Source organism: Apodemus sylvaticus, chromosome 18 (genome assembly GCF_947179515.1).
Source record: "Apodemus sylvaticus chromosome 18, mApoSyl1.1, whole genome shotgun sequence".
NCBI lineage: Eukaryota > Metazoa > Chordata > Mammalia > Rodentia > Muridae > Apodemus > Apodemus sylvaticus.
The window spans coordinates 67,635,569-67,707,657 of record NC_067489.1 but is presented as its reverse complement, the minus strand read 5'-3'; the positions used below and the strand labels follow the sequence as shown (position 1 = coordinate 67,707,657).

Here is a 72,089-nt window from a genome sequence, read left to right as displayed (position 1 = left end):
TAGATTTATAGATGAGTTGAGGCACCACAGTTTGCATTCCCTTTGTTGTACACATACTACAACAGGGGTTCTCTTGGATTTCCACTGGTGGTTTCCAGTAAAATGAAGCCTTCCTCTTGAGATCATAATAAATCTCCTCTCATTTCTTCCCTTTTCAAAAAACAAGTCTCTCTTACCAAAAAGTCACATTTTCTCTCATACATCAGCTTCCCAGATTGAATTTCTGGTCATATCTTCTTCTCAAGCATAGTTTCTGACAAGGCAGTGGATCTTGAATCTTGGACAGACATGAGAGTTGAAGCAGTTTACTAGCATCTTTTAGTGCATCATGAGACTAGGTGCCCAGGGCACATCAGCACCTAGAACTGAGAACCCTCAGTATCTCCTCTCATTGCCTAGTGACGTCTGAGGTGAGGTGGTAAACTCCCAATAAGCAATACACAAAAGTGCTATGTGAGCAAAGATTAATATTGGGAATGAAAGACTGAGACCACTGTATTTTTTTCTAGTTTAAGTCCAGGAGTCCATCCTGTTTCCTCAAGGATCTGTGGGTCTATCTGGTGCCTCCTGGGTGTTGAAATGACCAACTGGCACTGTGTCACATTAACTATGCTTATTGGCTGCTAATGTTTGCTGAATGTGCCAGTTTCGTGGAAGAATTTTGATATTCTTTCTCCAGTCTCAGTAATGGAAATGGATGTGGGATCTCATGGTGTGCTTATTAAACACCAGTAACTTCTAAAGCAGTGACTACAGAGTCCAAATTTCCTCAGGGACTCATTTAGACATTTTAATTTCTCTGCACAGCTTAGTCTCTCTGCTCTATTCCTTTAGACTCTATGTGGAAAAGCTCCCTGCAGATAAAAAGTACAAAGACGTTGTGGAGATTTATAAAAAATCAAATATTCTCAAGGTAGGTTTTCATCCTCAATGTGGCTGACCAATAACTCCAGAGCAGAACACAGCTGCTCACAGAAAAGCCACAGATGATGACACTAGAAGGAAGGGCAGGCAATGCTGCTTCAGGAATTCTGTATAGAGGGGATGGCTGGGAATGGGGTCCAAGTCATGCATGAGATACTGCTGCCCCTGCCAACTTCTTTTCTTTCTCTCTTTTCTGACATTAGCACTGTTCTAATTATACATTTTGGTTTTGTATTGCAGACAACAAAACAGATTTTTGTAAGGGCTGAGGAGCTGAAGAGAGACCTGATAAATGAATACACTGAAGAACATCTTGTTTATTTGACAGAAAAGGTCAGTGTGAGGAGAAGCATGGATATAGGAGGACTGTGTGACAACTACTCACTCTGTACCCAGGACTGTCTTGTTCAGTGTCTTTGAAGTGTGTGAGTCAATGAAAGGGCTCCACATGCCTTCTATAATCCAATCAACACACATGAACATGTACACGCACACACACACACACACAGAGAGAGAGAGAGAGACACACACATACAATGTCATGGCATACTAAGAAGACTGAGACCTAACTTTATTAAAAACAGGAAAAGAGTAAGGTAGAAGAATGGATTTTCCAAAACACCAGGGATACAAGGCCCTAGACTGAAATATCAGACTTTAACGGAACTACACTTTGTTCATATCTGGGCTGAAAAGACCTTTCTTCCAAAATTTGAAGTAGTGGCCTAAATTCTTTTCCTTTCCTGCAGAAGAAAGAAGAAGAACTGTCCAAGAAGGCATCATTCTTGGAGGAAAAACAAAAGATCAGAACACGACTTTCAAAATGGGCTTCCTTTCCTTTTCAAAAATGGTATGGTTCTCAAGAAAAATAAACAAGGTGGGGAGGAGGGCTCTGGAGGACCAATTTCATCAAAGGAAGCTCAGCCTTATTCAGTAACAAATGGAACCTTCAGTCCAACAGTGGTGCCTTCAGGAAAGATAGCCTGTGATGAAGCAGCTCCACCAACATCACCAGCTGCCAAGGAGGCCCCAGAAGGTGGCACCTTGAACAGGCCAGGTGAGTCACCATGAACAGGCCAGGTGAGTCACCACAGGTTTCTCACTAGGACAAGCCTTGTGTAGAAGTGGTTCCAATTGCATCTGGCTCAGGAAAACAGGATTGAGACTGAAGCTCACCAGTAATTTAAGGCAGAGTTGCTGGACAGGTCAAGTCAGGGACACTGGACCCCACAGAGAATCCTGAATCTCCTGCCATGTGATCAGTCTTCTGCTTGTGATTTAATGAACATATAGGTCAAGAGATCCAGAAGGATCCCTAGGCTGGCACAGGATGTTACTAGGAGGGCCAGCTTACCAGGAAAAACACCTTTCATGTTTATCGTCTTCTGAGTCCCTAAACACTGATGATGCTTTACAATTAGAAAATAAGCATTCTATGCATATATTGTAGAACCAAATCTTAGTGCAATGTCTGGGTTCAAGAGTAAAATTCTAGCACACAGGTGGCATAGGGAGAGGTATTGATGCTAGTTTATACCCATTCTAGAAAGAATGATGAATTATAGGCAATCTCTGGCTATAAAGTCAAATTATTATTACAAAGAAATAGAAATTTTTCTGAGCACTTGTGGTTGACAGGTGCCAAATGGGTGGGACTGTGCTAGGGATTTTGTTTTACTCTGGCTTTCAGCTGGAGTCATCGTGGTAATCTAGATTCTATTTAGTATTAGGGATCAAGCTAAATTGAATTTCCGAGCTTTATACTCATTTACCTTACTAGACACAGTATAATCTTTGTAACCACAAGGAATTATAAAGCTACAAAAATAAGACAGGAATTAATAAAGACTTGGTTGTATATCACAATAAGACTGTGTCTCCCCAACCAGGAATTCTTGGACCAGAGCTACCAGTACAGTTTCATGATACTATTCTACCTACTAGCCAATCAAAATATGAACCATGTTGAGGTCCTTATGATAAGGACAAACCTGTTTCCCCAAACTGTGTTCACATTACAAACCTTACAATGTATTGTATGGAAAGAAATGGGAACATTTCTTTAGCTGATATGCCCATATTTTGAGAAGTCCAAACAGTGTAGAAACATAGGGAATGTACTGAACTAGAATCTGGTGACCTAGTGTCAGTTTTGGCTCTGATATATCTGAGATTATGATTTTGGACAGAGCATTTCCTCTTCCATTATAAGGATCTTCACATTCTATAGCAGCAAAACTAACAGGCTGACCTGTGAGCACAAGTAGATGCAGTGTGCTTAAGGGAGCACAGTATAGAGGAAGGACCCAGGTAGCTCATGGGAGGTTTTGCAGAGAAGCAGGTAGTGGTGGCACACACTTTTAATCCCAGTACTTGGGAGGCAAATACAAGTGGATTTCCCAGTTGGAGGCCAGCCTGGTCTACAGAGTGAGTTCTATGAGAGCCTGGGATATACAGAGAAACACTATCTAGAAAAAAAAAAGAAAAAAGGAAGCTACATATTTTTGCAGATGTCCTGCAAAGGATCTGTGTAGGCCCAGTGCTTTCTGCTTCTCCCAGTTCATGCTAGCTCTGCTCAGATCAATTGGAGGGCTCTGTTCTTCTTTTCTTTCATTCTGTCTGCTTTGACATTATGTTGTCTTCCTATTCTCCACAGTTCCCTGATATATGAATGGGACTGGTAGGGGGATTGATAGAGACACATCACATAGTTCTGTGTCTTTCATTCCCTGTCTCTGTCTGTTTCTCTCTGCTTCTGTTGCTCTGTTTGTCTCTGTCACTGTGTCTGTCTGCCTCTCTCTTTACCTCTCTCTCTGTCTCTCTCTCTCTCTCTCTGTCTCTCTCTCTCTCTTTCTCTGTCTCTCTCTCTCTCTCTCTCTCTCTCTCTCTCTCTCTCTCTCTCTCTCTCTCTCTCTCTCTCTCTCTCTCTCTCTCTCTTCCTCCATAATATCTTGGTATTGGACACTATGTTCACACTTGCTGCAGAAGGAATCTTTTCTTATAATGGCTGAATAGGGCATTGATCAGTGGGATTAGAAGACTTGGACTGCTAGATTGTTTCTTAATTTTTTAGACCAGTAGGATTTGATTTTAAACTAGATCTCTGGCCATCTAGACTCTATGTTTTTGTCACATAAGCAGTGTCTTGTATATATTCTGTCTCATTAATTGGGCCTTAAGTCAAATCAGACATTTATATATTATTCCTAGAGGTTCTCTGACACCACTGCCCTAGTATATCTGGCAGGTATAACTGGCCAATGAGACTGAATAACAGACTTTCAACAGAAAATATTGTAGGTCAAGGGGTTTGGGGCTGAGTTGGTATTTGTTTCTGTTTCAGTAGCCAACAGAGTATGTTCCTATAACAAAGAAACAAGGACATAAGGGTAAAGGTTTCAAGCATGAATCAGCTCAAATTCAATTTCTTTTTTTAAATTGAGTATCTTCTTCATTTACTCTGTGGATGATAAAACCTTTCCCAATTTCTACCCTCCCAAAAGCTCCTTCCCCAAAGATTCCCAACCCCTCCTCCCACCCACTGCATCCATGTATATGCCCCTCTACCTGACACACTTCCACCTCCTCCCCACCTCTGTCGGTTTCCCTTTTGGGGGCCTCTATTGAGCCTTTACCTGACCAAAGACCACTCCTGCAACTGATGCCCAACAACGCATTCCTATGCCACATTTTTGCCTGGAACCATATGTACCCCTTGGTTGATGGTTCAGTCCCTGGGAGTCTTGGGGTGTCTGGGTGGCTGAAGTCATTGTTCTTGCCCTGGGATGTAAACCCCTTCAGCTCCTCCAGATCCTGCATTGGACACCCCACGCCCAGTCCAATAGTTGGTTGCTAGTTTCTGCCTTTGTATTAGTAGGGGTCTGGCAGGGCCCCTCTGGAGACAGCCACGGCATGCTCCTTTTGTACATACTTCTTGTCATCGTGTCGGTTTTTGGTGACTGTTTATAGGATGAATCCCCAGGTAGGGCAGTCTTTGGGTGGCCTTTACTTCAATGTCTTGTCTCCCTTATTGCTCCTGTGAGTATTGTGTTCCCTTTTTCAGAGGAACCGTAGCACCCTCAGTTAAGCCCTCCTACTTCTTGAGCTTCCTGTGCTAGGTGAATTGTAAATTGTTTCTTCTGAGCTTTGGACTAGCAACGGCTTATTAGTGAGTGCATACCATGTGTGTTCTTGTGACTGGGTTACCTTGCTCAGGGTGACACGTTCTAGTTCCATCCATTTGCCTAAGAATTTCATGAATTCATTGTTTCTACTGGCTGAATAGTACTCCATTGTGTATATATATCACATTTTCTGTATCCATTCCTCTGTTGAGGGGCATCGGGGTTTTATCTAGGTTCTGGCTATTATAAATAAAACTGCTAAGAACATAGTGGAGCATGTGTCCATAGTACATGTAGGAGCATCTTCTGGGTACACGACCAAGAGTGGTATAGCTGGGTCCTCAGATAGTACTATGTTTAATTTTCTGAGGAATCACCAAACTAATTTCCAGAGTGGTTTTACCAGCTTGCAATCCCACCAACAATGGAGAAGTGTTCTTCTTTCTCCACATCCTCTCCAGCATCTGCTGACCCCAGAGTTTTTCATCTTAGCCATTCTGACTGGTGTAAGGTGTAATCCCAAGGTTGTTTTGATTTGCATTTCCCTAATAGCTAAGGATGCTGAACATTTCTTTAGGTGCTTTAGAGTCATTTGAGTTTCCTCAGTTGAGAATTCCCTGTTTAGCTCTGTATCCAATTTTTTAATAGGGTCATTTGATTCTCTGGAGACTAAAGTCTTCAATTCTTTGTATACATGGATATTAGCCCTCTATCGATGCAGGGTTAGTAAAGATCTTTTCCCAATTTTTTGGTTGCCATTTTGTCCTATTGACTGTGTCCTTTGACTTACAGAAGCTTTGCAGTTTTATGAGGTCCCATTTGTTGATTCTTGTTCTTAGAGCATAAGCCATTGGTGTTCTGCTCAGAAACTTTGCCCCTGTGACCATGTGTTCAAGGTTTGTCACCACTTCTTCTCTATAAGCTTCAGTGTGTCTGATTTTATCTGTAGATCCTTGGATTTATCTGTAGATCCACTTGGATTTGAGCTTTGGACAAGGAGATAAGAATGGGTCCATTTGCATTTTTCTGCATGCAGACCTCCAGTTGATCCAGCACCATTTTTTTTAAATGCTCTCTTTTTTCCACTGGATGTTTTTTAGCTCCTTTGTCAAATATCAAGTGACCATAGGTGTGTGGATTCTTTTCTGGGTCTTCAATTCTATTCCATTGATCTTCCTGTCTGTCTGCATACCAATACCAAACAGTTTTTATCACTATTGCTCTGTAGTAGCGCTTGAGGTCAGGGATAGTGATTTCCCCAGAATATCTATTTTTGTGAAGAATAATTTTTGCTATCCTGGTATTTTTGTTATTCCAGATGAATTTGTGAGTTGCTCTTTCTAGATCTATGAAGAACTGATTTGGAATTTTGATGAGGATTGCATTGAATCTGTGGATTGCTTTCGGCAAGATGGCCATTTTTACTATATTGATCCTGCCATTCCATGAACATGGGAGATCTTTCCATCTTCTGAGACTTTCTTCGATTTCTTTCTTCAGAGGCTTAAAGTTCTTCTCATATAGACACTTCACTTGCTTCGTCAGGTTCACACCTAGGTGTGAAATATTATTTGGTACTATTGTGAAGGGTGTCATTTCCCTAATTTCTGTCTCATCTTGTTTATCCTTTGAGTAGAGGAAGGCTACTGATTTGTTTGAGTTAATTTTATATCCAGCCACTTTGCTGAAGTTGTTTATCAGCTTTAGGTGGAAGTCTTGGAGTTGCTTAAGTATATTATCATATCATCAGCAAATATTGATAGTTTGACTTCTTCCTTTCCAATTTGTATACCTTTGACCTCTTTTTGCTGCCTGATTGCTTTGGCTAGGATCTCAAGTACTATGATGAATAGATAGGGAAAGAGTGGTCAGCCTTGTCTGGGCCCCAATTTTAGTCTGATTGTTTTAAGTTTCTCTCCATTTAGTTTGATGTTGATTAGTTAGAATGGGTCAATTTGCATTTTTCTGCATGCAGGCCTCCAGTTGATCCAGCACCATTTTTTTTTAATGCTGTCTTTTTTCCACTGGATGTTTTTAGCTCCTTTGTCAAATATCAAGTGACTAGAGGTGTGTGGATTCTTTGCTGGGTCTTCAATTCTTCAGTATGCAGTATATTGCTTTCACTATGTTTAGGTATGGGCTTTGGATTCCCGATCTCTCCAAGTCTTTTATCATGAAGGGATGCTGAATTTTGTCAAAAGCCTTTTCAGCATCTAATGAAATAATCATTGTTTTTTTTTCCCTTTGGGATGTTAATGTAGTAAATTAGAACGACGGATTTCTATATGTTGAACCATCCCTGCCTCACTGGGATGAAGCCTACCTGATCATGGTGAATTATATACTTCTGATGCATTCTTGGATTCGGTTGGTCAGGGTGTTGTTCAGTATTTTTGGTTTGGTTTAGGTATAAGTGTGATTGTGGCTTCATAGAATGAGTTCAGTAGTGCTCCTTTAGTTTCTATTTCGTGAAAACGTTTGAAGAGTATCAGAATTAACTCTTCTTTGAAGATCTGATAGAATTCCCCACTAAACCCATCTGGTCCTGGGCCTTTTTTTGAAGGGAAACTATTCAGGACTGCTTCTATTTCTTCAGGGCTTATGGGACTATTTATATGGTTTATTTGATCCTGTTTTGACATTGACACCTGGTATGTATCTTGAAAGCTATCCATTTCATCGAGGTTTTCAAACTTTGTTGAGTATAAACTCTCGAACTAGGATCTGATGATTTTTTGAATTTCCACAGCTCCTGTTGTTATGTCTCCCTAATCATTTCTGATTTTATTAATTTGTATACTGTCTCCATGCCCCCTGGTTAGTCTGGCTAAGAGTTTATCTTTCTTGATTTTCTCAAAGAACCAGATCCTTGTTTTGTTGATTCTTTGTATACCTCTTTTTACTTCTGCTTGGTTGATTTTGGATTTAAGTTTGATTATTTCCTGCAGTCTACTCCTCTTGGGGGTATTTGCTTCCTTTTGTTCTAGAGCCTTCAAGTGTGCTGTCAAGCTGTTAGTGTAAGCTCTCTCCATTCCCTTTTTGGAGGCACTTAGAGCTATGAGTTTTCCTCTTAGCACTGCTTTCATTGTGTCTCATAAATTTTGGTATGATGTGTCTTCGTTTTCAATGAATTCTAAAAAGTCTTTAATTTCTTTATTTCTTCCTTGACCAAGCTATCATTGAGAAGAGCATTGTTCAAAGTCCATGTATATGTGTGTTTTCCATTACTGTTGTTTGAGCTTAAGACCAGCCTTAGGCCAGGGTGATCTGATAAGATACATGGAATAATTTCAATATTTCTATATCTGTTGAGACCTTCTTTGTAACCAATTATATGGTCAATTTTGGATAAGGTACCATGAGGTGCTGAGAAGAAGGTATATTCTTTTGCTTTATGGTGGATTGTTCTATAAATATCTGTTAGATCCAGTTGGTCTATAACTTCAGTTAGTTTCACAGTATCTCTGTTTAGTTTCTGATTCTATGATTTGATCATTTTTTTGCAGTGGTGTGCTAAAATCTCCCACTAGTATCGTGTGGGGTGCAATGTGTGCTTTGAGCTTTATTAAAGTTGCTTTTATGAATGTGGGTGCCCTTATGTTCAGAGCATATATGTTCAGAATTGAGAGTTCATCTTGGAAGACTTTTCCTTTGAGCAGTATGAATTGTCCCTTCTTATAATTTTGGACATCACTACCAATTTCATGATACTATTCTACCTACTAGCCAATCAACACCTGAATCAATTTGGGGTCCTTATGATAAGGACAAACCTATATTCCCAAACTTTGCTCATATTGCAAACCTTAAAATGTCTGGAAAGGAAAGAAATCTACACATTTCTTTAGCTGATATCCCATACATTTTGAGAAGTCCAGAAAGTGTGGAAGCATAGGGAATGTATTGAACTAGAATCTGGTGCCCTAGTGTTAATTTTGGCTCTGATATATCTGAGCTCATGATTTTGGAGAGAGCATTCCATCTTCCACTATAAGTATCTTCACATTCCATAGTAGCAAAACTAATAGGCTGGGCTCTGAGCCTACCTAGAGGTAGAGTGCATAGGAGAGAACAGTGTAGATAACACACCCAGGTAGTTCATGAGAGGTCTTACAGAGAAGCAGGCAGAGAGCTGGGGTGTTCACAGGAACACTCAAAGCCAAGATGTCTCATTGTGGTAGCCATCCTGCACTCAGTTTCCACATTAACCTTTGAACTGCAGTGCTCTTCAGTAGCAGTGTTGTGATGGGAGGGAAACTGGCTGCCACATCTGCCAACCCTCTATGGAAAGGGTTGTCCTGTCTGGCCTGCCAGGATTGGCAGCTGTGTCCTACTGGGGACTCAGAGTATAACCCTCATGGACCAGATCTTTATGGTTTGAATGGAAATTTCAGGACAGAAAATATGACTGTGTGTCATGTCTAGGACACAAAGAAACTATAATACCTGCTGTAATCCTCCAGGCAAAATCTTTAAAAGAAGTGCCAGTGCCAGCACAACTTGTGAAGACATGCCACCTGAGCACTTGGGAGCCATGGAGATACAGGCTTTTAATCCTACAATTAAGTGACTGAAGCAGGATGGTAGACACAACCCAAATTGCAGAATAATAGACTTACAATTTTAATTGAAATAAATTGAAACTTATCATCTATAGGAATTTTCTCTTTTGTTATTTTCTATATTCTTTGTTTATATTATATATGATTTTCCCTTTCCCTGTTTGCCCCTCAGCATAATCCCATAAGCCCTCTTGCATTTGACTGTTCCCCAATCAACCCCCTCCCACTTCTCTGTCCTGTCACATATCAAATCATTCCCAAGAAGAAACTAGGAGAAGAAGGAGAGAGCCCCTGGTCCTGGAATGGCTTTATGCAGCATTGTAGGGGATTACCAGGAATTTTCAATGGAGATTGACTTACTATGGCACAGTGGTTTATTTAGCAATGCATATATTAATGTAATATCACATTAATTCACAGAGAACAAAGTATCTCCTTTCCTAACTTATTGTTCATCTTGTGACAGGTGGGAACCTCCTGAACCCTAGGCACTCAGACCAACAGAGTCTAGGCAATGACGAATCATCGTGTACAAGAACAACAAGTATGGTCTCAACACAGTTACAAATAAAGGTAATTTGCATGGAATTCTTTGAGGCAAATTTAAAATCTCAATGTCTTTTTTCTGTGTTTTGACTAGTAATTCTCAAATGTTTTTACCCAACTCCTCATATATCAATTTTTCTTTATATTGCCACTAGGATCAGAGAAAACAGGTCAATGCTCTGTCCAGTTAGTCATTACACTATATTAAATACTGCCCTCAAACACTCTAACCCAAGATAGCCTTGTACAATGCTATGGTCCAAGGTGATCAGAGTTCCCAAAGCCTATATGGCCTACTGAAGATTCTCATCTTAATTTCTGAGCCTCTTAAACATCAGGAACTTGCTTTAGGGTGAAATGATCTATAAATATCAGTCAAATCCAATTGGTCCAAAGCTTCAATTAGTTTTACTGTGTCCCTGTTTAGTTTCTGTTTTCCTGATCGGTCCATTGAGGAGAGTGGAGTGTTGAAGTCCCCCACAATTATTGTGTTAGGTGCAATGTGTGCTTTGAGCTTTAGTAAAGTTTCTTTTACGAATGAGGGTGCCCTTGCATTTGGAGCATAGATGTTCAGAATTGAATGTTCTTCTTGGTGGATTTTTCCTTTGACCAGCAAGAAGTGTCCCTCAGTGTCTCTTTTGATGACTTTAGGTTGAAAGTCAAATTTATCTGATATTAGAATGGCTACTCCGGCTCATTTCCCCGAGACCATTGGCTTGTAAAATTGTCTTCCAACCTTTTACTCTAAGGTAGTTTTTGTCTTTGACATTTAGGTGTGTTTCCTGTATGCAGCAAAATGTAGGGTCGTGTTTCCTTTTCCAGTCTGTTAGTCTATGTCTGGATGCTCCAGTGCAGGGGAATGGCAGGACAGGGAAGCGGGTGTTGAAGGGTTGGGGAGCAGGAGGAGGGAAGATGGGATAGGGAGTTTTGGAGGGGAAACTAGGAAAGAGGATAACAATTGTAATGTAAATAAAATAACTAAAAACAATTAAAGAAAAAAGGTAAAAAAAAATCAATTGTATGAAAGAGACAAGGAGAGTTGGCAATACATGAATTGAACAGTTCAGGAGGTTGTGTAAAAGAGAACTATGTAGAAAGTGAACTCAGAAGACTCAGTTACACACTCCCTCCCTGTGGGAAATCCAGCAGAAAGCAGGGGACAAGGACCTGGGATCATTGAATAGGTATATAATCGTGGGTATATGGGAGAAATCATGTCGTTTGTCACAAAGTGAGTGGAAAATATAACTTAATGTGATTTTGTGCAATTTCTGATGAGTCATATAAAAATAAAAGGACAACTTTCTGAGTGTGCAGTTCCTCTGAACTAGAGAGTGTAAAAGAGTCTGAGATAGTCTACCTAAGTGACCCAAAAAACTCCACTAGAGAACTCCTTGATAAACAACTTCAGCAAAGTGGCAGGTTATAAACTCAACTCAAGCAAATCAGTGGCCTTCCTATACTCAAAGGATAAGCAGGTTGAGAAAGAAATTAGGGAAATGACCCCCTTCACAATAGCCACAAACTGTATAAAGTACCTTGGGGTGACTCTTACCTAACATGTGAAAGATCTGTATGACAAGAACTTCAAGACTCTGAAGAAGGAAATGGAAGAAGACCTCAAAAAATGGGAAAACCTCCTATGCTCATGGATCGGCAGGATCAATATAGTTAAAATGGCCATTTTGCCAAAAGCAATATACAGATTCAGTGCAATACCCATCAAAATCCCAACTCAATTCTTCACAGAGTTAGAAAGAGCAATTATCAAATTCATCTGGAATAACAAAAAAAGCCAGGATAGGTAAAACTATTCTCAGCAACAAAAGAAATTCTGGGGGAATCAGTATCCCTGACCTCAAGCAATACTACAGAGCAATAGTGTTAAAAACTGCATGGTATTGGTACAGTGACAGGCAGGCAGATCAATGGAACAGGATTGAAGATCCAGAAATGAACCCACACACCTATGGCCACTTGATCCTCGACAAAGGAGCTGAAAACATCCAATGGAAAAAAGATAGCCTTTTCAACAAATGGTGCTGGTTCAACTGGAGGTCAGCATTCAGAAGAAAGCGAATTGATCCATCCTTGTCTCCTTGTACTAAGCTCAAATCCAAATGGATCAAGGACCTCCACATAAAGCCAGATACTCTGAAGCTAATAGAAAAGAAACTGGGGAAGACCCTTGAGGACATCGGTACAGGGAGAAAGTTTCTGAACAGAACACCAATAGCATATGCTCTAAGATCAAGAATTGACAAATAGGACCTCATAAAATTACAAAGTTTCTGTAAGGCAAAGGACACCATCAAAAGGACAAATCGGCAACCAACAAATTGGGAAAAGATCTTCACAAATCCTACATTAGATAGAGGGCTAATATCCAATATATATAAAGAACTCAAGAAGTTAGACTCCAGAAAACCAAACAACCCTATTAAAAAATGGGGTACAGAGTTAAACAAAGAATTCTCACCTGAAGAACTTCGGATGGCAGAGAAACATCTTAAAAAATGCTCAACTTCATTAGTCATTAGGGAAATGCAAATCAAAACAACCCTGAGATTGCACCTTACACCAGTCAGAATGGCTAAGATTAAAAGTTCACGGGACAGCAGTTGTTGGGGAGGATGTGGAGAAAGAGGAACACTCCTCCACTGCTGGTGGGGTTGCAAATTGCTACAACCACTCTGGAAATCAGTCTGGCGGTTCCTCCGAAAACTGGGCACCTCACTTCCAGAAGATCCTGCTATACCACTCCTGGGCATATACCCAAAAGATTCTCCAGCATGTAATAAGGATACATGTTCCACTATGTTCATAGCAGCCCTATTTATAATTGCCAGAAGTTGGAAAGTACCCAGGTATCCCTCAACAGAAGAGTGGATGCAAAGAATGTGGTATATCTACACAATGGAGTACTATTCAGCCATTAGAAACAATGAATTCATGAAATTCTTACGCAAATGGATGGAGCTGGAGAACATCATAATAAGTGAGGTAACCCAGACTCAAAAGATGAATCATGGTATGCACTCACTAATAAGTGGATATTAACCTAGAAAACTGGAATACCCAAAACATAATCCACACATCAAATGAGGTACAAGAAGAACGGAGGAGTGGCCCCTTGTTCTGAAAAGACTCAGTGGCCCCTTGTTCTGAAAAGACTCAGTGAAGTAGTATAGAGCAAAATAAGAACAGGGAGCTGGGAAGGGTTGGGTGGGAAAACAGGGGGAGGGAAGGGGACTGATGGGACTTTTGGGGAGTGGGGGTCCAGAAAAGGGGAAATCATTTGAAATGTAAATAAATATATCAATAAATTAAAAAAAAACCATTCACGCCAAAAATGTTTGCAAACAAATAGCAAACAATTGCTTATAGAATAAAAATCTCCAAAAAAAAAAAACCATCAGGAATTTAGTTTTCATTCCTCATGATCATGCAAATGCATAACCCTCCTATGTGTACAAAACCACTCACAGCTATGTGAAGTCTTCTGGTCCTGATTTCAATAAATAACCTATTTGTAAGCGGGCTTCTTAAGTTGAACATTCCCTCAGAGCTCCTTTGCAATATGTTTTTCAATGGGAACAGGCATCCCAAATCTACCATTTTACTAGCATAATAGGAAATCCCAAGGTGGGATTATTCACTAAATGTATGAAACTGAATTGACATAAGGGGTGTTCTATTCACTCTAATTTCTTCAGGGAGAGAGGTTTGTGAATCTGACACAGATATACACACACAATTGTGTGTGTGTATATGTGTGTATGTGTGTATGTGTGTGTGTATGTGTGTGTGTGTGTGTGTGTGTGTGTGTGCCTGTGGGCAAAGGCATGAATGTGCTAGAGAGCTGAAATACCAGCATGCCAGACAAAGTGTTTTGATGTTTCCTGTCTTTTCTTTTTTGTCTTAGAACATCGCCAGGCATGATAATGCCACTCTTCTTCCCCAAGAGCGGTTCCAACTGTTAAGTGCTCTTGGGCAGAACATTGAAATAAACAAGAATGTTTCATTGGCATTTTATATGAGCCTGAGCAAAAACTTCTATAAAATGGCAGCTGACCTTGATCAATGTGGACAAAAGGAAGCAGCCTTTGTGCTCTACCACAAGTACCTCACGTGAGAACCTGCAGTTTCTCCTCCTTCTCTGGAACTCGTTTTTTTGCTCACTCTGCTGTTTTATTCAGGGTTTTCTTCTTTGTTGACAGCTATAGAACTTGAGGATGTGATCTTTTCATCAGATTTCTGGAACTGCCCACACAGACTTTTTCTTGTGATTCAAAGATATGAGGAACAAAGGTGGTGGTGTTATAAATAAGGAAATATAATGGCACACAAGGTCCAGCTCATAGTGGAAGAAAAGAGGGCTGAAAATCAGTGTGTATCTGAACTGAGAGCTATTTTTGATTTTCAAATCTCCCCTGATGTAAACAGATTTGTCTCTGATGGGTGGCCATGCTTATTGAGTTCTATAGGAGAGAGGTAGGCATTCTTGTAGCTTCATAGTCACCAGAGGATTGTTGACTACCTAGCTTCAGTGTAGTTAACCATCCGTATGGATTTCTCCAAACTATTCATTGTATTGCATAAGAAGAGTGAAAAATAGATTGTAAAGCTGTCACCATGAAATAGTTCTTACAGCCTCAGTGACAAGGGTGCTTTGACTTTAGTAAGGGGAAGATGGAAAAGTCTCACCAATCCTAGTTGGCCTTAAATTTTGTTAAACAGAATATAAGGAGATATAGTGTATATATATATATATATATATATATATATATATATATATATATATATATATATATAGTATAGGGAGGGGTTTTCTGAACATGATTTCATTGATCTTCAGAAGACTGAATGTTTAGTAGGTACATCAATTACTGTTCCACAACTAGAGAGCTTAGATTTACAGATGAGTTGAGGTACCACAGTTTGCATTCCCTTTGTTGTACAAATACTACAACAGGGTTTCTCTTGGTTTTCCACTGGTGGTTTCCCGTAAAATGAAGGCATTCTCTTGAGATCATAAAAAATCTACTCTCATTTCTTCCCTTCTCCAATAACAAATCTCTCTTACCAAAAAGTCACAAGTTCTCCCATACATCAGCTTCCCAGACTGAGTTTCTGGTCATATCCTCTTCTCAAGAAGAGTTTTTGACAAGGCAGTGAATCTTGAATCTTGGACAGACATAAGGGTTGAAGCAGTTTCCTAGCATCTTTCAGTGCATCATGAGACTAGGTACCCAGGGAACATCACCACCTAGAACTGAGCACCCTCAGTATCTCCTCTCATTACCTAGTGATGTCTGAGGTAAGGTGGTACACTCCCAGGAAGCAATAAACAAAAGTGCTATGTCAGCAAAGATTAATATTGGGAATGAAAGACTCAGACCACTGTGTTTATTTCCTAGTATGAAGTCCAGGAGTACAACCTGTTTCCTCAAGGATTGTGGGTCTATCTGGTGCCTCCTGGGTGTTGAAATGACCAACTGGCACTGTATCACTTTAACTATGCTTATTGACAACTAATGTTTGCTGAATGTGCCAGTATCATGGAAGAATTTTGATAGTTTTTCTCCAGTCTAAGTCATGGAAATTGATGTGGGATCTCAGGGTGTGCCTTATTAAATACCAGTAAATTCTAAAGCAGTGACTACAGAGTCCAAGATTCCTTAGGGACTCATTTAGACATTTTAATTTCTCTGCACAGTTTAGTCTCTCTGCTCTATTCCTTTAGACTCTATGTGGAAAAGCTCCCGGCAGATAAAAAGTACAAAGAGATTCTGAAGATTTATAAAAAATCAAATATCCTCAAGGTAGGTTTTCATTCTCAATGTGGCTGACCAAAAATCTCCAAAGCAGAACACAGCTGCTCACCAAAAAGACACAGATGATGACACTAGAAGGAAGGGGGGGGGAATGCTGTTTCAGGAATTCTGTATAGAGGGGATGGCTGGGAATTGCGTTCAAGACATGCACGAGATACTGCTGCCCCTGCCATCTTCTTTTCTTTCTCTCTTTTCTGACATTAGCACTGTTCTAATTATACATTTTGGTTTTGTATTGCAGACAACAAAACAGATTTTTGTAAGGGCTGAGGAGCTGAAGAGAGACCTGATTAATGAATACACTGAAGAACATCTTGTTTACTTGACAGAAAAGGTCAGTGTGAGGAGAAGCATGGATATAGGAGGACTGTGAGACATCTACACAGTCTGATCCCAGGACTGTCTTGTGCAGTGTCTTTGAAGTGTGAGTCAATGAAAGGGCTCCCTCTGTAATCCAATCAACACACATGAACATGCACACACACACACATACACACACACACACAATGTCATGGCATACTAAGAAGACTGAGACCTAACTTTATTAAAAACAGGAAAAGAGTAAGGTAGAAGAATGGATTTTCCAAAACACCAGGGATACAGGCCCTAGGCTCAAATGTCAGACTTTAACGGAACTACACTTTGCTCATATCTGGGCTGAAAAGACGTTTCTTCCAAAATTTGAAGTAGTAGCCTAAATTTTTTTCCTTTCCTACAGAAGAAGAAGGAAGAAGAAGAACTGTCCAAGAAGGCATCATTCTTGGAAGAAAAAAGGAAGACCAGAACACGAATTTCAAAATGGGCTTCCTTTCCTTTTCTAAAACGGTATGGTTCTCAAGAAAAATAAGCAAGGTGGGAGGGGGGCGCTGGAGCAAAAATTTCATCAAAGGAAGCTCAGCCTTATTCAGTAACAACTGGAACTTTCAGCCCAACAGTGGTGCCTTCAGCAAAGGAAGCCTGTGATGAAGCAGCTCAAACAACATCACCAGCTGCCAAGGAGGCTGCAGAAACTGGCACCTTAGAATGTCCAGGTGAGTCATCATCGTTTTCTTACTTGGACAAGCCTTGTGTAGAAGTTGTTCAAATTGCATCTGGGTCAGGAAAACAGGAGTGAGACTGAAGCTCACCAGTAAGGTAAGGCAGAGGTGCTGGACAGGTGCCTCAAGTCTGGAACACTGGGCCCCACACGGAATCCTGAATCTCCTGCCATGTGCTCAGTCTTCTGCTTCCATGGATCTGCTGGCTATGCTGTGGTAACAGAACCTCATGAGATGAGTGCTGCTTTTATCTGTCTTGACAACCTGACTGTCTTGTCAGCATGTGGAGACAGAGCAATATTTCCATATGTATCTGTCAGATGTTGTTAAAAAATTTCTGAGCTTTCCCTCCAGTTCAGAGACCACATGGGTCTCCCTCGTCCTTAAACATTGCAAGATTGTGGACAGATTGTGGTAGTCTGACCCTGAGATAAGAAACTGTGTATATATTTGTGCTCTCTGCATCCTCTTATTACCTGAAGGACTTATTCACAGCCTCACAGATCTAGCATAAATGCTCCATATGATTGAGCATAACCACAGCTGGCTTCTTCAAGATGGATTCTATAGAATAAGTGTAGTTTGACTCAATGCATGCCAGGATGTCACAGATTGTAAGTCATTTGTGTGAGTCAAGGTCTAAGGCAACATTCAGGTGGACACAGGAAAATACAAGTCTAGACTTCAGAGCCTAAATGCCAAAAAATCTGGAGATATGAATGAAGAACCAAGGAGATGACTTTGTCCAATGAAGACTTTCACAGAGAAATTTTATATCAGCTCAGAGTCACATCCAAAAATATTGCTCCATCCACTTAAGCAGACAGTAAAGCCCATGGCCCCTTCTCCCAGACACCAGTAACCAGAGCTTGGAGTAAAACTCCCTGCCTATCATGAGGAGGGGGATGAAGAAAAGAATCTCAATGACTTTGCATTACTTTCCTAGGGTGATAGGCTTGAGTTCTCCTCAGGGATACCAGGCCCTGTCTCCTCATACTTTTCTCTCTTTTCCATTACAGTTGAGAAGGGCAGAGGCCTGCGCCAGGTGGTCCTCCCTCATGATTTGTGCGATAAATTCCTCACTGCAGCAGGAATGAACACCAAGAAAAAAATAGAGACATGTGGTGTTCTATGTGGAGCCCTGGTAAAGATATAAACACTTCTGATTTGAGGCTGTTGTTTTCCCCTTGACTTTACATGACTCTCAGGGAACATATCTAGGGTCTCTATCCATACACATCACCTTCCAGGAGGAACTATGGGTGACAAGGCTGGCCATCTTGTATTGGATGACTTTGTATTTGGTTGCTTTAGAGAGTCTTTTGAAATGAACAACGTGGTTCAATGCTATAGATAGAAATGTTCATTCTAGATGGGGGCTAGTGCCAGAAATTCCAGGCACTGGCAAACTGAGGCTGGAATCTTCTTGCAAGTTCAAATGAGCCTCAGCGTCAGAGTTCTATATTACCTACAGGTAAAAGAATGCAGACAGAAAGCAGAAATGCAGGTAGCCAGGCATAAGTCCCGGAAACAGACAAGTTGCCTAGTTGTAACCAGAAATCAATGGCTTTTAGGTCCTGGTCTGAGTATCTACTCTGGTAAGCTTTTGAGCACTAGTTTCCTAGGCATCTCTGGACTCCTGAGCAATCCTACTGCCTGCTACTGGAAAGACTCTAAGCCCAGGAGGTGTCAAGCTGGACATCTACATTTCTACTCAACATCTGTTCCTTTTTAACTGTATCTCAGCAAAGCACAAGAGTAGCCAAGAATTTGAAACCACAAAGGGAGAAAGAAAAATGAGATTAAAAATGAGATTCATGCACTTTCTGGTCTGGGGCCTGTTGTGTGTGAGAGAGAATGGGTCTGAGACCTCCAAGAGTTGTAACAAGTTGTTTTCTCCTGGCAGGTTGGGGAGGAGTATCACATCAGCCATATCCTCATTCCTGTCCAGGAAGGAGGCCCAGATTATTGCTGTGCAAAGCATGAGGAGGATCTCTTCTTTATTCAAGAAGGACTGGGACTTATTACATTAGGATGGATACATGTAAGCAAAAGGACCTCTGGGAATGAGGGTTCCTTTTCTGTTTCTTCGAAACAGCCTACCTAAAACTTGCTGTACACAGAGTCAATTCATTCCAGATCATCGGCTCTTAGCATATATAATCAATAGTGTGCAGTTCAAATCAAAGGAGCATTTCCTGGCACTTTTACAGTTCTTTGTATTTTATGTTTACTAGGAGTAATTGTTCAAACTTTCAAATTCATGTTAATCTGCGTGGAGAATGGTAGCTTACCAGGATATATGAGAAAATGTATATAGACCATATACCTAAAAGGTGTAGAAATGAAACTTAAGTAAGCCAAGAGTGTCTGTTCTAATGATTGTAGTTTTTATTTATGAAGAAGTACTTCCTTTGTGTACACTGAAATGATCTTACATGCAAGATTTTGAAGTGTTTGAACATGTTTGGACTTGTTTGGACTTTCAAGAAAACACATTTACTTGCCAAGAGAGTCCCTTGGATGATTCTGTTATTTTCAAAGACTGAAGTTCACAAAACTATTGAATTTATTCTAACAACGAATATAAGCCCCAAGAAGGAGCATTACTTGTGTTTTTTGTGAGATCAAAAACTTCTAGTCAGACCTTGGGAAGTGCTGATGCTCTTCATTCCAATTGTATAAATTCTTCCTGCTGTGCCAAATTCAACAATATATTATGGCCAACTGATATTGGCCTTTTGTGGCTTGGGACTCAAAAAGGAAATCACACATAAAATGAGCACCATGTCACATGAGACAAAGTGCACAATATACTTCAGGTGAGAAATATAGGACAGTGAGGGTTGCAGAGGAAGAGCTGTCACATGTAAAGTGACATGATGACTTGGGAGGAGGAGCCCAAAATATTTATGGGAGAGGGGATAGCATTGGAGAGAGATACACTGAGATCCTATATCAGTGAGCATTTCTGTTGGCTAGGATTTGCGGTTTGTTTTGGAAATGGATGCCTTATCTTCACATATATAACCAAAGAGAACCCTGGCATACCTTGTCTAGGATGGGATGTAAAAATAGAGAGTGATTTGGAGTAAAGAGAAAACTCTGGACTATTCTGAGCAAAAGAATGATGTAACCAACGCCATACTCCAGAAGTTAAAATTAAGGAGTTGAAGGGCTCCTTGGAAAGGGAATGTCAGGTGTGCTTTGGGAGCTTATACCATGGAATGAGGATAAGAAGGTGATAGTCTTGTTTGTGTGTGTAGGAGAGATCAGGGTAATTCAGATACCCAGGCAATAGGGGTAGAGGCTGAGGAGTCAGACTGGGCAGGATTTCAATTGGGCTCATGGAGTTAGAAGTGCTCCTCTCATAAACATGAATAGGGTTGCAGAAGAGGACAGATCTTGACAGCAGGGTTCAGTTATACTGTTTGGAATTGAAGGCACATGTTAGATATTCCAACTGCATCAACATTGGGAGGATGTTGTGAGAAGCCTAGAGAGGGACCTGAGCCACGTGCAGGTGGCTCATGAACCTGGTAAATAGGGAGAACTGGCTGCAAGAGAAACAATTCCCTGGCAGATTAGGTGAATGTCTAATGAGGAAAGCAGTGTGTATAGGGATGAAGAAGAAACAAGGGTGAAGGAGAACTGGATAGGATGTTCTCAGAAGCCGCATAACAGGGATGCAGGAAGAATGACTTCAGGATTTGACCTGCTGGAATTCTGAGGATATTGACTTAATGCTTTCTAAGTCATGGTGGACAGAGATTGCAATGTTCAATAATGTCATAAAATCTGGGTGTACTGTCACACTCCTGGACTCCCAGCATTCGGGACAATAAGACTTGTAGGTAGGGAATTTGGTGCCAACTTGAGTGAACTGTAATATTGTGCCTCAAAACAAGAAGTCACTTGATTAGGAATTGGTCAATGTGGAGTCTGTCATAACGGTCATACTGAAGCAGGCATCTAGGACCTAGAATCTAGGGCAATTTGAAGTGAGAAGGCTGCTCTTAGGAAATGGGTTAGCAGATTACTGACATGTAGGACCTGAGAGATGGTTTGGACATGGTATCTTCTTGTTTGTTGTTTTCTTCAATTTTTCTTTGATTTCACTTTAGTTGTCAAAGGCTTGATGTTTTAAATTATAGCATAGCTGTGAGTATACATATGTAAAAAGAGTTGGGGTTGCAAATTGGTACAACCACTCTGGAAATCAGTTGGGCAGTTCCTCAGAAAACTGGGCACATCACTTCCGAAAGATTCTGCTATACCCTCTCCTGGGCATATACCCAGAGGATTCCCTACCATGTAATAAGGATACAAGCTCCACTATATTCATAGCAGCCCTATTTATAATAGCCAGAAACTGGAAAGAACCCAGGTATTCCTCAGCAGAAGAATGGATGCAAAAAATGTGGTATATACACAATGGAGTACTATTCAGCCATTAGAAACAATGAATTCATGAAATTCTTAGGCAAATGGATGGAGCTGGAGAACATCATACACTAAGTGAAGTAAGCCAGTCTCAAAAGATCAATCATGGTATTCACTCACTAAGAAGTGGATATTAAGCTAGAAAACTGGAATACCCAAAACCATAATCCACATGAAATGAGGTACAAAAAGAACGGAGGAGTGGCCCCTGGTTCTGGAAAGACTCAATGTAGCAGTATAGGGCAAAACCAGAGCAGGGAAGTGGGAAGGGGAGGGTGGGAGAACAGGGGGAGTGAAAGGGGCTTATGGGACTTCTGGGGAGTGGGGGTCCAGAAAAGGGAAAATCATTTGAAATGTAAATAAAAATATATTGAATAAAAAAAGGAAAAAATAAGTTACAGCTTAGTTGTGAGTGTACATACATAAATAGAGTTGTTAAATGGCTCAAGGTGGAAGCATCTATATGCATAGACAACTTAGAAATGAAAATCTGCAAAAAGCCTGCTCCAAATTTCTCATTTCCTTCCTCTGAAATTGAAACATCTCTTGATCTCACCATGTCTTCCTCCATTTTATATATGAACCTCCTCAATTCTAGTAGTACTTCGCCTTCATTGGGCAGAAATGTAACTTTTTTAACTAGGTTGCAACCATTACTCTCTGTAAGATTGCTATCTGTAAGTGGGGACTCATGCATGTATTTGTCCGATGGGTAGTTACATCTGGTGACCCAGTGAGAATGGAAGGGAAGTAAAGGAAAGAGTATGATCGTGTGAGTAGTACAGTACCACATCAGAAGGAGTGTAGTAGCTCCTCTTCACATAGGGAGAAATCCCATGGGTCTCAGAGGAAGGATTCAATGTCAACAGCTGCATTCCCAGAGAGATTGTTGAAGTAGTCATCAGAAAAAAATGATGAATTAATCAATGTGCTGTTGGCAGGAAGGACGCAGAGATGGGTTAAACATGAAGGACAAAACTTGAAATAGTTACTGTCTAGACATCAGGTTTATGTAGGCATGGATGATCAAAAGGAAGTGACACTATTAGAGGATGTGGCCTTGTTGGAGTAGGAGTCTCATTCTTGGAGGAAGTGTGTCACTTTGGGCATGAACTCTGAAACCCTTCTTCCTTCCTGTGAGATTTTATGTTCCTGTTTGCTTTTCAAACAAGATGTAGAACTCTCTGCTCATCTGGCACCATGTTTGCCAGGATGATGCCATGCTATCTGCTATGATGATAATGGACTGAAGTTCTGGACCTGTAAGGGAGCCCTGATTAAATAGTGTTCTATATAAGTCTTGCATTGGTCATGGTGCCCATTCACAAAATTGAAAACAAAGAGACAGTAAATGAGAAAACTTTTTTTTAGTTTATGATGTTTCATTATGCATGCTAAGCAGGCACTTGGCCATGCCCATAGCGCCTTTACTGTATTTTTCATTAGATATATTACTTATTTACATTTCAAATAATTTTCTCTTTCCTCAGTTTATTTTGAATTTTATAATTTGCAGGACAAGGCGGATGGTTCAATTTTCCTTTTCCACATGACAGATGTGGGTTTGCATGGAGAGATTTTGGAAATCACAGGAGAGAACAGATTGTTCCCTTCCCTGGTGGATCAAGCATAGCTGACTGGGCTAACTTACAATTCTTGACTTCTTTTGTCTTCTCAGACCCATCCAACCCAGACAGCCTTTTTGTCAAGTGTAGATGTACACACACATTTTGCATATCAAACGATGCTCCCTGAATCCATAGCTGTGGTGTGTGCTCCCAAGTATAAACAGTAAGTATGTGAGATTCAAGTCTGGAATTTAGAATTACAAAATTGTCAATGGCTCCAAACTATTTAAAAATTGTCTATGTACAGAATGTCTTAATTGATTGCTATGAAAGCCTTCCTTTAAGGTGCATATTCTAATGATCACCAGCCACTCTTAAAAGATAAGATGACACCACTGCTGGTTTTCTAAGACAACCTCTCAAGTAATTTACTCAAGAGGCAGAGATTGAAGAAATTTTCAGAGTTTTATTTCTTTTATTTCCCAATTCTGTGTTATTCTGAATTCTTCAGGAGAGGTAGTATTAGGCAAGCAATGAGTCTTCCTGCTTTCTTTTATAATATTTTTGTACACTTGATGTGCTACAGGAATAAGATTGCTCTGGTTTTAGAATTTTGTCCCTTCTCCCTCAAATTTATTGGTTTAAACAGACCTAACTCATTGCTACATTGTTCTTCTACATATTTCTATTGTTGACTTCCTCTGCCCACTTAGATTATCGTGCAAGAAAGGGATCCAGAGAGAGAGAGAGACAGAGATGCTTATATATGACAAAAGGAAGGAAAGTGAATAAATGAATGAATGAATGAATGAATGAATGAATGAATGAATGAATAAGAAAGTATAGATGGAAGATCAGGGGGAAAGACATCAAAGAAAAAAAGAAAGGAGAAACAATAAGAAACTAGTGGATAATTAAAACTAGGACATGGATGTCAAGGTCTAGGAGGAGGACAGCGTGGACCATAATCAATTACAATAGGCAGACATACTCCGCAGTTTCTAAAATAGAAGGGAAACACTGTGCAAAGAAGATGAGAAGAGAGATAGGAGGTTTTGAGAGAGATGAGACGGTAAAAGAGAAAGAGGGAGAGACATCTATGAAAAAAGACATCTAAGAAAAAAAGAGAAATGAGTAAAAGAAAACAAACAAAAGAAAATGGTAGAGAGAAAGGTAGAAAAGAGAGACAGAGGAAACTAGGACTTGGAGGCAAATGTGTGCAACTGTGTCTGCCTTTTCTCATTTCAGAATTGGAATTTTCACACTGACACCTACTGGACTACAAGAAATATCCGATTGTCCACGGAGAGGGTTTCACGCCCACAGACAGGACACAGCTCTCTTCTGTGTATGTATCTTTGTACAAGTAATCAAGGGCGTGTTTTCAGCAGGACACAGTGCTGATTGGGTTCATCATTTTTTCCTTACCCTCCTGGCAGTTCATCTTCACCACCCTCTTCTTAACAATTCACAATAACCAAATATCTAGGATTCAGGTATCAGTGGATAGAAGTTTTCTCATATTTGAAATCTAGTCATTGACTGTCTCTGAGATGCTAGTCCTTTCTGTCACTCAAACCTGATATCTGGGGTAACTAATAACATCAAGATAAGATTAAGGAAGCAAAACTTGAATGTACTTCAGGGTCAGAGTGTGAGAGCAGCATGCTTGAGGCTCTGAATTCTATCCCCAGTAACATGAGGAAAAGAACAAAGTATTAAATCCATTAGCTTATTTAATGCTTTATCAATGTCATTAACTAACTCGCAGTCAGTGATCTGAATGCAAATGAAAAATATGCAAGATAGGTTAATTATGCAAATTTTGACCAGTAATTTTGTCTGGAAGAGTATGGTTCTAACTCTCTAGGGAGGTAGTTTCTTCTCCCATTTTATTTTCTCTGGTCACACACTTAGTTTGATCAGATCTTTGTGTGTCAGATCAGCCCCAGATAGCAAGATTCTTTCACTTTATTGCATATCAGCCAGGGCTCTTCCACTGAGTTTAGATTCAAAGGAAATGTAGCAACATAGTGAAAGGACCAGAACCTGTCCCATAAAATATATAAGAACCAGAAATTCAGTCACAGAGATCCAAAGTAATCTAAGATCCTATATCAGACTGATAATTCCAAGAGTCAGTCTGTCTTTCTGTCTCTGTCTCTCTGTGTATGTGTGCTTTATATGTGTCATAATACATGTGTATGTATATATGTATATATATATATATAACATTATACTTTTGATTATAACAAACAATTAAGACCTAATAAAATTTAAGATTTTTTTTGTAAAACATGTATATTTCTATGTTTCTTTCTGTACCATCATTGTGTAGACTTGTGAAAGCAGATACCATTTTGAGTTTAAGCCTGTTATCTGTGGGTTCAGTACCTGTAGTGCTGAGAAGAGTTTGTCAGATGCCCTAGATCTGGAGTCAGGTGATTGTGCAGTGCCTGCTTCTGTATAAGATCAGTGGATTCTGTTACACATTTTATCATCTCCCTTGTTCCCAGTTGAGTACTCTCATGGATCAAAAGCAGAGAACATTTTTCAGTCAGGTGGGAGGAAGAAGATCTGAACAGATGTATTCTAAACTACATAGCTCTGTCTTGTAATATAACAATGTTAAGTATTGCAAAGTTGAAAGAGATTGCATGATTATAAAAAAAAAGATGCCTAGAAATCTAATGCCAAGGTTCCAAGTTGTAACAACACTTTCTATTTCTGGCCAATGTAAAGCATACCGACAAAGCCAGCAGCAGGACAGCTATAGCAGGTGAATCATGAGTTTAAAGCTATCTGACACTATGTAGCCAAACTGAGTCAGACTGATTACTCTTTATGTTTTTGTATGCTATATTTAAGCATCCCTCAAAGACTATTAGATAACTTTTATCATCTGATTTATACAATGACTCCAATAATACACTGGACTTACTGATCCTTTTAATAAGGCAATATTTTGCAAGTGACTCTGGAAAATATGTGCCAAGATATATGGTGACACACTGACTCTGATCATGAGGAGAACTAGGGAGGAGTACTGGGTCCCAGCCCCTTTCCCATAGCTGCCACCAACAAGATAATCTCACCTCTAAAATGAGAATTATTGCTCTACAGTTAGCTTTTTACATTAGAGGATTGGGACAGGGCTATGCAGTGAGATTGCTTGTGTTTTAAACTTTAGACCCTCTATTCAGTTCCCAGCATTTCCACTTCTGGAATCTGCCAAAGTGTTCCTTTCCTATAATACAGCACTGGAGAGCAGGTGTCAGGAGTTTAACACCAAGATTCTTCTGTGCTCTCTAGGATATATGGTGTAGACTAGATCACATGAGACTTTCCTTTGCTATAATATAAAAAGTATAAGTTGTTTCAAAATTGGAGCTTACCATGACTTATCCACATTTCCTTTTCTCCAATTGCAGGACTGCAGTCATGTCACCACCCGGAACATCATGGTGACTGTCACAGATTTGAGATGAGTCAAATCCCAAACACCTTCAGTTGTGAGTGTGTATGTGTGTGTGTGTGTGTGTGTATGTGTGTGTGTACGTGTGTGTATGCATGAGGACTTGTGCACATGTATGTCTCTCTCCCTCTGAGTGTTTTATACATATGAATGTGTTATATGCATGTATGTAGGATGGTATACATATCTGTTATGTTCAATGTGTTATACATGTTGCTTCTATCTCTTGAATGTTTAATCTACATCATGTATGTGTACCAGTCTGGATGCTTATACTTGGTGGCCAAAAGAAAACCTATCTTTTCTATATGAGGTTTATTAAAGTTAGGATAGTGTATTAGGAGTTCATAACAATTAGAAATTGATTTTGTTATAAAACATATTTATTAAGAGGTTAAGACAATATTTTTGGCCATGAACCATGAGCATACATTGTATATAAGGATTCAGTACACCCAAAACTGGTCTGCATCATCTGTCACAGGGTAGATGTGGGACAGATTATAATTCCAAGACTCACTAACCAACTGCAGAAGGGAATCACCTCAAAGGTCCCAGACATCAGCCTACATTTTTCATCTACTCAGAATGTTGCTCTGAGAGAAATGGATTAATGAAGACTAAAGAGAATTTTCTGACTCAATAGAAACTTCGTTGCTTTTGGATTGACTTTAATCTGACATGAGTCGACCACCGGTATTCAGTTTCTAGTACAAACGGCATGATATGATGTCTATATTACTATATATGACTATGATGAGTATATTACTATATGTCTAGATTACTATATTACTATAGTATATGATGACTATATTACTATATGTCTAGATTACTATATTACTATAGTAATCTACATGAGATTACTATAGTCGGTACTGCAACATCATGGAAAACTGAAAAAGATGTATTTTCCAGAAAATATCCTAGGGATGTGTGTTTCTGCTAGGCTCCCTGAAGAACCTTTGAGGATGCGGTTTCAGGCTTATACCATTAAAGTGCTGACTTTGTTCTGTGATGTTCACTTCATATTGAATCTTCAGTTCATCACAGATGTGAAAAGAACTTTGGTAACAAAGTGACCACCTCTCAAACCCTGGAAGACAAGAGAAGATGACTACAGCCCTGTGCAATTTATCACATTTATAGAACATAAATAAGATGAGGAAGACTTTCTCCACTCCTCATACACCATGTCACCTGCTCCAGTTTGTCCAGTCCTACAACCAAGTTGTCCTGATGGATATACTACTGATTCAACAATCTTGCCACAAAACACAAGACAATACACCAGGGAAATCTGTCTGGCCTACACAGAGTAATGTGCTTGCCTGAACATGGTTCCTACAGCATGTGATTTCCCTGAATGCTTAATGACCTAATCAATGAGACTAGTACTTGCATCCACCTCACACAAAGATACTGTCCTCAACAAGAGATGGCAGGACAAACTCGCTGCTGGTGGCATGCTGGCAGAAAGAAGCTCACTATGACCTGTGGGTGGTCAACTATCCTATTCAATGCTTCTGACTTTGGCCCTGTTCAGAAGTGAAGCTAATCACAACACATTGATTTTTCCCTCAAATTGCACAGAATCCAATTTAAAAAGAGAAATCTCTTCAACTATCATGTCTCCTTTAAATGTACATTTATTCTCTGTCTCTGTCTCTCTCTCTCTCTGTGTGTGTGTATGTGTGTGTGTGTGTGTGTTTCTGTATATGTGTTTATTGTTTTGCTTCTAGAGAACATATGCTAGAGGTTCTCTCAAGTTCAGGAGCACTTGAAGGCATCAGGTATTTTCTACTACTATGTTAGATTCCATGATCAAACTCTGCTTGTCAGGCATGGTGCTAAGGTCCTTGTCCCTGGAAGCCAAGGGACATGTAACATTTAAAAACAAAAACAAAAACAAAAAACATAAAACCTGCTGTGTTCAATCAGGTGTGTTGCATGTCTTCCCTGTGGTATCCCGTGGATGCTGGAAAAATTCTTCTCTCTCTACCCCTAAAGAAAAATGACTCATTATACCCAAAACACTTGATATTATTAGCTGTTCTTATAAAGCTGGACTAGGAGCTTCTTTAATATGTATGATAGCATGCTGTAAGGGCTTCACTTTTTAAAGGTATAGTGCAAGTAAACACAGTTGCTGGGTTTTTATGAGTGCAATGGCTTATCCTGTCCAGAACAGACGTTTTCAAAGCGCTCCTCCTCATCTTCCACCTTTTATACTGTTTATAGGTCATGTTATACCATGGCCTCTGAGTAGTTAGGTCTGGTGTGTATTTGTGTGATTTAAATGTCTCATTTGGGGTCAAATGCTTAACATTTGCTCTCAGCAACTCGAGGTAATTAAGGAAATAGGTATACATCTAAATAATCATCATAATAATAATAATGATGATGATGATGATGATGATAATGATGATAGTAATGATAAGGATAAAGAGAGTAGTACAAATACAAGTAATAATAATAAAAAAACCAATGAGAGTAAATTAGTCTATACATTGACAGATCCCCCTGCAAAAGTTGTTTCTCTGACCTTTGGGAAAAGTAGCACTAATCTATGAACATGAACACATTCAGGAAGCAGTTTGAAAGTATGTCCAAAAAGACAGCAGTATGTCTTTTCATGATCTGTTATGTACCAGAGTGTGGGTTTAGGACCAGATTAAAGATCTAGGTATGGATTTCATCTTGTCTAATGGCCAAAATTTTAACCAGACCATTTTGGTTACTGTTATAGCAAGACTGTCATGATTGAATCTGTAGGCATATCCTACCAAGCACGTTAGAATAATAGCAGATAAAATCCACTAGTAGTCAGAACATGACTTTTCTCCCATGTATAGCACCACGCTTCACAGAGAATGCAAAGCAGCAGTCAGATGTCTACCAGACTCAGTTCATTTCTCTATGTACCAAGACTGAACTGTGGTTTCTTCAACAGTAGGTTCTTGCCATTTACTTCTGGTATGTAACCAAGAGAAATAGTACTAGCTTATATTGTTTCTGTAGCTTCAGGGTTCACTGAATAAAAGTACAAGGTGGGTTTCTCACTCCTGGGACTGAATTTTTTGATCACAATCATCAGTTGCTGAAACAAGCTGCAAGTGTTCACTGCAGAGGGTCCTCCCTTTAACTTAAGATTCATGGTCTCCAGCTTGGATATTGAAGCCTGTGGACAGGGTGATTCCTATTGGATCCTTAAGAGCAGCTAGGGTCTCACTAACCATTGCTATCTGAGAATAATGAACTCTCAATTATTTCCACAAGTCCACACTCAGCAAATGCATCATATATAAAGGCCACACTGAGAACTGTTCCATCACTACAGCACGAGGTTTTCTTACCACTGGTCCCTTTGCATGTCTGTGCCTAGATGAGGACAGAAAGTGAATCTCTAAGTGTCCTTTTTGCAATGCTTACATTCCATTCCACATCTGTCCCAGACACACACTTTTTCTTCACTTCTCCTATTAGATCCTTCCCTATTATTCTCACCTCTCCTTGCTTGTTGGTCTAAGTGAAGACACAGATTAGGTCTTTTCATATAACAGCTGGCCCTGTACACATAGACACAACCCAATCCCCAGACTGACTTGCTGCTAGCCAGTGCAGAGTTGTGAGGTGGTACTATAAGTACAGGACTAGGCTGAGGGGCCAGGTCATCACTTGTAAATGTTCCTAGATCAAAACATGAGGAGGACACAAAGCATTCTGATCTCCAATGCTCTGCAGAGTACAAATTAATTTATGGACAGTGCATGAGGCTCCAGACATGGCTCATTCCAAAAAAAAAATATCATTCAATATGGATCCTATTTGAGCTCATCTCTCATATATTTGTTCATAAGTTCTCTACTCAATTCCTAATTTTCTTGGGTAACCTTGGCTCTAGTAATGAATTCGTATACCTACATATAGACCAAAAATTCACATGCGCAAAGTCTTCTGAGAAACAAAATAAATAGAAATCCTTAAACGTAGAACTCTATAAGCATTTACCTGCTCAAGAGCCTGCCTGGATTCCCTCAGTCTTGATGCATGTACCTGGATGTCCGGTGGGGGATCAGGCAGAGAACCCATGGGGAAGTAGAGAGTGTGGAGTTCTAGGGGAAGCTTAAAGTCCCTGAAAAACCCAAGACAGCAAGAGAAGGAGAACATGGAGCATTTTAACCAGTTGGGTAAGGACTTCCTACTCAGCCATTAGCTCTCCTTAATTTGAACCGGAGAAAGAATAATAGTATTTATGTTGTAGACTCTGAATGTGTTTTCTGGGGAGACCTTGTGGCTACAAGTTGAAGACCTGTTGGAGATATTGGAAGATAGGAAATCTTGCCAATTTTCCTATGGTTTAATCAGGTAATTCACCCAGAAGACATCTCAAGTCCTGATTCTTGGGATAGAGACAGAAATATACCAAGACATCTAGGTAGTTTGGTTTACATAGTTAGACCTGATCGAAAGTAAAGCCAATTCTAGAGAGGAGAGGAGGAATGTGTTGATATTTTGGTGATTCTCCATCAACAAGCAAAGAACCTCTCAGGTGATTTCATTAACACACTTAAAGAGCAGTTAATCCTCCTTGCTGCTGACATTTTCCTGTTAGCATAGTAAGAGGCATTTGTAGTCTATGAGATGTCAGGTACAGTGACATTTCTGAATGACAATCATGCCTTTTTTGCAGTAGAATTTCCATATAAGGCAGGCTGGCAACATGATTTTCTTGCCTCAGCTTCAGTGAGGTTTGAGTGACAGTGATGTTGATGTTCTATTTAGGCCTGAGTTACTAATATAGCATGCTCAAGTTCTGGAGAACCAAACCTCACAAATCATCAATATAGGAACCAGAGGCTAAAAGATACTTCACAGTTAGGCAAAGGGACAGGTGACCATACAGAAATACTCATTGCTCACAAGCTGTGTTGCCATGTCTCTTAGACAACTTACCTTTAATTGGTCAAGAGAGATTCCGAGGGAGCAGAGTGATGAAGTTCTCCACAGACTGACTGGAGACAACTGAGGAGACAGAGATTCTAAGCTGAATGAAGTAAGTGGCATGCCTGTTGCTTTCTGTTGAGTGCCTCTCCCCTCTCTGCCTTGTGAGAGCACTATGCATCTACCTCCATCTGTGACACTGCTATCTTCATAGATGTACACGGCTGAAAGATTGGCCACCACACTGGTCATAGAGTTTGCATTCCAGGACCCTTAGCTATTTTATCCAGAGATATCTGAAAGAGAACATGATTGGACAGTGGTTGATGGAAGTCCAGGAAAAGGAGGAAGCAGTGGATGCCACAGTTATCATGAACTAATGCACAAGTCCCGTTTCTTGGCGGCTCAGGGCAGTTTCTCAAGTGTACAGTAGATTAAATGGCTATACAATTGTAAACAACCATTTTTCAGTATGTGTGTCTGCATGTGCCTCTCTGTCATGGGAGGTTTCTCCAATTGTGTGTGATACATGAGCATGTACAGAGATGAGGGTCTCCATGAGTGAGAGATTATGCTTGTAGATGTGAGTTTTCATACATGTGTACTTAGTTCTGTGTGGGCCTTCTCTGCTTCTATGCATACAGCACAAGCAATAAATCAAAGACTTTGTTCTCAGGGGCTCTATTGCTGCCCTGAGAGCCTGTTACCAAGGCTCAAATGGTATGTGAGCAAGAGAGAGATGTGAGAAGGCTGGGCTACACTTGTTAGGCAGGAAGGTCAATTGTGTTTGGAAGAGGGATGGAAGCTTCTCTGGATTCCTCTATGTAGGAAACCATGAAATTGTCTATCAGTTTAATCATCCATACACCCAAGAAGCTGCATCACATACTGTTTTGCAGGTGTGTATTGTTGTGAGCATAGGTGAAAACAGGGCTTTTCACAGAGCAGCTTACAGCATAAATAAAACAGATTTCTGTATACGTCAAAGCTGTAGGCATTTTGATGGGAGAGCTCATTTCAACTTACTTCAAGTTGTACAACAATCTACCTACCCATTTGGTTCTCACTGTTTACAGCTTTGTTCCCTATCTTCTGCTTCCATCAGTATCTTTTCATACTCCTGCATCTGCTTTTGTCCCCAGTCTGTCCCCTGCCCTAGTCAATCCCAGTAGTTTTGATCTTTCTACTGGCTGTCAGATATTTATAATTAGCAATTAGCAGTAAGACAGTGCCAGAATATCTCTTGGATTGCCATCAGGCAATGACATTCATGTTTTGAGCAAAGTCAGCAAAATTTAAATCAGCAAAATTTAAAATCTAAAGCACAGTGATGGTTCAGAAATGACAGTATCAAACTCCTGCCATCACTTAGCTCTTTATCAGTACAGATTTAACAATTGAAAATACAGAGATATACCTTCATATACAGTAAGGAATGTCACCTGATCAATGGGTGGATATGTGCACACAGCATGCAAATGTGGAGGTCACAAGACAATTTCAGATGTTGCTTTATGTTACTTTCCACTTTCATGGTTGTGAGCCAGCTTATGAAGTACTAAAAACTACAGTCGGGTCTTCTGAAAGAGTAGTGCATGGTCTTAATCACTAAAGCATCTATCTAACCCTCACCTAAGATACTTCACATTTGTTTGTTTGTGTGTTGATATTGATCATAAAGGGATAAATGGTTGGAGGTCAGCAGATAATTTCAGGAAGGTGGTTTCTTTTAGATCTGTATATTGAATTTAAGAATGAAACTTAGGTTACCACACAGAATAGCTCAACAAAGTAAGATTTGGCAAACCAACAGAAGAAAAGAGCTCAAGAAACTGAGACATATTTTTACACATTCAGGAGTCCTATAAAATACTAAACTGGGAAGACTTTGCACACACCAATACACCCAATGTCTGCTGCCTCACCGTCTATGTGTACAAATAAGTTTTGATCAGTTGACTTAGAAGGCTTTGTTCTCCTTGTGTCTAGTCTATCCTATGGTAAGTATATTATTTATTCTTATTTTTCTACTTCAGGACTCCTTGAGCTCTGAGGAGGGGAATTTAATGGAGAAATCTCATATGGAGTTGGGTGCTGCTCTTTCTCCCTCTCTGTCTCTGACTCTTTCGGTCTCTGTCTCTCTCTCTTTCTGCCTCTATCTCTTTTCTCTCTGTGTGTCTGTCTGTCTGTTGGACATTCTGTATGTATCTCCGTCCCTCTGCATACATAATGTCTGATTGTCTATCTTTGCATTTTTTCCCATCTGATGCATGAGAAACCGGGGAAGATCCTTGAGGACATGGGCACAGGGGGAAAGTTCCTGAACATAATATATATTCAATTAATGACTTCACTGTACCTTTTAAAATGGTAAAAAATGTAAAATGTAAAAATATAAATAATGATGCATTTGGAGCTTCTAATATGTGTATATTTACTTTCTTTAAAGAATTGGACACGGAAGGCCTCCGTTCTCTCATTCAGCTTGGGAAAGAAATGCCAATGCTGCCATTACCCTTAGCAAGGCTGGATTTTTATAGACTGATTTTTAGAGCGGCTGTTCAGAACAGACTGCTTCTGGAACGCATGTAGTTGCAGGCTGATTTTGAGTGCAAGGGTAATACTATAAGTAGTGACAAAAACTTCAGATCCCAGAAATGTCAACAGGCAATGAAAACTTCATACATGTCTGATTAGAAATGCAGTTGGCCCACACTACTGTCTAATATTTTGTGAATGGATATTGAGAATGGTATTTCATATTGGGGTCACAGATAACTTCTGGTTCAAAGTTCAAAGTACTATAATGGTGGGAGAATAGGAACCTTTCCAAGACTCCCTGTTAGAACATAGGTTAACAAATGGATAAAGACAGCGAATCTAAAATAAGAACTGTGGGAGAGTCACAGGACATAAGATGAGTAGAGCATCTGGGAAAGGATCCTTCCACTCACCATCTGCACCCTGGAGCTGGGTGGTTTCATTGCCCTCTGAGCACAGCCTGCCAGGAGAGAGCTGGGATTCCAACAATGATGTCACTTCTGGGTCACTTTCCCTCCAATAACAGTCCAGAGAGGGACAAGAAGCTCGTTTCATGGTTGTAGAAAGACAGCAAGAAGCTGCCATGCATAAGTGAGATCGTGAACTCAACACTTCCAGTGACTGCATCATGGAACTGTAAACCTTCATAATGTAAGAAAAGCATGTATGTTACAAATCCTATTTAAGTAATGACAATTTATTATATTAATGACATCTACTTTGTCTGAAACCGATGTAGCTGCCCTAGTTCATTTTTGTGTCTTTCACTGTCAACTTGGTACATCCTTCCAGACCCCTTTAGCCTATGTTTCTTATAGACAATGTATTATGAGAACTTTCTTTTTTATAGATCAGGAAAGTTTTATGTTTGTAAAGAATAATGTGACCACATTTAATATTCCTTGTAATGTAGTTTTAATAAGTACCATTATTTTTATATCTTACATGTTTACCTTGTTCTGTTTTGCATTTGTTTACATTATATTTTGTTTTACTTTTCTTGTTTGTGGTGTTAATAGACCAAATTTTATGTAATTTAATCATGTATGCTCAATTAAAATATTAAGTATATTCTAAAAAAACAATAAATACAGACCTATCAGAATTACACCAGACTTATTACCAGACACAATGAAAGCTAGAAGGTCCAGGACAGATCTCATTCAGACCCTAAAAGAACACAAATAAAGCCTAGACTACTATATCCAGCAAATTCTCAATTACCTTAATGAAGAAATCAAAATATTCCATGACAAAACCAAATTTATACAATATTGTTCCACAAATCCAGCCCTTCAAAGAATAATACATAGGAAACTCCAACAGAATGATGGAAACTACACTAGAAAAAGCAATAATGTAATCTTCCATTAACAGACCAATAAGACGGTAGCCACATAAACCTAACTCCACTTTTAACAACAACAATACCAGGAAGCAACAATCAAACACTAGAAACAAAGTGTTGAGCAGAGAGGGAAGGAATGACCTTACAGAGATTGCCCCCAAATAGGAATCCATTCCATATACAGTTACCAAACACAGACACTATTGTGCATGACAACAGTGCTAGCTGACAGGAGCCTGATATAGCAGTCTTGTGAGAGGCCTTGCCAGTACCTTACAAATACAGTGGGGGATTCTCTCAGCCAACCATTGAACTGAGCAAAGGGTGCCCAATAGAGGAGCTAAAGACAGGTCCCAAGGAGCTGTAGGGGTTTGCATCCCCATAGGAGGAACAATGATATTAACGGACAAGTACCCTCAGAGCTTTCAGCTATTTAACCACCAACCAAAGAGTACACAAGGAGAGGAATCTGGTTGGATATCAATGAAAGGAGAGGCCCTTGGACCTGTAATGGATCATTGCCCCAGTGTAGGTGATGTAGTAAGAGTAATGTGAGTGGGTGGGTTAGTGAGCAGGGTGAGGGGGTAGAGAATAGGGCGTTTGGGGAGGTGAAATGTGGAAAGGAGATAACATTTGAAATGTAAATAAAGAAAACACCTAATTAAAAAGGAAATGTGAGAGAGAAACAACCAGTTATGATTGTACATGCATTTAAAATGAAGATGCAACAATGGCTGAAGTTGAGGAAAGGGAGTGTGTGCTGACTGGTAGCTTATGGGAAAGGCGTTAAGGATCATATTGTTTTCCCTTCCATAATCTCATGGTGTCCATCTGCAATGGAATGGCCATCATCTAAGACATCAAGATCTTTCTATGGACATGGAGCTTCAATATGCAATCATTTTTTAACCACTTTCCTTGGAATTTATATCATTAGCTTTGCAACATGGTCTCACTATTGTGTCAAGACAGTCTCAGACCTGGGATGATCTCCCTGCTCCTGCCTTACAAGAGGCAGGGCTAAAATCATGCTCCGGCATACAGGATTTCTTTTCATTATCTTCTTTTTCATATTTGATTATGAATTTTTATTTCTAACAAACTTCAAAGTTTTATAAAATGAAAATTATTTTTATTTAAGTAGCTCAAATTTATATGGATAAGAGTAATGCCTTCTCAAAAATAGCAAACATTGATTATATGACTAATCAGTTAATCTAGCCAGTGTCATAATGGGAAGCACAATTATGAGATGACGTCGTTTCCCTATAACTTGGACAGCAAACATACTTATTAATATAGCAGGCTATATGACTGCTAAATATATGTAGCTTCTTTTCTTAGGATATTGGAAACATCAAGAGTAGAGTTCTATACAGGTATGCCTAAGGCCTTAGTAATAAGATGTAAGGGTGGAATTTCAGCCTCTTCAAAGTAGTTCATTGTGGCTAAATATAATTTCAGAATTGTCACTGACTAGTAACTATTCCATCTCTTCTACAATGGTAAATATCAACTATCAACTTGAGTGGATTTAAAATTACCATGGAAACATATCTTTAGGTATATCTTTCAGTATGTTTTCAGGAAAGCTTATCTGGGGAGAGAAAACACACCCTGAATGTGGGTCCATGCTCTCAGGGGCTGTGATCCTTGACAGATTAAAAAGGAAAAAATAAGCTGAGTACTGCCCTTCATCCCTCTCTGATTCATGAGTAGATGTAACGTGGCTAGCTGACCCATACCTCCTAAACCAAGATGGGCTGTGTCAGTTCAAACTCTAAGCAAAATGAAACTCTCCTGCTGTGGTCTAAGCCACAGTTAGTGACAGACTCCTAGGCACTGGCACAGAATGGCAAGTGATATGGATTCTTGTCATAATGAAGTAGACTGTACAGTGTGGAAGCAGATGACAGAATGTTGAGTACTGATTATGTAGTCCCTTCCAGCACTGTACTGCAGCCTTGTGTATCTGACAGCATATGGCAAAAGTGATGATTTTAGGTTATGAAAGACACTGTACTTCAGTTTACCCTCATGGTAGGAAAGGAAACATGTCGTTGAAAAGAATATGGGAATATGTCTGCATGGCAAGGTAGGGAAGAACTCTGCTTCAAGCCTCTAAGAATCAAGGCCTCCCAAGAAGCCCTGTAGTGAGCTTAGACTCTTCAGGTAACAATCATGCCTCAATATGAAGGCAGGCATGCAAACAAACTGCCATCACTTCCATCTTCTCCTCAATATCTTTATGCCTCAGAACACCTGACCTGCTCCTGGGTCTAAACTGTGGACAAAAAAATCAACACTTATTGTTTAAATGTTCTGAGTGTCCCAATAAGTTAATCCACTGCATTTTTAACAGGATCACCACATGGGCATGATAGGACATACCTTTAATTCCAACACTTAGGCAGCTATGCCAAGAAGATCTGGAATTCAAGATGAATTTGAAAATCATATCTTCAAACTCTAAGAGCAAAAAGGGAAAGATAATTAATTTCATTTATAGGGGAACACGTATTACATTGCATAATAACCATTATATTTAAATAAACAACATGTGAAGGAAACTGTATTTATCTCCATAACAATATTGACATCATTTCCATGTCATATAGAAAATGATCGATGTTTATAGAAAGTTGTGAGTGTGATGCAAGTAATATATGTTTCTAATGTTGTCATAAATAGAACAAACATAAGTTACAGTAAAAAAAACCTGTAAGCTCATTAATCTCATCATGCCAAATCAAATAGAATATTTTTTCTGTAGGAAAATTTATGCTAAAATATGAGACAGCATATTGCTTATACAATGGTGTGCTATAGAGAAATAGTATGCAATTTAAATCATAAACAAATACATTTCACTCATTTACTTTAATTGAATTATTTTCAAAGAGAATACTCGAAGAATCCGAGGAAAAGATATGTGTGGATCTAAGAAAAAAACTTACAAGCACATATGAGAAGAAATAGCTGAATACATTATTTGAAGGTTGTATATTGTTTTCCTTTTAGGACTTTGTAATCTTGAGATTCAATACAGAACTTTAAGAAAATGACTGAATTCAAAATCATGAATATTGTTCCTGAATATTATTGTAAAACATACCAAGTACATATTGATGGGAATCACTACTACAAAACTGTGTGGAGATGAATGTGAAGGGTGCACTGTGATGGAAAGTGACTAAGAACACAGCATAATTACTCTTTCTTTAAATAATGTACTGCAGATGAAGAGTTTTAGGCATATAAGCTGGCCTGTAATTCTCTCTCAGAGGCACAGACAGAAACTTAGGAGCAAGCAGCTAGCTGATCTGGACAATGCAGCAAGCTTAATTTATAAGACAGAGAGTCAAGAAAGAGAGTCTTGTCAACCTCAGCTTCCCTACACATTAGCAAGTGTACACATGTGTAGTGAGTGCCAACACATGTGCAGTGCATATGAGCATCCACACTATTAAACTCATGTATATCCAAAACTTGTTAACTCAAGTAATGCTAAGTAAACGTAACATCAGAAATCAGATTACCTCACTACTATAACAGGCTCTTTAATAACAAAGAAAGAATTATGGACAACTTTGTGTTACTGCTGTTCATTACCATATATGAAGAGTTACTGTGGTAGTTTACAATTCTGTTTTCTGTATGGTTTCAGAAATCCAATGCCTATTACATTCTACCTAAACAAAATGTTGTATTTGTGGTATACAGGGGCAGGTTTGCTGGGCTACAAATTCACAGACATTCAAACCTCCTTACACACAACCTTACTGATTACCTTAGAATCTGCCCTGTCACAGGTGTAGTTCCACTTTGCTACAGGGCAAAGCTTCCTGGATCAGTGCCTCAGCCTCTGGCCTTTTTACCTTTTACAGAGCTCTGGAAAATAGCCCAAAGAAAGAACAGAAGGCTCAGGTCAGTGTAGGGGTATTCAATATGAATCTCAAAGGCTTCTTACTAATACATTTATTTTCATTGTTAAAGAATCTTATTCTTTTCATTTGTGAGGCCCTATTACAGTATCTGAGAATGTGTTCTCACAAATCCCCAGAATGTAGCAATCATTATGAGCACAATTTCTCACCTCAGCCTTGAGACTAGATATAATTGTCCCTGAAATTTTAGGAACTCCAAGTGTAAAGAACATGTGTTTGGGGGTCATGATTTCATTATGCGAGATGAATATAATATATGTAATGTCACCCTGTTTGACTCTGTTAGACAAAATATTAACCATCATAATCCCAGACCCAATTCATGTGCAGATTATTTTAATTTCTGAGATAAAATTCTACTCACTCTATCACTTTTGGTGTCTTCGTCTCTCTTCTCTCTCTTTTCTTAGTTTTGAACACAGGCCTGAACTAGACAAGTCAGCACAACTTTGCATCTATGGTGTTCTAATTTTTTTCAGTTCTGCTGTGACACACATTTTTAAATAATGAGAAGCATTTTGCTCTGATTAAATGAAATACACAGAATTGGTAGTACAACTCAGTTGGTAAATTTCTGGGTTAACAGACACAAAGTTTTGATATTTGTCCTCAGCACTGCATAAAACTTGTTGGTGCTGAATCTTTGCAATCTCAGCATCCAGATCCAGTGAAAAGTAGAGCAGAAATCCTGTATCATCTTATATAACTTATTATGTCACCCTGTGCTACAGGGGTTCCTGCCCAAAGAAGCAAATGAACATATGGCAAGTCAAATATTAATGTTTATAAACAAATTATCCTGCCCATGCAGGCAAGTGAATTTGCTTCTTTTGAAGGATAAAAACCTCCATGACAGTTGTCTAGACAGGTAAACTGCAGTAATAGGAAAGGAAATAAAATGTGCACCTGCTGAAACTCTGCAGACTGCCATTTTGTTCTTTTTTTCTTTTTTTGGAACTATCTTTTATGGGGGATGGTTCATCAATCTTCCTTGGCGACTGCCTTCCTCATGGCTGCCAGGACATTGCCAGCTCCTCCCGCTTTCTCGTGGCCCGGATGTGCGCGCCCACCCTCTTCTTGATGAACTAGAGTGCGCACGTGTCTGTGGACACTGAGCGACTCCAAGGCGCGCTGCTCTTGGGGAGCGAAGCCCTGCACCTCCCGTATCGCATCCCTCGCGAACTTGGTGCGCTTGGTGAGGAGCCCGAGGCCGGCTGTGTCTTGGTTCCCTGATGTTCTTCTTCACCTTGTGGCTTTGTTGAGGCCATGGCCATGGGGTAGCGCAGGGCCATGGGGCTGCTGCTCTCCTACCACGGCCAGGACAGGAAGCCCAGTTTGTTATTTCAACCTTATTCTCTAACCTACTTTCCTGGAAGTTGCTAGTTCCTTCTACTCGATTATCCAGGCTCCATCCGTTTACCTGTATCGTATATTGTGCACTTCATGGTTTGTGGAGGACTAGGTTTATTTCATTATTTTCTATAAATAATATAGCATAGACAACAATAGAAAAAAAACAGGTTTTCTATTTATTAGTCTATTGCAAATAGACATTATATTTCTTTGTCTCTAATCTTGATACACATGTGTGTTTAATCCAGAGAGCATTTTATGAAGTGCAACAACATATTGCCTAAATAGGCTAATTGCTGAAACAATGTCACAGTGACTGGTGGTCATATATCACTTCTAAATCAATTTTGTTTCTAGGGCAATGAAGAGAAAACAATATTAAATTGTATTTCATTTAGGTTCATCTTAAACTTTGCACTAGATAAATATGACTGTCATTTAATTGGCTATACTTTACATTAATTTATACGTGTGGACATTATAGTTTGCAATTAATATTATGAAATTGAAATCATAAACTTTTTTGTTTTTGTATGCAAACCAATAAAGTTTCATATGATTCAAAGGAAAAAAGTTACATTATACGTATTCATTTAAATAAGTAAAAAGTCTGTTATATAAAACAAAAGTAGTGAACATTTACATTTTTATTACTAAAACTACTGAAAAAGTCAAGAAACATTTAAAAAATCTATTCATGTGTCTTTGTGCTGAACTAAAATAATTTTTATAGATTTATTTCCCCTCTTGATTTAACTATCTTTGATAAAATTAGTTGAAATCAGTAAACTCATTTTTCCAGTTTTCGCTTTTTGAATTCATAATTTCTAATAGTGTCTTGAGGGTAGTATAAGAGAATCACATTAATTGGAAAGTGTTTAACAGTTCTTTACTTTGGTAGAGTAGAGTAAGGAAGGAGTTTATGTTATTGTGGAAACCACTAAGCTAAGACATTCACTCTCCTGGATGTTACCCTCACTATATACCTTCTATGAAGAATATTATGGACTTACAGTGAAAGAAAATATTTTGTCATCTCAGTAACACAGCCTTGTAAATCTTGGTGTACTTTGATGAGACACTTACAACTTGCAAAGGAACTATGGAATTGATGTATAAGCTTATAAATATTGAGGAATAAATGGACCTATTAACTAGATTTCAAACCTGCTGTATTGTGTATTGCTTCTATGATTTCCTAGATAATTTCAGTCACCTTGAAAGTGTATAAACCATCAAAACATTTAACAGTCTATTTATGATTATATACCTTTCTTCAACTTTGTTTGCAAAGAGAGTACTCAGGGAATTTAATCATCCCAGGAAGAAATTCCCATTAGCTGCAATTCCTGGCTGAAAGGCAAAGTAATTCCGCACTAATACTTGAACATATATGTTAATTGCTGCAATGCTTCAACGAGACAAGAAATAGAATGGGTCGAGCTGATAATTATCTGAAGAACATGAAATGTTCCAATATACATATAATAAAATGTGCCAATCTACTAACAGAATTTATTTAAAATATTTCAGTTACACTTTAATTATTGCTTGGTACAGCTTAGAGTATCAAAAGTACAAACTTAGAATTTCTGGTACTCATACTTCAATATTCATTTTTTAAAAAATAATTTAAATGAAAATTATCAATTATAAACATTAGTGAGATACAATATCATGAGTAAATAAATTTACACACTATTTCCTAAATAATATAAATTTCCTAGCTTCTTGTTTATCTTGTGACAGGTGGGAACCTAGTGATACCTAGGCACTCAGACCAAGGGAGTCTAGAGAAGAAAGGATCTTTCTCTACTGGAACAACAAATATGGTATGTCTCAATGCACTTACAAATGAAGGTAATTTACATGGTATTATGAGAGACAAATTTAAAATGTAAACGTTATTTTTGTGTTTACACTAATGATCCTCAAATGTTTTCACCCAAGTGGTCAGATACCACTTTTTCTTTATATTGCCACTGGGATTAGATAACACAGGTCAATGCCCTTATCAGTTAGTCTTTAGCCTGCATTGCACTCTGCTCAAACACTGACCCAAGAAAGTCATGTACAATGCTGAGGTCCAAGGTGCTCAGATTACTCAAAGGTTTTATTACCTACTGAGGAATTTCAGGATTAGGTTCTGAACTTTTTTGTTTGTTTTTTGTTTATTTTTTATTAGCTATTTCCTTTATTTATATTTCAAATGGTATTCCCTTTCCTTGTTTCCCCTCCAAGAACACCCTATCCCATCTCCCCTCCCCGTTTACCAACAGTCCCCCACACACTTTCCTGACCTGGCATTCCCCTACACTGGGGCATCGAGCCTTCATAGCAGCAATGGCCTCTCCTCTCATTGATGTCTGAAATGGCCATCCTCTGCTATATGAGTAGCTGGAGCCATGGGTTCTCTTTGTTTGGTGTTTTAGTCTTTGGGAGCTTTGGGGATACTTGTTGGTACTTGTTCCTCCTGTGGAGCTGAAAATCTCTTCAGCTCATTGGGTCATTTCTCTAGCTGCTCCTTTGAGGAACCTAAGCTCAGTCTATCGGTTGGTTGTAAGCCATCGTGTGTTGATCCACCTTTCAAGAAGGATCAATGTACCCACACTTTTTATTACTTCTTCTTGAGCTTCATGTGGTCTGTGAGTTGTATATTGGGTATTGGGAGCTTTGGGGCTAATATCCACTTATCAGCAAGTGATTACTGTGTGTTTTCTTTTTTGATTGGGTTACCTCAGTCAGGGTGATATTTTCTAGTTCCAACCATTTGCCTAAGAATTTCATGAATTCATTGTTTTTAATAGCTGAGCAGTACTCCATTGTGTAAATGTACCACATTTTCCGTATCAATTCCTCTGAACTTCTTAGAGAGCAGAAACTGAGTGTTCCTTCCTCATGGTCATGAAAATGCATTACACTCCTATGTGTACAAATCCACTCATAGCTATGCGAAGTTTTCAATTTCTCATTTCAATAAATAGGCTATTTGTAAGACAGCTCCTAAAGTTGAACATTCCCTAAAAACTCTTGTGCATTACATTTTTAATGGGGAGAGACATCCCAATCCCAAGCCTACCACTTGATTACCATTATAAGGAAATCCCATGGTGGGATTATTTACCAAATGGTGGGATTATTTACCAAATTCATAAAACTCAATCACCACATGTGAGGTTCTATTCACTCTAATTTCTTTAGCAAAAGAGATCTGTGAATCCAATACAAACATGCCGCAATACAGTTGCACAGACCTGTGTGGTGTGTGTGTGTGTGTGTGTCTGTGTGTGTGTGTGTGTTTGTGTTTGTGTGTGTGTGTGTCTGTTTACGTGCATGCATGTGTACGTGCGCTAGAGATCTGGAATGGCAGCAGGCCCGACCAGTGGTTTTGACCTTTCCTGTCTTTCTTTTTCTGTCTTAGAACATCCTCAGACACCATGATGTCAGTCTACCTCCACAAGAGAGATTTCAAATCTTAAGTGCGCTAAAGCAGAGCACTGTCATCAACAACAATTCTTTGTTGGCTTCTTACATGAGCCTGAGGAAAAATGTCTTCTAAATGGCAGCCGACCTGGATAAATGTGGACAAGGAGAAGCCGCCTTTGTGCTCTATCACAAATTCCTCACATGAGAACCCGCGGTTTCTACTACTTTCCTGGAACTCTTCCCTTGTTCAACCTGCTGTTCTATTAAGGGTTCTCTCCTTGGCTGACAGCTATGGAACTTGAGGCTGCCATCTCTTTATCAGATTTCTGGCAGCTCACACACAGGCTTTTTCTTGCAGTTCAAAGACATGAGGACCAAAGGTGGTGGTATCATGAATAAGGAATATTATTGGTAGTAGACTTAGTTCTTGAACCTGTGCACACATGATCCAGATCATAGTGGATGAAAAAGGGGACCAGAAAACAGGATGTATCTGACCTGGTAGGTATTTTGATTTCCAAATCTCCTCTCAAGAAGTCACTGGCATGTCTCTGATGGGTGGCCAAGCTCAGTGAATTCCATGAGAGAGAAGTAGGGCTTCCTAGAGCTCCACAGTCACCAGAGGATTGTGGAATACTTGGGGTCAGTGTGGTTAAGCACAGTTAGGCTTTTTTCAAAATGGTCATCATATTGGGTAGGCAGAATAAAAAGTAGAAAGCAGAGCTGTCAGCAGGAAATAACTATTACAGCCTCAATGACAAGTGTGCTTTACCTATAGTAAGGGGATGGTAGAAAAGTCTCACCAACCATAAGAGGCCCTGAATGGTGAAACAGAATATAAGGAGATACATGTGACTCTGAGGAGCTCAGACACTGGGCAGGTGTTTTATGGATATGATTTCATTGACCTTCTGAAGACTGTGTGATGAGCAGATATAACATTTCCTGTCTACAAAGATAAAGCTCAGGTTTACAGATGAGCTCAGATTCCACAGTTTGCATTATCCTTGTTTTATAACTCCTAGAACAAAGTTTCTTTTGGGTTTCCACTGGTGCTTTCCAGGAAAATAAAGGCATTCGCTTGAGATCATAGTAAATCTCCCATTATTTCTTTTCTTTTCAAAAAATAAATCACTCTTACTAAGGAGTCATATAATTTCCCAGACATCAGGTTTCCTAGTCTGAGTTTATGGGCATATCCTCTTCTTAAGTAGAGTTTCTGGCAGGGTTGTGAACCTGTTTTGAATCTTGATAGACCTGAGAGTTGAAGCAGTTCACCAGCATCTTTCAGTGTAGCATCTGACTAGGTGCCAACAGCACAGCACTTCCAGGAACTAATCACCCTCGGTATCTAGTGTCATTACCTAATGACATCTGATGAGGTTGTGCACTCCTGGTAAGCAATATACAAAACTTCTATGTGGACAAAGATTCATATTGTGATTGGGAATGGAAGACTGTGAACACTGTCTTTATTTTCTAGTTTCAAATTTATGAGGACAACCAGTTTCCTCAAATTTCTGTGGGTCCATCTGGTTCCTCTTGAGTGCTGAGGTGAGAGTGGCACTATGCCACTTTAGCAATGCCCATTGACAGTTGAATGTTTGCTGAATGTGCCATTTTAATGGAAGACTGTGGATATGCTCTTTCCAGGCCAAGGTATGGAAATGGATATGGGATGTCAGCGTGTGCCTTTTTAAATATGAGAAACATGTGAAACCAAGTATACAGAGGCCAGATTTCCTTAGGTCCTCATTTAGACATATAATTTTCTCTGCACAGCTTTCTCTCTGCACTATTCTGTTAAGACTCTATGTGGAAAAAATCCCCGCAGAAATAAAGTACCAACAGATTTTAGAGAATTTTAGAAGATCAAATATCTTCAAGGTACATTTTCATTATCAATATGGGGGACCAAAAATCTACAGAGTAGTACAAGGCTACTCACAGAAAAGCCACAGATGAAGACACTAGATTGAATGAAGGAAATATTCCTTCAGGATTTCAGTACAGAGGACAGGGTGGCAGGGAATGGGGTTCAAGTCATGCCTGAGATACTGATGCCCCTGCCAACTTATTTTATTTGTCTTTTTGCTGACATCAGAACTGTTCTAATTATCCATTTTGGTTTGGTATTGCAGAGGACAAAACAAGTTTTTAGGAGAGATGAGGAGCTGAAAAGGGAATTACGAAAGGAATACTTGGAAGAATATCTAAGCTACTTGGCAAAGAAATTCAGTATGAGAAGCATGGAGACAGTAGAACTCTGTGTCACCTACTCAGTCTGTTTCCAGGACTCTCTTGTGCTGTCTCAGTGGAGTGTGTTATTTAATAAAAGTGCTCCACATGCAATGCGCATATGAAGCAAACACACAAATACACACACACACACACACACACACACAATGGAGTGGCATACTGAGAAGACTTAGACCTAGCTTACTGAAAACAGGAAATGAGTAAAGTAGAAGAATGCATTTTCAACACACCAGGGATACAGGCCCTACACTGAGATGTCAGACTTTAACAGAACTACATTTGGTTAATATCTTGGCTGACAAGAATTTGCTTCCAAGGTTTGAAGCAGTGGCCTAAATGATTTTCCCTTCCTACAGAAGAAGAATAAAGAGGAACTTGCCCAAAAAGCATCATTCTGGGAGGAGATAAGAAACATTCTAGTAACATCAGGATTTTTCAAATGGGCTTCCTAGCCATTTGGAAAAATGTATTGTTCTGAAGGAAACAACTTTGGGGAGGTGGGCTCTGGAGCACCATTAGCATCAAAGAAAGTTCAGCCTTCTTTAGTAACAACAAGGACCCTCAGCCCACCAGTGGTGTCTTCAGGAAAGGAAGCCTGTGAAGAAGCAGCCCCAGCCACATCACCAGCTTCCAAAGAGGCTGCAGAAACACGCACCTTGGAAAGACCAGGTGAGTCACCACAGGTTTCTGACTTGGACAAGTCTTGTGTAGAAGTGGTTCCAATTTCTTCTGGATCAGTCACACAGGAGTGCAACTGAAGCTCATAAGTAAGGTAAGGCAGAGATGCTGGACAGGTGTCTCAAGTCTGGAGCACTGGACCCCACAGAGAATACTGAATCTCCAGCCATTTGTTCAATATTTTGCTATCAGGGATCAACTTAGTATCCTCTGGTAACAGAACCTCCTGTGATGAGTGTTGCCTTTTTCAGTCCTGACAATCTGTCTTGTCAGCTTGTGCAGACATAGCAATACTTCTGGATGTGTCTGTGAGTTGATGGTAAGAAAGAAAAATTCTGAGCTTGCCTTGCAGTTCTGAGGCCACAAGGGTCTCTCTTTCCCTACAATACTGTACTATTGTGGATATCCCCTGATGGTCTGATCTTGAGATTAGACTGTCTTTCTGCTGTGTGCAGCCTCTTAATACCTGATGGAGTTTCTCATAGGCTCACAGCTCTAGTGTAAATGCTCCATATGATTGAGCATGCCCACAGCTGGCTTCTTAAAGGAGGACTCTATGAAATACTTGCAGTTTGACTCTATGTCTGGAAGTCACAGACTTGTAAGTCACTTGTGTGAGACTGTGCCTAAGGAAAATCCCAGCAGGACACAGGAAAACACATGTCCAGATCTTAGAATCCAGAGGCCAAAAAGTCTGGAGATATGAACTAAGAATAGAGAAGACATATCTCTGCCTGGGGAAACACAGCAGAAGTTTCCTATTCTCTTACAGTTTAGATCCCTGGAGATATATGGTCCATACCTGAGAAGACTTTGTCCAATGAATCCCTCCACACACATAGATATTTTATAGTCAGCCCAGATTCACAACCAAATATATTGCTCTATCTACTTAAGCTGACAGTAAAGTCCAAGGCCCCATCTCCCAGACACCAATACCCAGAACTCAGAGTAATACTTCCCGCCCATGATGAGGAGAAGAATGAAGGAAAGAATCCCAATGACTTTGAATTTCTCTCCCAGGCTGCCAGACTGAGTACTGCTCAGAGATACCAGGCCCTGTCACCTCAGACTTTTCTAAATTTTTCATTACAGTTCAGAAGAGACCTGAACCTGCTGGTCCTCCCTCAGGATTTATGTGAGAAATTCCTCCCCTCAGGAAGGCAGAACACTAAGAAAAGAATCGGGAAATGTGGAGTATTATGTGGAGCCTTGGAAAAGATATGAACACTTCTCCTGATCTGGGGCCATTTCTTTCCCCTTGATTTTACATAACTGCCAGAGAACATATCTAGTGTATATAGCCACACACATCACCCTCCAGAGGGAACTATGTGTGACAAGGACTGGGCATCTTGAATTTGATGACTGTATGTGGTTGCTTTTCAGAGTCAATGGAAATGAACACTATAATTAGAAATTTTCATTGTAGTTGAAGGCTAGAGCCAGTTATTCTAGTCACTCACACAATGAGGCTGAAGGCTTCCTACAAACTCAAATAAATCAGATCCACAGTGTGAGTGCCATATTACCTAAAGGATAAAGAAGGCAGCCCGAAAGCATAAGGCAGCCAGGGAGGCATAAAGCAGGAATAGAGACATGGTGCCTAGTTGCAAAGCGAAAAGGAAACTGCTTTTGTGTCCTTGACTTCATACCTATTCTGGTAAGCTTTGGAGTATAAATTATCAAGACACCTCAGGATGCCTGAGCAGACCTGCTGACTGCTACAGGAAAGAGCCTAGGACCAGGAGGTGTCAGGATGAATATCTCCAGTTCCACTCAACATATTTTCCTTTTTACTGTATCTCAACAAAGCACAATAGCACCCAAAACAACAAAGAGAGTAGGAACAATGAGATGTATGCACTGGTGTGGTCTGGGTCATGTGTGTGTGAGAGGATGGGTCTGAGTCCTCCAAGAGTTGTGATACCTACATCATCATTCCTCTCTAGAAAGGAGCCCAAGATTTTTGCTATGCACAAAATGAGGAGTATCAGTTCCTCATATAAGAAGAACTGGGTCTTCTTACATTGGGTTGGATTCATGTAAGCAAATGGAACTCGGTAACTGAGGCTACCTCTTGTCTCTCTCTTAGAAACAGCCAGCCTAAATAGTGCTCTGCACAGAGTCAATCCATTCCAGATCTTCTTCACTGACCATATACAGTCAATAGTGAGCAGTTCGAGTTAAAGGAGCATTTCCTAGTACTTTTACAGCTCCTTGTATTTTATGTCTTACTCGGAGTAATTCTTCAATGTTCCAACTTGATATGAATCTGCATGGAAAACGGTTGCTTGCCAGGATGTATTAAAACAGTCTGTACAGACCACATACCTAAAAGATGTAAAAATGAAACTTAAGTATGCCAAGAGTGTCCTTTCTAATGATTATGTTTTGTATTTATGAAGAAGTACTTCATTTGTGCCCAACCAAAGAGATCCTACAAGGTAGGTTTTCAAGTATTTGCACATGCAGAGCATACATCTCTTGATTTTCAAGGGAACACACTAATTTGCCTAGAGAGTCCTTTGGATGAGTCTCTCATTTTCAGACTGCTGCTCACAAAACAATTGAAATTCTTGTAACTTGCTAAATATAAGCCACAATGAGGTGGTTTGCTCTTAGGTTTTGTAAGATCTTGGAGTCAGACCTTGGGAAGTGCTGATGTGTGAGGCAGTCTCCTGTGACTTCGTGTTCTTCAGTCCAATTGCATCTATTCTTACTGCTGTGCCTACTTCAATAATATAATATGTCCAATTGAAATTTGGCCTTTTGTGTCTTGGGACTCAAAAGGGAGATTATAGAGAAAATGAGTAAGGCACATGAGGCAAAAAGCACAATATACTGCCGGAGAAAAATGTAGGCCAGTGTGGGTTGCAGAGGAAGAACTGCCACACGTAAGGCAACTTATGATAACTTAGGAAGAGGAGTCCAAAACAGTTTATAGGGGAGGGGGATAGCATTGGAGATTGATACACTGACCTCCTGTATCAGTGAGCATTTCTGTTGGCTGGCATTTATGGTTTGTATTGGAAAAGAATGCCTGATATGTGTTGATATCAGCCATCAGAACCATGGCATCCCTTGTCTTGGATGGACTGGAAAAGTAGTGGTGATTTTGAGTAGAGGGAAAACGTTGTGGACTATTCTGAGCAAAATTATGGTGTGATCAAAGCTATACTCTAGAAGTTAAAATGAAGGAGATGCAAAGCTGCTTGGTTAGGGAAAGTCAGGTGAGGTTTGGGAGCTGATACCATGGAATGATGATAAGGGGTGATAGTCTTGTGTGTGTGTGGAGGAGTGATCAGGGGAATCCAGATATCCAGGTAATAGGGATAAAGTTTGAGGAGTCTGAGACAGGGCAAGATTCCAGTTAGAATCATGGTGAGGGCAGTGTTCATCTCATAAACATGAGTAGGATTTGTATAAGAGGACAGAACTTGAAAGTGAGATGTAGTTATAAAGTGTGCAATTGAAGGCACATGTGAGATATTACAACTACATCAACATTGGGAGAATGAAGTGAGAAGGCTAGAGAGGGACCTGAGGCACTTAAACATGCAGGCGGCTCATGAGCTCAGTAAATATGGAGAACTGGCTGCAAGTGAAACAATTCCTAGCAGCTTAGGTGAATGTCTAATGAGGAAATCAGGGAACACAGTGGGGATGAAGGAACAACAAGGCTGAAAGGGCACTGGATATGAGGTTCACAGAAGCCATAGAATGGGGACACAGGAAGCAGGAATTCAGGATGGAACCTGCTGGAGTTCTGGGGATATTGACTTAACGTATTTTAAACCATGGTAGGCAGATACTGCAATGTCCAGTAATGTCATAAAATCTGGTTATACTGTCACTTTCCTGGACCCCCACCCCCAGCATTCAGGAGGATAGAGTGCAAGTTGGTGAATTTGGTGCCACGTTGAGTGAACAGTAATATTGTGCCTCAAAACAAAAGTCACTTGATGAGAAATTGGCCATTGTGGAGTCTGTTATAACTGTCATACTGAATCTGGCACCTAGGCCCTAGAATCTAGGGGAATTTGAAGAGGAGGCTGCTCTTTGGGAATGGGTTAGCAGATTACTGTCATGTAGGAGCTGTGAAATAGTTTGGACATGGTTTCTTCTTGTTTATTTTTGTTTTTAAATTTTTTTACTTTTTCATTGATTTCACTTTAGATTTCCAAAAGCTTGATGTTTTAAATGATAGCTTAGGTGTGAGTATACATACATAAACACAGTTGTTTAATGGCTCATGTGGGAAGCCTCTGTGTTCATACACAACTTAGAGAAAGAAACGAGAATGTGCTAGAAGCCTGCTCGAAATTTCTCACTTTCTCCCTCGAAGAATGAAACCCCTCTTGCTCTCACCATGTCTTCCTCCATTTTACATGTGCACCGCTTCCATTCTAACAGTGATTCAATTGCAATGGGTAGAAATGTAACTTTTACAACTGGCTTGCAGGGCTTAAAATCTGCAAGATTTATCACCATTCATGCAAGCAATTGTTTGGTGGGTTTTTACATATGGAGACCCAGAGAAGGAAGAAGAAAAGTAATGGAAAAAGACATAGTATGATCATATGACAGTAATACTATACCATATCAGAAGGACAGAAGTAGCTCCTTCTCACATAGGGAGAAATCCCATGGGTCTCAGGGGCAGGATACAATAAAAACAGCTGCATTCTCAAAGAGATTGTTGAAGAAGTCATCAGAAATATTGATGAAGCAATCAGTCTGCTGCTGTCAGGAAGGAAGCAGAGATGGGTTAGAAGTGAAGACAAAACTTGGAATAGTTACTGTCTAGACATCAGGTTTAACTAAGTGTGGATGACCAAAAGGGCCTTGTCCTAACTGAGGGACAAGCTAAAAGTAAGTGTAGTGGTTGGAATACTCCTGTCCCAGGCAGGGTATTGTGTGGTATGGCCTTGATGGACTAGCATTGGCATTGTTGGAGGAAGTGTCTCTTTGCACATGAACTTTGAGGTCCTCCTTGAGAGAGGAGGAGTCATTTTTCTACTTTTTGCCTTTCAAACAAGATGTAGAACTCTATACTCACCAGGCACCATGTTTGCCTGAATGCTGTCATACTTTCTGCTTTGACGATAACAGACTCAACCTCAGTACCTGTAAGCCAGCCCCAATTAAATGTTGTCCTTTATAAGTGTTGGATTGACCATGATGTTGATTCACAAGAATGAAAACACTAAGGCACTAAATGAGAAAAATGCAGTACATTTTGAACATTATGAATTAGGAGTACAAAGAACATGGTTCCATATTACTGCTGCACATGACAGATGGCAGTCTACATTCAAGGATTTTGGAAATCACAGGAGAGAACAGATTGTTAATGTTCCTTGTGCCTCCCTTCCTTGGTGAATCAAGCATAGCTGGCTGGGCTAACTTAGAATTCTTTGCTTCTTTTGTCTTCTCAGACCAATCCAACCCAGAGAGCCTTCTGGTCAAGTGCAGAACTGCACGCACATTTTGGATATCAAATGGTGCTCCCTGAATCCATTGCTGTGGTGTGTGCCCCCAAGTATAAACAGTAAGCATGTGAGATTCAAGTCTGGAATTTACAAGTACAAAATCATCAATGTCTCAAAACTATTTAAAAACTGTCTTTGTATAGAATGTCTTGACTGATTGCTATGAAAGTCTTCCTTTTATGTGCATATTCTAATGATCACCAAGTACTCTTAAAAGACAGGTTGACACACTGCTGGTTTTTAAGACAACCTTTTAAGAAGTAACTTTAAGAGGCAGAGATTGAAGAAATTCAACAGGAAACACTATATGGGAGTTCCATGAACCTTCCTTCCCAATGCTGTATTCTTCTGAATTCTTCAGGCAAGGTAGTGTTGGGTAAGCAATGAATATGATTTCTTTTATAATATGTTTTGTCACTTGATGTCCTAAAGAAACAAGCTAACCCCAGTTTTATATTATTGTCCCTTCTTCCTCACAATCAATGGGCAAGAATTCATTGTGCAAGAAAGGGATCCAGAGACAGTGAGACAGAGAATTTATATACACACAGGGGAAAGAGAAGGAGGACACAGAGGACAGAGTGGAGGACATTGAGAAGATTAGGAGAAGGAGGAGCAGTATGAAAAATAGAAGGAAAATGAATATCGAGAGAAAGAAAACAAGGAAGGGAGAGAGGAGAGAGAGAGAGAGAGAGAGAGAGAGAGAGAGAGAGAGAGAGAGAGAGAGAGAGAGAGAGAGAGAATGTAGATGGAAGAGAAGGGGAAAGAAATCAAAGAAAAGAAAGGACAAAAATAAGAAACTAGAGGGCAATTAAGATTGGACAGGGATGACAAGGTCTAGAATGAGGACAAAGATGACAATGATGCATTGCAAAAGGAAGATAAGTTCACAGTTTCTAAAAGAGAATGGCAACATTGTGCAGAGAAGATGAGACGAGAGTTGGGAGGAAAAGAGAGAGGTAAGAAGGGAAAGAGAAAAGGGAGAGATAGGGAGAGACATATGAGAAAGAAGAGAAGAGGAATGAGGAATGGAAAATTGAATGAAAGGAGGAAGGTGGAGAGAAAGGTGGAGATGAGAGACAGGAAACTTGGACTTGGAGGCAAATGTGTGCAACTGTGAGTCTGCCTTTTCTCATTTCAGAATTGGAATTTTCACACTGGTACCTACTGGATGAAAATAAATATCCAATTGTCTACGGAGTGGGCTCCATGCCCACAGACAGGACACAGCTCTCTTCTGTGTATGTATCTTTGTGCAAGTAATCAAGGCCGTGTTTTCAGTCAAGACACAGTGCTGATTGGTTTTATCATTTTTTCCTTACCCTCCTGGCAGTTCAGCTTCATCACCCCCTTCTTAGAAATCCATAGTAACCAAATATCTATGATTCTGGGATTAGTGAATGTACGTTTTCTCATATTTGAAATCTGATCATTCACTGTCTCTGAGATGCTATTCCTTTCTGTCCCATAATCCTGATATCTGGGGATACTAATACTCTCAGGAAAAGATTAAGGAAAGAGGACGTGTGTGTACCTTAGAGTCAGAGTGTGAGAGCAGCATGCTTGAGGCTCTGAATTCCATCCCCAGTAACATGAGGAAAAGAAAAAAGTATGAAACTCATTAGCTTATTTAATGCTTATTCCCTGATACTTTGTTCTTTATCAATGTCAGTTACAAACTTTCAGTCAGAGATCTGTATGCAAAGGACAAACTTGCACAAAAGGTAAATTATGCAAATCTTGTTCTAGAATTTTGTCTAGAAGTATATGGTTCTCACCATCTAGGGAGGTGGTTTCTTCTCCTATGTTGTTGTCTGTGATCTCACACTTAGTATGATCAGATCTCTGCGTGTCAGATCAGACCCAGATAGTGAGATTCTATCTCTTTACTGCATATCAGCCAGGACTCTTCCATTGAGTATAGATTCAGAGGAGATGCAGCAACATAGGGAAAGGACCAAAACGTGTCCCATGAAATAGATAAGAACCAGAAATTCAGTCATAGAGATCCAAAGTAATCTAAGATACTATCTCTCTCTCTCTCTCTCTCTCTCTCTCTCTCTCTCTCTCTCTCTCTCTCTCTCTCTGTGTGTGTGTGTGTGTGTGTGTGTGTGTGTGTGTGTGGTGTTTCTATATACATATGAATGTATATGTGTATACATTTTGCATTATTCTCCTTATCAAAAATACTGAGACCTAATAAAATTTAAGATTTCTTTTATAAGACACATATATTATCTTCCTTCTGTAGCATCATTGTGTAGACATGTAAAAACAGATACTATTTTTAGTTTATGCCTTTATCTGTCGTTTCAGTACCTGTTGTAGTGAGAAGAGTTTGGCAAATGCCCTAGATCTGGAGTCAGGTTATTGTGAAGTGCTTGCTTCCCTGCATGATCAGTGGATACTGTTACACACTGTAAGATTTCCCCAGATTCCCTTTGTGTACTCTCATGGATCAAAAGCAGAGAATGATTTTCAGTTGAATGTAAAAAAGACTTTTCTAGCAGATCTGATCTAAACTACATAGCCCTATCTTGGGAGACAATAATGTTTAGTTACTGGGATGTTGAAAGAGATTGCACGATTATAAAAATGCCTAGAACTCCAATCCAAAGGTTCTCTGTTGTAAAGACCCTTTCTAGTTCTGGCCAATGTAAAGCATACCTGTAATGCCAGCAGCAGGGCAGCTATAGCAGGTGAATCATGAGTAAGAAGCTATCTGACCCTACATAGACAAACTGTGTTAGACTGATTAATCCTTGCGTTTCTGTATGCCATATTTGAGCATCCCTCAAAAATTATTAGGTAACTTTGACTATGTGATTTATATCATGACTCCAATATGACACTGCACTTACTGGTCCTTGTAATAAAGCAATATTTTGCAAGTGACTCTGGATAAAATGTGCCAAGGTACGTGGTCGTGACACACTGACTCTGACCATAAGGAGAACTATGTAGGAGTACTGGTCCCTAGACCCTTTCCCATAGCTGCCACCAACACTGCAATCACACTCTCTAGGCTGAGAACTATTGCCCTACAGTGAGCTTTTTATATTAGAGGTTGGGGACAGGGCTCAGTATGGAGAGAGCTTGTTTTTCAAGCTTTAGGCCCTGGATCTAGTTCCCAGCACTTCTGGAATCTGCCAAGGTGCTGCTTGCCTTTAACACAGCACTGGAGAGCAGGTGTCAGGAGGATAATTCCAAGATCCTTCTGTGTTCTCTAGGATATATGGTGTAGCCTAGATCACATGAGACTCTCCTTTAGTATAATATAAAATGTATAAGTTGTTTCAAAATGGGAGTTTTCCATGACTTATCAACATTTCCTTTTCTCCAATTGCAGGACTGCAGTCATGTCACCATCTGGAACATCAAGGTAACTGTCACATATTTGAGATGAATCAAATCTCACTTACCTTCTATTGTGGGAGTGTGTGTGTGTGTGTGAAAGTTTAAATGTGTTTGTGTATGTCTGCATATGCACCTATATATGTCTCTGTGTGTTTTATATATATGAATGTATTATATATTTGTATGTAGTGTAGTGTAAATATCTGTTCAATGGGTGTTATGCATGTTGTTTCTATGTCATGCATATTGTATCTATGGCATTTATGAGCACTGATGTGAATGGAAGGCATACTATTATCATATACAGTGCCCAGAAGGAAATATATATATATTTATATAGTTATATAGTTATATAGTTATACAGTTATATATATAGTTATATGTAGTTATATATATAGTTGTATATATAGTTGTATATAAAGTTATTCTACCAGACCTTCAAAGAAGAGTTAACACCAATACTCTTCAAACTATTCCACAAAATAGAAACAGAAGGAACACTACCCAATTCCTTCTACGAAGCCACAATTACGCTGATACCAAAGCCACACAAAGATCCAACAAAGAAAGAGAACTTCAGACCAATTTCCCTTATGAACATCGATGCAAAAATACTCAACAAAATTCTTGCCAACCGAATCCAAGAACACATCAAAACGATCATCCACCATGATCAAGTAGGCTTTATCCCGGGAATGCAGGGTTGGTTCAATATACGGAAATCCATCAATACAATCCACTACATAAACAAACTCAAAGAACAAAACCACATGGTCATTTCATTGGATGCTGAAAAAGCATTTGACAAAATTCAGCATCCTTTCATGCTTAAAGTCTTGGAGAGAACAGGAATTCAAGGCCCATACCTAAACATAGTAAAAGCAATATACAGCAAACCGGTAGCCAGCATCAAACTAAACGGAGAGAAACTTGAAGCAATCCCACTGAAATCAGGGACCAGACAAGGCTGCCCCCTTTCTCCTTATCTTTTCAATATTGTACTTGAGGTACTAGCTCGGGCAATTCGACAACATAAGGAGGTCAAAGGGATACAAATTGGAAAGGAGGAAGTCAAACTATCATTATTTGCAGACGACATGATCGTCTACCTAAGTGACCCAAAGAACTCCACTAGAGAGCTCCTACAGCTGATAAACAACTTCAGCAAAGTGGCAGGTTACAAAATCAACTCAAGCAAATCAGTGGCCTTCCTATACTCAAAGGATAAACAGGCTGAGAAAGAAATTAGGGAAATGACCCCCTTCACAATAGCCACAAACAGTATAAAGTATCTTGGGGTGACTCTTACCAAACATGCGAAAGATCTGTATGGCAAGAACTTCAAGACTCTGAAGAAGGAAATGGAAGAAGACCTCAAAAAATGGGAAAACCTCCCATGCTCATGGATCGGTAGAATCAATATAGTTAAAATGGCCATTTTGCCTAAAGCACTATACAGATTCAATGCAATACCCATCAAAATCCCAACTCAATTCTTCACAGAGTTAGAAAGAGCAATTATCAAATTCATCTGGAACAACAAAAAACCCAGGATAGCTAAAACTATTCTCAGCAACAAAAGAAAATCTGGGGGAATCAGTATCCCTGACCTCAAGCAATACTACAGAGCAATAGTGTTAAAAACTGCATGGTATTGGTACAGTGACAGGCAGGAGGATCAATGGAACAGGATTGAAGATCCAGAAATGAACCCACACACCTATGGCCACTTGATCCTCGACAAAGAGGCTGAAAACATCCAATGGAAAAAAGATAGCCTTTTCAACAAATGGTGCTGGTTCAACTGGAGGTCAGCATGCAGAAGAATGCGAATTGATCCATCCTTGTCTCCTTGTACTAAGCTCAAATCCAAATGGATCAAGGACCTCCACATAAAGCCAGACACTCTGAAGCTAATAGAAAAGAAACTGGGGAAGACCCTTGAGGACATCGGTACAGGGAGAAAGTTTCTGAACAGAACACCAATAGCGTATGCTCTAAGAGCAAGAATTGACAAATGGGACCTCATAAGGTTACAGAGTTTCTGTAAGGCAAAGGACACCATCAAGAGGACAGATCGGCAACCAACAAATTGGGAAAAGATCTTCACCAATCCTACATCAGATAGAGGGCTAATATCCAATATATATAAAGAACTCAAGAAGTTAGACTCCAGAAAACCGAACAACCCTATTAAAAAATGGGGTACAGAGTTAAACAAAGAATTCTCACCTGAAGAACTTCGGATGGCGGAGAAGCATCTTAAAAAATGCTCCACTTCATTAGTCATTAGGGAAATGCAAATCAAAACAACCCTAAGATTTCATCTTACACCAGTCAGAATGGCTAAGATTAAAAATTCAGGAGACAGCAGGTGTTGGAGAGGGTGCGGAGAAAGAGGAACACTCCTCCACTGCTGGTGGGGTTGCAAATTGGTACAACCACTCTGGAAAGCAGTCTGGCGGTTCCTCCGAAAACTGGGCACCTCACTTCCAGAAGATCCTGCTATACCACTCCTGGGCATATACCCAGAGGATTCCCCACCATGTAATAAGGATACATGCTCTACTATGTTCATAGCAGCCCTATTTATAATTGCCAGATGCTGGAAAGAACCCAGGTATCCCTCAACAGAAGAGTGGATACAAAAACTGTGGTATATCTACACAATGGAGTACTATTCAGCCATTAGAAACAATGAATTCATGAAATTCTTAGGCAAATGGATGGAGCTAGAGAACATCATACTAAGTGAGGTAACCCAGACTCAAAAGGTGAATCATGGTATGCACTCACTAATAAGTGGTTATTAACCTAGAAAACTGGAATACCCAAAACATAATCCACACATCAAATGAGATACAAGAAGAAAGCAGGAGTGGTCCCTGGTTCTGGAAAGACTCAGTGAAACAGTATTTGGCAAAACCAGAACGGGGAACTGGGAAGGGGTGGGAGGGAGGACAGGGGAAGAGAAGGGGGCTTACGGGACTTTCGGGGAGTGGGGGGGGGGCTAGAAAAGGGGAAATCATTTGAAATGTAAATAAATTATATCAAATAAAAAAAAATACTCAATAAAAAAAAAAAAAAAAAAAAAAAAAAAAACAATGAATTTATGAAATTCTTAGGCAAATGGATGGAACTAGAAAATATCCTGAGTAAAGTAACATAATCACAAAAGAAAACGCATGGTATGCACTCACTGATAAGTGGATATTATCCCAAATGCTTGGAATACCCAAGATACAATTCACATACCAAATGAAGCTCAAGAAGAAGTACAAAGTATGGATACTCTCGTCCTTTTTAGAAGGGGGAACAAAACACCCACAGGAGGAGATACAAAGTGTGTAGCAGAGACTGAGGAAAAGATCATCCTGAGACTGCCCCACTGAGGGATCTATCCCATATACAGTTACAAAACACAGACACTATTGTGGATGCCAAGTGCTTGAAGACAGGAGCCTGATATAGCTGTCATCTGGGAGGCTCTGCCAGTGCATGACAAATACAGAGGTGAACACTCTCAGCTAACCATTGAACTGAGCACAGGGTCTCCAATGGAGGAGCTAGAGAAAGGACCCAATGAGCTTTAGAAGTATCAATAATATGAACCACCCAGTACCCTCAGAGATCCCAGGAACTAAATCACCAACCAAAGAGTGCACATGGAGGGACCCATGGCTCCAGATGCATATGCAGCAGAGGATGGCCTTGTTTGACATCAAAGGGAGGAGAAGCCTTTGGTCCTGAGAAGGCTAGTTACCCCAGTATAGGGAAATACCAGGACAGGGAAGTAGGAGTAGGTGGATTGGTGAGCAGGGGCAGGGGGGATGGGTTAGGAGGTTTTCAGGGCAGGAAACCAGGAAAGGGAACAGCATTTGACATGTAAATAAAGAATATATCTATTTAGAATGTCAGAAACATTTAGTATTTATCACAAATGTAGTGAAGCTGGAGAGATGGCTCAGCAGTTAAGAGCACTGACTGCTCTTCTGAAGGTCCTGAGTTCAAATCCCAGCAACCATATGGTGGCTCACAACCATCTGTAATGAGATCTGACACCCTCTTCTGGAGTGTCTGAAGATAGCTACAGTATACTTACATATAATAATAAATCTTTAAAAAAAAACAAATGTAGCAAGTATTTAATATCTTACCTCTCACACCTGCAATCTGAAGTCCCTGGACTTTTGAGGATATACCACTATAGCCTGTTAACTCAAATTTGGCAATTACAGTTTGAATGTAAACACTTAAAAAAAAAAAAAAAAAAAAAAAAAAAAAAAAAAGTTATATATATAGTTTTATATATATATAGTCGATATAAGTTTTATTTAAAGATAGAATGGTATATGACGAGTTCATAGCAATTAGAAATTCATTATTTTATATAGCATATTTATTAAGAGCTTAAGACAAAATTTATGGCCATGCACCAGTATGCGTGTAAAGATCCAGTGCACCCAAATCTAGTCTGCCTTACATGATGCAGGGTCAATATGGGACAGATTGCAATTCCAACAATGACCTACTGCCAAAGAGACATATCTCAATGGTCCCAGATATTAGTCTATATTTTTTATCTACTGAAAATGTTACCCTGAATAACAAATTGATTTTTGAATAATTAAGACAATTTTCTGACTCAAGAGAAACTAACTTTCTTTTGTATTGACTTTAATCTGAGATGAGTCTACACCAATATTCAGTTTCTAATACAAACTGCATAATATGATGTTTCTCTACATGACACTCTTCATTATAGTCTGGTACCCCATCATGGGAAACTGAAAAAGATGTATTTCCAGGAAAAGATGCTAGTGTTTCTGCTAGGCTCCCAGAAGCACTTTTGTGGATGCCAATTGAGGCTTATACCATTAAAGTAGTGACAGCTGTACTTTAATTTTCACTGCATATTGAATTTGCAGTTCATCATAGATGTGAAAAGAACTTTGGTAACACAGTGACCACCTCTCAAACCCTGGAAGACAAGAGGAGATGACTACAGCCCTGTGGAAGTTGTTATATTTATATAACATAAATAGGAAAAGGAAGACTTTCTCCACTCCTCATACACCATGTCACCAGCTCCAGTCTGTCCAGTCCTGCAACCAAGTTGTCCTGATGGTCATATTCCTGACTGACCAATCTAGCCACAAAACACATCATAATATACCAGGAAAATCTATCTGGCCTAGAGACAGTAAAGACCTTGCCTGAACATGTTTCCTACAGCATGTGATTTCCATGAATTGTTAATGACTTGTCCACTGAGGTTAGAGTTTGTGTCTACCTCACACAAAATTAATGTCGTGAACAAGTGTTGACATGACAAACTCACTGTTGCTGACAGATTGGCAGAGAGAAGCTCACTATGACCTGAGGGTGGACTCTTCAATGCCTCTGACTTTGGCCCTGTGCACAAGTGAAGCTAATCAGAACACAGTGATGTTTCCCTAAATTTCACAGAATCCCTTCTTTTATTTATATAAGTGAATGCTCAAAGAGATTCCTAGTTTCTTTAAAAAGTTATTTTAATTCTATAGTAAAAGGTAACTTTGATTCAAACTCTCGAGTCTTGTGCCTATTCCTGTTTCCCAAAAGCACATTAAATGAGAGGCCTGACTGTCAGGAAATAAGATTGGCAGGTGATGGTGGACAACCTTGTCCTGGTTATTTATTTCTCTTTTCTCTCCTTTCCACCTTTTCCTTCTCCCTTCTTTTTCCTTGTGACTGGATTTCTGTGTGAAACAATGTCTGTCCTGAAGTCCCGATAGTACTTATGTTGTCCAGGCTGACAGGGAACTTAGAAAACATCTGTTCCTGCCTCCCAGGTGCTGTGATTAAAGACTTTTTGGGTACTATGGCTGGAAACTTTGACATTTATCCTTTCACATTGACTCAGCACTTGTTTGCAAAGACTCAGAGAGTAAATAAGGCTATGCATTAACAGATTTCCATGTGAGAGTGATCTACAATGTATCTTGATGGCATTTAGTCCTCGCTGCTCTCTTGCATGCTTCCCTAATTAAAAAAAAGAGGAAAGTCTCTCCTACTATGGTTTGATCTTGAAAATATCATCCTCAGTGAGGTAACCCAATCACAAAAGAATACACATGGAATGCAATCTCTGATAAGTGGATATTAATTAGCCCAGAAGCTCTGAATACCCAAGGCACAAATAGCTTAACAAATGACTCCCATGAAAAAGTATGGAGAGGGCCCTGATCCTGGAAAGGATTGATCTAGCATTGGAGGGGAGTATCAGGACAGAGAAAAAGGAGGGAGGTGATTGGAGAATGGGTGGAGAGAAGAAGGTTTATGGGACATATGGGGAGGGGGGATCTAGGAAAGGGGAAATCATTTGGAACGTAAACCAAGAATATAAATAATAAAAATATTAAAAACAAATGTACATCCTCTCTCTCTCTCTCTCCCTCCCTCCCTCCCTCCCTCCCTCCCTCCCTCCCTCCCTCTCTCTCCCCCTCCCTCTCTCTCCCCCTCTCTGTACAGGAGTGTTTGTTTCTCTATATGTGTTTACTGTGTGTTTCTATCCTGAGAAACACCTATGCTAGATGTTCTCTGGAGTTAAGGAGCACTTTCAGGCATCAGGTATTTCCTACAATCATGTGGGATCCCAAGATCAAACTATTCTTGTCAGGAATGGTTGCAAGGGCTGTCTTCCTGGAAGCCAAGGGGCCTGTATCATTTAAAAAACCTGCCTTGTTTAATCAGGGTGTCTTGCACATCTTCTTGTGACATCCTATAAATTCTGGGCAAAATCCCACCTCGTACCCCCAAACAGTTGCTATTAATAGCTCGTCTGCTAAGGCTAGAGCAGGAGCTTCTTTCATATGCATGATAGAGTACTGAAAAGCCTTTACTTTTTAAAGCTGGAGTGGAAGTAAACACAGCTGCTGGGCTTTTATGAATGCAATTGCTTGTCCTGTCCAGAACAGAGGTTAACACAGCAATACTCCCCACCCTCCATCTATTATACTATTTCTGGGTTATGTTACACCATGCCCTCTAGGTGGTGAGGTCTGGTGTTTATCTGTGTTCTATAAATTACTGATTTGGGACCAAACACTCAACATTTAGTCTCTACAATATAAGGAGTAAATAAGTCTATACATTAACAGATGCAAAAGGAGTTTCTCTGACTAATGGGAAAAGTAGCACTAATCTATGGACATAACCACATTCAGGAAGGAGACTGACATGTCCAAAATAGCATTTGTTTGTTTCCTCTTGGTCAATGTATGGGATTAGGATGAGATTTAGAGCCTGTTATGCTTGTCTCTAGAGGGGCCCTGACAGATACAGATGAGAAAACTAGCAGCCATCCATTGGACTGAGCATGAGGTTCACAATGGAGGAGTTGGAGGGTGGACTGGAAGAAGTGGGGTAGGGTTGCAGCCCCATGGGAAGAATGATGATTTGGTCAACCACATACCCCAGGGCTCCCAGACACTAAGCCATCAACCCAGGAGTAAACATGGTTCCAGCCAAAAATGTGGCAGAAAAATGCCTTGTTGGTCATCAGTGGCAGGAGAGGTCCTTGGTCCTTTGAAAGCTCAATAGAGGGCCCAGTGTGGGGAAATCGAGTGGGGGTGGTGGGAGTGGTTTGGTGGAGGAGCATATTCTTGGAGGCAGGGGTTGGGAGGATGGGTTGGGGGTTTTCCATAGGGGGAAACCAGGAAGGTATATAACATTTGAAATATAAAGGAATATATTCAATAAAAAATAAAATAAAATGTATTAAAGCTCAAAATAAGAAAAGGATGAGATTTAGAGCTTCAGGCATGGATTCCATCCCGTGAAATGGCCAAAAATTCAACCAGAAATTGTTGGTTATTATTATACCAATAGTTCCATGACTGCATTTATAGGCATATCCTTCCTATCAGGTCAGCATTATAGCAAAAAGAATCCACTGCTTGTCAGAAATGACTTTTCTCCCAACACTACGCATAGCACCATACTGCACAGAGAATGCTAGGCAGCAGGGAAGAAGTTTGCCAGTCTCAGATCATTTCTCTATCTGCCAAGACTGAACTGTGATGTCTTAAACCGTAGGGTCTTACCATCTACTCCTGGTCTGTAACCAAGAGAATTAGTACTAGCTTATATTGTTTATGTAGCTTTAGGCTTCTCCAAATAAAAGTACATCATGGATTTCTCACACCTGAGACTGAATTTCTTTGATCATAATCAATAGTAGCTAATAGAACCTTGCTGTATTCTCTCCAGTGGATCCTCTCTTTTCCTTAAGATTTATGGTCTTCAGCTTGGGCTTTGAAGTCTATTCAGAGTCCCAGATTACAAGCAATGTAAGAGTTCAGTTGCCCAGACATCCAGTCTCCTAAATTAACCTGTTGACCCTTTGGTCCTAGGACCTGGCCTAGGATGGTGTAAAGCTGAAAGCAATAGTGAATTGTTATTTATGAACTGAGCTGGTTATTTCAAGGTTGCCTAGAAGTGTGTGAATTTAGCATGACAGGAATGAATATCATGTGTCCATAATGGTTGCTACTGGATCCCCAAGAGCAACCAGGACTCACTAACCATTGCTATCTGATAATAATGAGTTCTCAATTATTTCCACAAATCAACAGTCAGCAAATGGATAATACATGGAAGCCACACTTATGGCCGTTCCATCCCTACAGTGCAAGGCTTTCTTTTTTTTAAAGTTATTTATTTATTTATTTATTTATTTATTTATTTATTTATTTATTTATTTTTTATTCGATATAATTTATTTACATTTCAAATGATTTCCCCTTTTCTAGCCCCCCCACTCCCCGAAAGTCCCGTAAGCCCCCTTCTCTTCCCCTGTCCTCCCACCCACCCCTTCCCACTTCCCCGTTCTGGTTTTGCTGAATACTGTTTCACTGAGTCTTTCCAGAACCAGGGGCCACTCCTCCTTTCTTCTTGTACCTCATTTGATGTGTGGATTATGTTTTGGGTATTCCAGTTTTCTAGGTTAATATCCACTTATTAGTGAGTGCATACCATGATTCACCTTTTGAGTCTGGGTTACCTCACTTAGTATGATATTCTCTAGCTCTATCCATTTGCCTAAGAATTTCATGAATTCATTGTTTCTAATGGCTGAATAGTACTCCATTGTGTAGATATACCACATTTTTTGCATCCACTCTTCTGTTGAGGGATACCTGGGTTCTTTCCAGCATCTGGCAATTATAAATACGGCTGCTATGAACATAGTAGAACATGTATCCTTATTACATGGTGGGGAGTCTTCTGGGTATATGCCCAGGAGTGGTATAGCAGGATCTTCTGGAAGTGAGGTGCCCAGTTTTCGGAGGAACCGCCAGACTGCTTTCCAGAGTGGTTGTACCAATTTGCAACCCCACCAGCAGTGGAGGAGTGTTCCTCTTTCTCCACACCCTCTCCAACACCTGCTGTCTCCTGAATTTTTAATCTTAGCCATTCTGACTGGTGTAAGATGAAATCTTAGGGTTGTTTTGATTTGCATTTCCCTAATGACTAATGAAGTTGAGCATTTTTTAAGATGCTTCTCCGCCATCCGAAGTTCTTCAGGTGAGAATTCTTTGTTTAACTCTGTGAAAACATCCAATGGAAAAAAGATAGCCTTTTCAACAAATGGTGCTGGTTCAACTGGAGGTCAGCATGCAGAAGAATGCGAATTGATCCATCACGGATACAACTCAACCCTGAGCCCAATTGTTGCAGACCAGTGCAGAGTTTTAAGTGAGGTGGTAATATCAGTAAAAGACCAGGCTAAGGGTCCAGATCATCACTTTTAAATGTTCCTAGATGAAAAGATAAGGAGTAAACAAAGCATTCTGATCTCCAATGCTCTCCAGAGCACCACTTATTTTAAAGATGGTAAATGGAGCTCCAAACAAGGCTCAGTGCTAAAAAGAACAGCACTAAATCTGTGGATCATAATTGATCTCAGCACACATATGTTGGCTCACAAGTCTTTGTACTCTAGTTATAATTTCCTCTGGTATTCTCAGCTCTCATCAGGAATGCATATACCTACATATTGTTGAAATATTCACACACAGAAAGTCTTCTGTACAAGCAAGAAAAATAGAAGTATATAAACATGGTACTCTATAACTTTGTACCTGCTCATGAGATACCCTAGGTTTGCTCAGACTTGAGGCAGGTCCCTCAAGGGAGTTGAGCTGGGGACTTGGACAGAGAAACCATGGGGATGCAAAACTTTAGAGTTTATTGGAAGATTATTGTGACTGAAATCCCCAAGACACCAAGAGATGGAGAACATGGAACATTTTAACAAAGTGCATACAGACTGTCTCCTCGGCTATTAGCTCTCCCTGATTTGCACCAGAGAAAGCATAATAGCATTCAAGTTGTGGGCACTGAATGCATTTTCTAGAGAAATCTTGAGGCTGCATGTGAGGACCTGAAAGAGAAAATAAGAGACAGGAAACCTTGCTAATCTTCCTATAGATTTTTGTCCTGAGGACAGGTCCCTTGTATTCATCTGTGTATATTAACTTAAGTATTCTGAATATCTAGTTTCCTTTTCTGGGTCACTTAAGCAGGGTCTGATGTATGTAAATCCCTTGAGGCTCAGGAGTGGCTAAGCCCCTCCCCTGAGCACCTCCAACTGCCAGGTTCCACAGAGAGAACACTCTAACTGCCCTACAGGCCAGCCTCAGTCTCCCCATCCACACTCCAATCTTACAGAGTAGCCTAAGCACAGAAGTCGAAATCGCAGCCATCCCTACCCTGGAAAGCTCTGTGCCCAACTCTACGAACAGGTTTATAACCCTGTCGTGTATTAAATTCTTTGCTGCTTTGCATTTGAGCAGAGGCAGACACACCAGTGGAAGTTAAGTTCGGTTCTTTCTCCCAGCCCCATTCTCCCAGGAAGAAGACTCAAACTCAAAATATATTTATAAATACACTCATCATATAGTTAGGCTTATTTCTGACTTGATCATAACAAAAATTAATCCATTTATTCTAATTGATATTCAGCTGTGTGTCTGTTTACCTTTGCTCAGCTAACATGGGCCTGTTTTTTCACAGTATCCCAGGCACATCTTCCACCAGGCACTCTCCCAGAATTCTTTCTGCCTCCTGTATGCCTGCCTCCTACATTGTGCCTAAGTTATAGGCCATCAGATTTTAATTGACAGGTGCCTCATCCATACAGATAGAAGATATTCTCTCCACACAGCCCTCTGGGTTTTTCCTTCCCAAATAAACTTTGGTGTGAGATTTTTGGGCTGTATGACTCTATATAATCCCTTGCCTTCTGATTGCCAGGTTACTTTTCTATCCCTGTTATAACATGTACAGGGGGTTCCATCTCATATGACATGGCCTGAACTCAGATTGTTTGGTTACTCCCACATCTTTTGTGTCACTATTGCTGTGGCATATTTTCAGTCAAGATACTAAAAATAATTATGCCTTTCTTGGTTATATAAGCATAAGTGTTTTGCATGAATGTGTGTGTGTGTATGTGTGTGTGTGTGAGTGTGTGTGAACGTGTCTGTGTGTGTGTGTGTGTGTGTGTGTGTGTGTGTATGTGTGGGTGTGTGATGTGTATTCATATGCTGGCGCATGCCACAATGTACATCTGAAAATCAGAGGACAACCTGGAGTATCTGCCTTCATGTTCCACCATTTTGGAGGCAGGGTCATATGGTAAATTTTCTGCTGTGTATGCCAGGCTAGCTGGACCATGGGGTCTGGGGATTCAGTCTCTGCCTCCCATCTCCCAAGTAGTGTTGGGGTTGTAGACAATTACTCTATGTGTCTAGCTTGCACATGGGCTCCAGGCATACAAACTCTGTCAGTCCTCACTGTTGTACATAAGCCACCTTGACCTAATGAGCCACTCCTCATTAATATTAATAACATTAATATTAATAACATTAATAAGCTTCTACAGGAGCAATTTTTCAGCTTGATGTGTTTGAGAGCCTGGGGAAAGCAGCCATCTTTGTTATTCACTGCTATAAACAGAACATAGCCTAGCGGAGTACCTTGCACACAAGTGTCAATCAGTATCTAAGCTAGCTTGAAGGAGAGAATTTTAAATTTAAAAAGAAAAAACAAAAGAAACACCCACAAATGCACTATAATCATTATAAGAGAATCATACAAAATTCTAGAACGAGCTATAAAATGCTAATGATGCTGATTTGGGCAGCACGTCCAACCTCTTTAGACCCCACTTGTCCATTATTTGTGTTAATGGGGCCTCACAACACTTTTAATCAGGAAATAATGAATGGGAAAGGATAAAGGAATCAAGTAGGGCAGAACGGCCCCATTACATTCCAACCCACTGTCCACCATTGCTCCTTACTCCCACTGTCGCATGAGATAAGAAGGAGACAAGAACAACCAACTAAAAGGGGAAGAACGGTGAGCACAGCCCAGGTAAGACATCATTTGTAGCTACACTTCCTTGGATATAATTTCTATCATTTGGTCCCACACTCCAAGGAGACTAGAAAGTGCAGGAGACTACAGGTGAAGTTAAAATGGCCCTTACTGGACAACCATAGCATCTGGCTATGGGGTAGATAAGAACCCACTGATCCTGACTGGATAATCAGAGCATCTGGCTACACTGTAGACAAGAACTCACTGGTCCTGAGTGGACAACTCCAGCATCAGCCTGTCAGGTAGACAGGAGTCCACTGAACTAGTCTTGTGAGCTTTGAACTTTTACATAATAAAATATTTTATCAATGCATCTTGTAATTAGCAGCCTTGGTTAACGATTATTTCCCCTTGATCTCCATTCTTATAATAGCCACATACAGAAACATGATTGAAAAGCCAGATCACCCAGAAAGGGAGATGACACATCTGTTATGACTCATAATTTAATCATTCACCTATAGAGAGGCAAGTTTACAACCAGGTCAACAAAGAAGAAATACTTTCAGTAACTCTCACCTGCATAAACACTGATAAACCATGAGCACAACAGGGCTGGTCCAGTTTGCTCTCTTATCATCTTATCACAGAACGTGTTCAGGGATAATGGAAGCATTAACACTATAATTCATCCTTCCTTCCTTCCTTCCTTCCTCCCTCCCTTCATTCCTTCCTTCCACGTGAAGAATCCCACTCGCTCACTTCTTCCCCTGCCTGTATAAGTTCCCTGAGAAAATACAGTTTACTAGGTCTTGAGCAGTTATTTGTCTTGACCTCGTTCTTCGCTTCTCCTGTCTCTGTTTCTCTGCCCTTCTCTTCTAGGGTCCCCTGTCGAAAACCCCCGCGGGCCGGGGCAACTCTCATAAAATGCTCCCTCATTTCCTTTTCTTTCCTTCTTTCTTTCTCTCCTTCTCCCTCCCCCACCCCCCGAAGAAGCATTTTAACTTACTGCAACTCCTACAGGCTTGAGTTTAAGGCCCGTGTGCTGAGTCCAGAGGCACTGATCAATTACTGTGATTTCATGTCAATGTTTCCCTGGAATATATCCCAAAGAACATAAGCTAATGTGTTTCCTCCCACACTGAGTCAGCTGACAGGGTCCACTTTTCTAAGCCTCTCCTAACTCTACCTCTAACACAGCATCAGGCAGCCACTCTGTGACTGAGTCTCTGAACCAAGTCAGATTGATATCATTCTGACTCCAGATCTCATTAAGAAAATTCCTGTGCAAGCAAGGTCCTCTAAATGAAGATGTACACCTATAAAAGGGGCCACCTAGTGCCCATTGTAGGAGATGTGAATTCATCCCTGTAGTCTGCTCTTCCATGTATTTTATAGAGCTACACCTTTATAAATAACTTCTTTCATACTAAGGGGAAATGTAAGCAAAATGTAATGCCCACAAAATGACCTCAAATGTCATTTTAGAAAGAGTAAGGAAGCAGGAAGCAGGTGAAAGAAAAGCAAGATAAACAAAGAAGACATTTTACATCATAAAAGCCAGTGTGACTGAATGTCCCCCAGGGTTTCCCTGCTAAGTAGGTGCTGCCTGAGCCACATAATCAACTGAGCATCCTTGCCCTCAGGAAACCTCAGTCTGCTAACAGAGACTGCCACCTCTCTCTCCTCTGGGTTTTTCCAGTAAGTTTTGAGTGGCTGCAACTATCTCATCAATATGCACATCCACACCTATAAAGTTTCTGTCTTCAAACAGAAACCACTGGGTGTCCTCAGGGCAGAAATCACCTCCCCAGAGGGAAGCAAAATCAAAGGTGGAGAGGGGCAAACACAGGCTTTCTGGTTTTTCTGGTTCTCACATCACCTAGAAGCAGCTGGCTGCAACCTTAACTTCCATCCTAGCAGCAGGCTCTGGGATTTACTCAGGCTCCTTGCCCTGCCAGAGGCATCAGAGGAGCTCACTCAGGCTGTGGTGCAAATCTGAGACTCCACATGATCTTCTCATCACCCACTCTTACTTTGAAGCCCCAATTTTCTAACTCCTTCTTGACTCCTCTTTGGGGTAGGTAGAACCCGAAGGTAGCCTAGGGGAAGAGGCCTGGCTTGGGGGTGAGGGACAGGAGTTGCTGAAGGGGGGGCTGGAGATAGCCATGGAAAGTGTGCTCTTTAGTCAGCTACGATCCCAGCATCCCTTCCAAGTCCGAAGGACCAAGACCATTTCCTCTTTGAAGCAGGCAGGGGCCAGGGACTGGGACTAGGGCTGAGAAGCAGCCCCTTAGCACTCCCAGTCACTGCAGCATCTTTTAAGGACCCCTCAAAGGGACCAAAACCTGTTGGTCAGCTGGGTCAGAACTCAGTGTCACCTGGGGTTAGAACTCGTGTGTGTGTGTGTGTGTGTGTGTGTGTGTGTGTGTGTGTGTGTGTGTGTGTGTGTCAGTGTGTGTCACGAGTGCGTGCCAGACAGAGCAAGCTCCACTAGGCAGTAATGAGGGTCACAGGGGTATCTCCAGCAGCTGCCCCCAGTGAGGGGAGGATCACTGCTGCAAGTTGGGAAACTTGATAAGAAACACACCAGCTGCCTCTCAGGCAGGATGTACTCCCCACCACCACCATCCTGAGCTGTCTAATGCACAAAACCACAGCTTCCATATTCACCCATCCTCACCCTCTGCCCCCTGCAAAATTCCTTCCCTGGAGCCCCAGAATCCCAGGCAGGCTGTTACCTCTTGCAGAGGCTGAGTAGGGGGCGATAGCAGCAGCAGACACTTTTCAGGGTGACTTTCCTGCGTTCCCCAGTGAAAGCCTGTGTGCCCAAGCAGAAGCTGGAACCTGCTATTTATAGAGGCCAGCTCAGCACCCGGGGCTGGGAACCCGGAGGGTGGTAGTGTGCAGGGCTCCAGCTGAGTCTCCCAGCTCACAGCTCAGGGCTCCTGGCTCCTGGCTAGCAGCTCATGCTCTGCCCGCCACCCCTCAGCGCATGCCCAGGAGAAGTTGCTCCACATCCGCAGCTCACAGGCCCCCTGGCACTGTCACCAAGTCCCCATCCCCAACACCCTGCCCCTCTTCCTCCTCTTCATAGGCTCAGTCCTTCCAAGCAGTCTCTGCCCAATGCCACCAACCGGGCACCAAAGAGGAGCAGTGCCTGTCTTGCAACTGGTGGAGCTCGCCTTCCTGCCTCAGATGGAGTTGGTGACCATACAGCTCAAAATGTCCACAGCACTGCTTCTGTTTACAGACACCCGCCACTCAGACTCTATGCTGTCTCTGGGGACAGCTGCCCACCCATCACAGGGGCGAAACAGGCATGGCCCAAGGCAGCCGTAGTGCGACCAGGACAGGAGAAGCGGCTACAGAAGAGGGAAATGTGAAAGGACATGAGAAGGTGGCTCAGACTAGTCCCCACTGACTGTCCCCAGGAGGAGGATTGGGCATTAGAAGAGTGTGAAGCACTGTCCCACCTTCTGGTGACTTCTGCATGTCACGGTCCTGAGAACTGCTTTTTCCTTGCCAGTGTTTCTCCCTAGACCCCGGCTGAGCAGACCTGGCACAGGGGCAGCCCACAGCCACTCCCCACCTTACAGAGTGGCCAGTTCTCCCAACCACCAGGCTCGTGTCTTTGACAGTCTGGTTGTGTGGAGACAATCTGACTTCGGTGTGTTTGAGGTGTCAGAAAATTTGGGTGTGTAATCATGCTGTCTGGAAAGAGACTGAAACTCCCCCACTTCCTCGCGAACAAGCCCAAGGGGTGAGGGGTAACCTGGATAGTCCTGCCTATGGGGGTGGGGCAAATGATTCTGCCCATCTGCACCTAACCAGTGCCATCTGGCAGCTTTCTTGG

At 40.4% G+C, this 72,089-nt stretch overlaps 1 protein-coding gene and 1 pseudogene across 1 annotated transcript; one reads left to right on the top strand and one right to left on the bottom strand.

The window, feature by feature from the left end:
* The first annotated feature begins 16,820 nt into the window (after positions 1-16,820).
* On the top strand, positions 16,821-25,441 carry LOC127668498 (STAM-binding protein-like). The gene is made up of 6 exons (XM_052162136.1): positions 16,821-16,845; positions 18,050-18,174; positions 18,937-19,074; positions 23,152-23,264; positions 24,290-24,389; positions 25,433-25,441. The coding sequence occupies exons 1-6, from the start codon at positions 16,821-16,823 to the stop codon at positions 25,439-25,441; spliced, it is 510 nt and encodes a 169-aa protein (XP_052018096.1).
* A 14,833-nt stretch (positions 25,442-40,274) lies between these two features.
* On the bottom strand, positions 40,275-40,585 carry LOC127669020 (60S ribosomal protein L36-like; annotated as a pseudogene).
* Positions 40,586-72,089: the final 31,504 nt, after the last annotated feature.

Excerpts from the sequence above, each read along its gene's own strand:
- LOC127668498 (XM_052162136.1), top strand. The coding sequence starts at position 16,821 with ATGGTTCTCAAGAAAAATAAGCAAG. Across the intron at positions 19,075-23,151 it reads TTACATTAGGATGGATACAT|ACCCATCCAACCCAGACAGC; the intron begins GTAAGCAAAAGG and ends TTGTCTTCTCAG. Across the intron at positions 23,265-24,289 it reads TGTGCTCCCAAGTATAAACA|AATTGGAATTTTCACACTGA; the intron begins GTAAGTATGTGA and ends TTCTCATTTCAG.